Consider the following 72,089-nt stretch of genomic DNA (forward strand, 5'->3'; position numbering starts at 1 on the left):
CTTCTTCCCATCCATGAGAATAGTATGTTTTTCCATTAGTTAACATCTTCATCTTAAAGTTTCATAGTTCTCTTTATAGAGATCTTTCACATCCTTTGTTAGGTAAACACCCAAATATTTAATCTTCTTTGCCACTATGTGAAAAGAAGAGAGTCCTTGACTGTTTTTTTTGGCTTGGCTATTGGTATATTAAAGGCTATAGATTTATGGGTGTTGATTTCGTAGCCTGAGACATTGCTGTATTCCTTGATCACTTCTAAAAGTTTTGTAGTAGAATCCCTGTGTTTTCCAGATATACAATCATATCATCATAAAGAGTGAACGTTTGATCTCTTCTGATTCTATGTGGATACCCTTCATTGCCTTTTCTTCCCTAATTGCAACGGCTAAAACTTCCATTACAATGTTAAAGAACAGTGGAACAGCCTTGTCTGGCTCCTGATCTGAGTGCAAATGATTTCAATTAAAAACCAGTAATCAAATAAAATAGTATTAAAACAATCATGTGATAACATTAACATATGTTTTCTCAGTAAAATCTTGAAGTTCATTTTGTCCCCGTACCTTAATTTCCTACCCCACCAACAAATAGCAGTCTGTTGATGGAGTGTAAATTAGTTCAGTCTTTCAGACTATTTAGAGATGTGAATCATTTCTCTAGGTTTTTAGATTTTTTAAGATTTTTAAGATTTTTTCATTCAGCTAGACGTAGATTTTTAAGATTTTTTCATTTGGCTAGACCTAGAAATCCCATTAGCCAAAATATAGAGTCATACAAGGGTAGATGAGAATCTTCACAGAAGCAACATTTACTTTAAAATATTAAAAATGTATAAATGTCCAAAATTCAGGAAATGGCTAATGAATATTGCAAACATTAAAATGATGCTGTAATTTTTTTTTTTGTAGAGACAGAGTCTCACTGTACCGCCCTCAGAGTGCCATGGTGTCACATGGCTCACAGCAACCTCTAACTCTTGGGCTTACGTGATTCTCTTGCCTCAGCCTCCCGAGCAGCTGGGACTACAGGCGCCCACCACAACACTCGGCTATTTTTTTGTTGCAGTTTGGCTGTGGCTGGGTTTGAACTCGCCACCCTCGGCATATGGGGATGGCGCCCTACTCACTGAGCCACAGGCGCCGCCCTGATGCTGTAACTTTTCAATACTGAGGAAAATATTTTCTAAAATACTAAAAATGATAAAGCTACATTTTAAGAAGATAACATCTATTCATTAACAAAAATTAGAAGAAAATATCTACAAACAGTAATAGCTTTAACAAAGAAATAGGAAAAATATATTGGACCTTTTGTGAACCAAAGGATTGGCATTAACATTCCAAAGTGAATGAAGATGAGATTCAAAACTGTGGCAACAGGCACCATTTTGGAATTCTCTGCCAAGATTTCATTTCTAATTTTATCTTTTCATTTAATGTTGACTTATATCAAAGTCATTCAAAGACCAATATTCAAAAGACTTGAGATAATTTGGAGAAACCACAGCCTGTCTGCCAATTTATTTTAGGAATGTTGGCCTTCTTAATTTACTCATATACTTTGGCAATCAGAATTCAATCTGTGAGATTTTTATTGGCCTTTATAGCCTTTTTTATCACACGGGCCACACTCCTCAGTGTGTTTTACCACTAACCAAGCTTTTGCACAATGCACAGCCTGTTGACTTTGGGAGTTTTCATGGTGTTTCCCCAAATTAGTTCCTGCCTTATGTTAAATCCTGCAGGTGCATACGATACTCTTGTTTTACACCTTAGTTAAAGAGACAGAGTTATCTTTATAGAAATACAGGGGAATGTACAGTATGTTATACAGGCATTCAGAAAAGAAATAATCAGTGCAGGCTGGAAGAAAACTATTAAAACAGCAGTTACTGAGCACATATTAAGTATTAGTCACTAGGGTTTTATATACGTTATCTCTTATCATTTTCACAACACCCTCCCACAATAGTCTTTATGTCCCACACTTTATAAATAAGGTAATCACAGCTCAGAAAGTATATAATTTTTCCAAACTCAAATAACTGATAAAGAGGCTTATGTGATTCCCATGTTCTTTTCCCACAATTCAAAGGCTTTAAAGAAAAGTAAGAATGTGAAGAAAAAATGATTAATATGCCAATGGGTAAGATGATAGGTATTCTGTAAACAAATTATAATCTAGCCAACGTTTCTTCATTTTAACAAATTGATTACTTGGGTTCATCTAGTAGAATATTTTCCTCCTTGGAAAGTAGAAAGTCTAAGGCATCAAACTAACCACAATCTGAAGCAATTTTCTAGAGTATCCCATGCTACTCTTCAGAAATACATAGCCTTTAGGACAGTGCTTTGTCTATAAGACTTTGTGACTTATAAAATTATAAAGAAGAAAGCTGATCAAAGTCGAGATGTTTCAAACTAATTCTTGAGAATGAATCAAACTCTCAACTCATGTCAGGGCTAAATCATTTGCCATGTTTTATTTATTTATTTTTAACACATTATCACATGCAATGTACTATTTCATTAGACTTTCCCAGGCTGCTGGCCTTGGGAAAATGTATTTTAAGCCAAAGAAAAAGTTGAAGAAAAGACAGCAGCTTTTCTCCCCAGGGAGTTACTGAGCTACTGTAGGGATGAAGGCTCTCTTTGTGCAAGGGTTGCCTGTGACTTTGCTCTCCACCTCGGGGAAAACTTACTAGATTCCTTTCTGATTGTCCACAAATTGGGAGCCAACTCAAATTAGAGTGAAAATCTGTCAACCTCAGTCATTCCACTTAAGAAATATTGAAGGATATTTCCATTAAGATTCTTTCTAAATGTTTCCTATAGAGCAGGGGTACTCAAACTACGGCCCACCGAGGACATTTATCCAGCCTGCCAGGTGTTTTTGCCGCCCTGCCTGGCCTGCTTAGCAGCCGCTCATCCTGGGCCGCAGTGCACATATGTGGAATGTGCACCAACTCTCTGACTCCACTCCTTCTCTCTGTCTCTCCCTGTCCCTCCTTCTCTCTGTCTCTCGCAGTGGGGTGTTTTTGCTGTACTGCTTAGCAGCCCACTGGTCCCTGCCCACAGTGCGCATGTGTGGAATGTGCCCCACACTCTTTGACTCCCCTCTTACTCTCCGACTCCCCTCCTTCTCTCTGTCTCTCAAAGACTCCTCTCAGTCTCTGGTGTAATCAGAGGAGTCACTAGGTTGCCTGTGCAGAGCCTGTTGCTGCCTAAGGACTGAGGTAAGAACAAGTTAGGATTTTTTTTTTTTAAGTTAAGAGGTCTTTTTTTTTTTTTTGGCAGTTAGTAGGGCCTTTTTTTATGGTTAAAGGGGGCCTTTTTGTTCTGAAGTTTAGGAGGTCTTTTTTTGTCGCAGATAGGGGGTGCCGTTTTTTTTTGAAGTTAGAAGAGCCTTTTTTTTGAAGTTAGGAGAGCCTTTTTATTTGAGTTGGTTAGTTGTTTGGGGGTGGTTTCTAGGGGGGTTGCATCACAGAGATAATGCAAATAGTCAGTGCTCAGTGCTAATGCAAATTGTCAGTGCTCAGAGGTAATGCAAATGGTCAGAGCTCAGAGGTAATGCAAATAGTGCTCAGTGATAATGATAATTGTAAGTGCTCAGTGTTAATGCAAATTGTTAGCACTCATTAATGCAAATTGTCAGCAGTCAGTGTTATCGCAAATGGTCTGCAGTCAGTGTTAATGCAAATGCATGGGGGTCCCAAACTGCTAATCTGCCTAGGGCCCCATGCGAACTTAATCTGGCTCTGTAGACAGCTGAGGAGTAGGAAATTCAATTTAATTGACAGTACGTGCATTTATATTCTGATTGCTATTCAGTTCTGTATGATTTTGTATGTTGTGTGCTGTGTAAGCCCCGGTTCACACTGTTGTGATCTCTGCACAGTGCAAGTTCAGCCATATGCTCATCCACCAACAAGTGCTGTGTAGTAAATCACTGAAGTGGGACTCTTATGAAAACTGTGGTATCTTGTGTTAACTTCATTAGAGCTAATGCACTAAACCACAGACAATTTCAAGAATTTCTGTCTGAGCTAAATGTTGCCTGTGAAGATGTTCCGTACCACGCAGAAGTCCATTGGCTGAGTCAAGGGAGAGTTTTGAAACATTTCTATTACTTACTTCCACAGATTACATCTTTTCTGCTTTCAAAAACAAAGAAGTACCAGAGCTCAATGATGCAGAATGGAAATGGAAAATTGCCTTTCTGACAGATGTAACAGATCTACTTAACAGTTTCAATGTGCAACTTCAAGGAAAGGGGAAGCTCATCTGTGATATGCAATCACATGTGAAAGCATTTGAAGTAAAATTAGGCCTCCTTATCAAACAAGTAAAGGAGGAAAATTTCTGCCATCTCCTCACAACTCAAAATCTGTTAGCAGAAAATCCATTGGTTGCATTCCCAAATAAAACACGTGTGGATTCACTGGAAAAGTTGCAAAAGGAGTTCTAATTTAGATTTAAAGAGCTTCATCTCTATGAACAGGACATACAGCTTGTCTGTAACCCATTTTCTACTGACATTGAAAATGCGGATACAATTTACCAAATGGAACTGGCTGAACTGCAGAATTGTGACTCTCTGAAAGACACATTCAAGTCAAGCAGCCTTCCTAATTTCTATGCATCTCTCCCCTCTGAGACATATCCTAATCTCAGGAACCATGCACTCAAAATGGCAACCATCTTTGGCAGCACTTATGTCTGTGAACAGACTTTTTCCAGAATTAAACATCTAAAATCTCCAACCAGATCTAGACTAACTGATGCACACTTGCATCACTTGTTACGACTAGCAGTGACAAACATGGAAATGGACATTGACCATCTCATTAGCCAAAAGCAGGCCCATAGTTCCCATTGAAATACTGGTAAGTTTGTTGATTTAACCTACTTGTTCTTCATTTTAATACTATAATAATTACCATATATCTATTCTTGTCTAACTTTATTGAGGCATAATTGCCAAAGAAAAATTATATATCTTTAAGTTGTATATTGGGATATTTTTACATGTGTATTAATGTGAAATGATTAATTTCACATTAATACACATATAAAATTGGTTTAATTGGTTTAATTAAATTGGTTTAATTCAGCCATTTCTTTATTACTTATTAGGTTAGCACAATGTGTGAAGCACCACAGGGGCTAAACAGATGCATAAGCATAGCTCTGCTGTGAAAGAGCTCACCATAGTAGCATATACTCCATTGTTTGGTCCACATGTTTTTACTCAGGTCTGTGAAATTGAATAGATGTGTCAATATTATTTGTATTTGAATGTGACACTGTAAGTTAATTGCCTTGTGCTTTTTCTAGTACTGATGCTAGAGGTTGCCATGACCAAGCTAATTAGCATATCCATCACCACATAGTTATCTTTTTTTTTTTTTTTGTGGCTACAATACTTAAGATCTACTCTCTTACCAGATTTCAAGTATGCAATATGATATTATTAACTATGGTCACTTTAGGCTTCTAAAACTTACTCACTTTCTAACTGAAATTTTGTATCCTTTGACAACCATCTCCCCATTTTCCCAACTTCCTGACCCCTGATAACCATCCTTCTACTCTGTTGTATTTATTTTTTGAAGAACTAATGTCTGGTTAGCATCTGAATTCTACAAATTGTCTTCAGATTTATTTGTGGTTCATTAATTCTTAAAGTAAATGCAATTTGCTGTGAATCCATCAATGGCATTTTAAATTTTATTACATTGTATTCTTAGAATTTTTTTTGTTTGATTTTTCCCTAAATCTACCTAACCAATTTGGATACTTTCTTGTTATTTGTTTATATTATCAATACTCTTTGTTATTTTTTTGGGACGTTATGCATTCCTATCTTACATTCTGCATATAAAAATTCCAACATCTGACTTTTATTCTTTTGAGTCTATTCTGAAAATATGGTTGCTCTAATGGTTATCATCTTTCTTGTTGAAATGGCTACTTGACAAAAGCTTAGGCTTGCTAATTGCTCTGAGGTTCTAGTAATGGTAACTACTAAAAATGAATACCAATAGGAAGTTAGGCCGTTTAATTTTCTTTAGCAATAGCCTAATAAATTGCTTTTTAAATAAATTTATAATTCAGTGTCATCATAGATCTTCATGGATCTGTGGATTCTTATCAAATTGATATAAAAAGTAGAAAATATGCACTGAAGTATCCTGGTGGACTTGAGCCTCACCAAGAGAGAAGGCTGAAGAACGCACATCAACACCGCTGAGGCAAGTTGTGATCACAAGGACGCAAACAAAAGGTACAAAATCCACCACCAAGCGGACGGGAGTCCCCCTCCCCCATGAGACTGGCTCTGGAGCCCCACAATTTAACAAGCGGGCAGAAATTAAAGGCCCTCCCACTACACTCCACGGGAAAGACCTTCTAAAAACTGGACCTACCTCCCCTACTGGGGTGCCGTGGCGTTCTCCTGCCGGACATAGGGCTGAATAAAACTTTGGGAATCCTTTGCCGGCAACCCTGAATCCCCGGCGCTCCCCTCCCGCCCACTGAGATCTGGAGGCCTGTCCCCCAGGACTTCGGATCCTTGGGTGATTTCTCAAGGGGAGTGGACAGTCCCCGAGTTGCGACTGGTAGCATTGACTCTGAGGCCCGCGAGTGAGGAGAGGGCACCGGGCTGAGGGGGAGTCACGCCTTGCGGCACTTCCCTGCGGTGCAGTGCACCAACTCTCCCCGGGCATACGGGGCCCAAGACTGAATAAGACTCTGGCCTCCCCGCTGAGAGCTGAGAACCCCTACTCTCACTCGGGGTCTGAGGGCCAATCCCCCAGGAGTTCGGCTCCTTGGGTGATTTCTCGAGGGGAGTGCACAGTGCCTGAGCTGCGTCAGGTCAGCGCTGACTCTGGGATACGTGAGCGAGGAGAGAGCACTCCGCTGAGGGGAAATCAAGCCTTGGCGGCACTTCCCTGCGGTGCAGTGCAGGAGCCCTCCCCGGGCACAAGACTGAATAAGACTCTGGCCTCCCCGCTGAGAGCTGAGAGCCCCTACTCTCACTCGGGGTCTGAGGGCCTATCCCTCCGGAGTTCGGCTCCTTGGGTGATTTCTCGAGGGGAGTGCACAGTGCCTGAGCTGCATCAGGTCAGCGCTGACTCTGGGACACGTGAGCGAGGAGAGGGCACTCCGCTGAGGGGAAATCAAGCCTTGGCGGCACTTCCCTGCGGTGCAGTGCAGGAGCCCTCCCCGGACCGTAGTATTGCGTGAAACTGAATGAAACTCTAGCTTCCCCCCGCCCCACTCCCAATCCGGGTCTGGGGGCCCATCCCCCAAGAGTTCTGATTCTTAGGGGATCTCTTAAGGGGTGTGGACCCAGCACAAACTGCAGCCGCTCAGTGCTGACTCTGGTGCGCGGGACAGAGGAGAAAAGGGTCGCCTGAGTGCCCACACCAGAGCAGCAGTTCCCTGGAGGTAGATCAACAGCCGTTTTTTCTTTAACGGCAGAACGCTCACTTCTGGATATTCTGAGGCCACACCCCCTGTCTCCCTGGGCAACCAGAGGAGGCCACCGGTGTCACGGCTCACAAACCCAGAAGCCTCCAGGGCGGGGCCGACCCAGAGAGGTGTTCAGACGCAATTCTCCAGCAGCAAAGACGTTTGAACTCAAAACAGCCCGTCTCCTGTAGGCGATGACAGGAACAGAGACAGAACCTCACAAAGTTGTCTGTTCTGTTCTGTTCTGTTAGCAGCATCCATCAGGGACGGGGCTAAGCCTGAGTGAACACCTCCTTCCCATCACCTGCATCAAACACTCAAAGATGTCAGGCCCCATCTCCTCCTGCTAGATAGCGGCAGTCTGCGGGGGCCTGGCAGACTTCCTCGCGATTCAGGCAGGTGCAAACCCCTGGAGTGTCTGTTCACTGCAGGCAACTGGGTTAGCCATCTGCAGAGATACCAGTGACTGGGTCCGACGGAGGGGCAAAGTGGGGAAGGAGACGTCAACCTTCCCAGACTGCTCTGTTTGCGGGGTGGCTCCTCCTGACTCCACGCTGCACTGGGGTGAGCTGTCTCAGAGGAGTCACCAGGCCCCTGTGATCCAGTTCCCAGAGACCTCTTGAACCCTTCCACCTGAGACAAGTGCCGATTGAGACAGGTGATTCGGACCTTTTGAACTGGGCTAATAGACTGAGGACTTTTCAGGTGGTGCCCTGGGTGTGCGATTGTAGGAAGGTTTGATTCTCCTTTTCCAACTGGGGCCAGAGGTGGGCAGGCGGGGTGACTTAATTGCTGATTTTTTCACACAGCTGAGACTTCAAGCCAGAGTAGAAGTTGCAATAGGATCGAACAGAAACCAGCTGAAAACAAGACAGAACCACTTTGCTCCACCACACCAGACAGGGCCCCAGTTTCTCAGGCCACAACACTGTACGGGCCCTTGATAAAACCCCAGGGGAAAAACCAAAGGGAGTAAACCATGGGGCGGAATCAGCGGAAAAACTCTGGTAACATGAATAACCAGAATAGATCAACCCCCCCAAGAAAAGATACGGCAGATGTGATTGAAGATCCCATTCATAAACAACTGGCTGAGATGTCAGAAGTCGAATTCAGAATTTGGTTTGCAGACAAGATTAATAAAATGGAATTAGGAATTCGAGGAGAAATTCAAAAGTTGTCTCAAGAATTTAACGAATTTAAAGACAAAACCACCAAAGACTTAGACACACTGAAACAAGAACTTACAGCCCTCAAAGATATGAAAAATACAGTAGAATCCCTCAGTAACAGAATGGAGCAAGCAGAAGAAAGGATTTCTGACATTGAAGATAAAGTCTTCGAACGCTCCCAATCTCTCAAAGAGGAAGAGAAATGGAGAGCAAAAACGGATCACTCACTCAGAGAGCTCTCAGATAATTCGAAAAAACATAACATAAGGGTTATAGGAATTTCGGAGGCTGATGATGTGGCAGCCAAGGGCACAGAGGCCCTTCTACATGAAATTATGAAAGAAAATTTTCCAGACATGCCTAGAGAATCTGAAATTCAGATAGCAGACAGCTTCAGAACCCCAGCACGATTCAACCCCAAAAAGCCATCTCCCAGACATATCATAATTAGCTTCACTAAAGTTAACATGAAAGAGAAGATTCTCAAAGCAGCCCGGCGAAAGAAAACTATAACGTACAAAGGTAAGAATATTAGAATAACTGCAGATCTCTCTGCTGAAACTTTTCAAGCAAGAAGAGGCTGGTCATCAACTTTTAATCTCCTAAAGCAAAAAAACTTTCAACCCAGGATCTTGTATCCAGCTAAACTGAGTTTCATCTATGATGGAGAAATTAAATACTTCAATGACATTCATATGTTGAAAAAATTTGCCATAAGTAAACCAGCTCTTCAGGATGTTCTCAGACCTATCCTCCACAATGACCAACCCAATCCTATACCACAAAAGTAAACTCACTCAGAAACTTCGGATCAAACTCCAACTTCCACACTGGCGAAAGGATTAAAAATGTCCACTGGACCTTTGAAAAACTCGATACCCAAAATTCCACCAGACTTATCCTTACTCTCCATCAATGTGAATGGCTTAAACTGTCCTCTAAAGAGGCATAGGTTAGCTGACTGGATACAAAAACTTAAGCCAGATATTTGTTGCATACAAGAGTCACATCTCAACTTAAAAGACAAATACAGACTCAGGGTGAAAGGATGGTCATCCATATTTCAGGCAAATGGTAATCAGAAAAAAGCAGGTGTTGCAATTTTATTTGCAGATACAGTAGGCTTTAAACCATCAAAAGTAAGGAAGGACAAGAATGGTCACTTCATATTTGTTAAGGGTAATACTCAATATGACGAGATCTCAATTATTAATATCTATGCACCCAACCAGAATGCACCTCAATTTATAAGAGAAACTCTAACAGACATGAGTAACTTGATTTCCTCCAGCTCCATAATCGTTGGAGATTTCAACACTCCCTTGGCAGTGTTGGATCGATCCTCCAGAAAGAAGCTGAGCAAAGAAATCTTAGATTTAAACCTAACCATCCAGTATTTAGATTTAGCAGACATCTACAGAACATTTCATCCCAACAAAACTGAATACACATACTTCTCATCAGCCCACGGAACTTACTCCAAAATTGATCACATTTTAGGTCACAAGTCTAACCTCAGTAAATTTAAAGGAATAGAAATTATTCCATGCATCTTCTCGGACCATCATGGAATAAAACTTGAATTGAGTAACAACAGGAATCTGCATACCCATACAAAAACATGGAAGTTAAATAACCTTATGCTGAATGATAGCTGGGTCAGAGATGAGATTAAGAAAGAAATCACCAATTTTTTGGAACAAAATGACAATGAAGACACAAGCTATCAGAACCTCTGGGACACTGCAAAGGCAGTTCTAAGAGGGAAATTTATAGCACTGCAAGCCTTCCTCAAGAGAACGGAAAGAGAGGAAGTTAACAACTTAATGGGACATCTCACGCAACTGGAAAAGGAAGAACATTCCAACCCCAAACCCAGTAGAAGAAAAGAAATAACCAAAATTAGAGCAGAATTAAATGAAATTGAAAACAAAAGAATAATACAACAGATCAATAAATCAAAAAGCTGGTTTTTTGAAAAGGTCAATAAAATAGATAAACCTCTGGCCAACCTAATCAGGAAAAAAAGAGTAAAATCTCTAATATCATCAATCAGAAACAACAAAGACAAAATAACCACAGACTCATCAGAAATCCAAAAAATCCTTAATGAATATTACAAGAAACTTTATTCTCAGAAATATGAAAATCTGAAGGAAATAGACCGATACTTGGAAGCACGCCACCTTCCAAGACTTAACCAGAATCAAGTGGAAATGTTGAACAGACCCATAACAAGTTCAGAAATAGCATCAACTATACAAAACCTCCCTAAAAAGAAAAGCCCGGGACCAGATGGTTTCACGTCAGAATTCTACCAAACCGTTAAAGAGGAATTAGTACCTATATTACTCAACCTGTTCCAAAATGTAGAAAAAGAAGGAAGACTACCCAACACGTTCTATGAAGCAAATATCACCCTGATCCCCAAACCAGGAAAAGACCCAACAAGAAAAGAAAATTATAGACCAATATCACTAATGAATATAGATGCAAAAATATTCAACAAGATCCTAACAAACAGAATCCAGCAACACATCAAACAAATTATACATCATGACCAAGTTGGTTTTATCCCAGGCTCTCAAGGCTGGTTCAATATACGTAAATCTATAAATGTAATTCAGCACATAAACAAATTAAAAAACAAAGACCATATGATTCTCTCAATTGATGCAGAAAAAGCTTTTGATAATATCCAGCATCCCTTCATGATCAGAACACTCAAGAAAATTGGTCTAGAAGGGACTTTTCCTAAACTGATAGAGGCTATCTACAGCAAACCCACAGCCAATATCATATTGAATGGAGTTAAATTGGAATCATTTCCACTCAGATCAGGAACCAGACAAGGCTGCCCATTGTCTCCATTGCTTTTCAACATTGTAATGGAAGTTTTAGCCACCGCAATTAGGGAAGAAAAGGCGATCAAGGGTATACATATAGGGTCAGAAGAGATCAAACTCTCGCTCTTCGCAGATGATATGATTGTGTATCTGGAAAACACTAGGGACTCCACTACAAAACTCCTAGAAGTGATCAAGGAATACAGCAGCGTCTCAGGTTACAAAATCAACATTCATAAATCGGTAGCCTTTATATACACCAACAACAGTCAAATTGAAAAAGCAGTTAAGGACTCTATCCCATTCACAGTAGTGCCAAAGAAGATGAAATATTTGGGAATTTACCTAACAAAAGACGTGAAAGATCTCTATAAAGAGAACTATGAAACTCTAAGAAAAGAAATAGCTGAAAATGTTAACAAATGGAAAAACATACCATGCTCATGGCTAGGAAGAATCAACATTATCAAAATGTCCATACTACCCAAAGCAATATATACTTTCAACGCACTCCCTATTAAAGCTCCACTGTCATATTTTAAAGATCTTGAAAAAACATTACTTCGTTTTATATGGAATCAGAAAAAACCTCGAATAGCCAAGACATTACTCAGAAATAAAAACAAAACAGGAGGAATCACACTACCAGACCTCAGACTTTACTACAAATCGATAGTGATCAAAACAGCATGGTATTGGCACAAAAACAGAGAAGTAGATATCTGGAATAGAATAGAGAACCAAGAGATGAATCCAGCTACTTACCGCTATTTGATTTTTGACAAGCCAATTAAAAACATTCAGTGGGGAAAAGATTCCCTATTTAACAAATGGTGCTGGGTGAACTGGCTGGCAACCTGCAGAAGACTGAAATTAGACCCACACCTTTCACCATTAACTAAGATAGACTCTCATTGGATTAAAGATTTAAACTTAAGACATGAAACTATAAAAATACTAGAGGAGAATGCAGGGAAAACCCTTGAAGAAATTGGTCTGGGTGAGTATTTCATGAGGAGAACCCCCCGGGCAATTGAAGCAGCTTCAAAAATACACTACTGGGACTTGATCAAACTAAAAAGCTTCTGCACAGCTAAGAACACAGTAAGCAGAGCAAGCAGACAGCCCTCAGAATGGGAGAAGATATTTGCAGGGTATAACTCTGACAAAGGTTTAATAACCAGAATCCACAGAGAACTCAAACGCATCAGCAAGAAAAAAACAAGGGATCCCATCGCAGGCTGGGCAAGGGATTTGAAGAGAAACTTCTCTGAAGAAGACAGGCGCACGGCCTTCAGACATATGAAAAAATGCTCATCATCTTTAATCATCAGAGAAATGCAAATCAAAACTACTTTGAGATATCATCTAACTCCAATGAGACTAGCCTATATCACAAAATCTCAAGACCAGAGATGTTGGCGTGGATGCGGAGAAAAGGGAACACTTCTGCACTGCTGGTGGGAATGCAAATTAATACATTCCTTTTGGAAAGATATATGGAGAACACTCAGAGATCTAAAAATAGATCTGCCATTCAATCCTGTAATTCCTCTGCTGGGCATATACCCAGAAGACCAAAAATCACAACATAACAAAGATATTTGTACCAGAATGTTTATTGCAGCCCAATTCATAATTGCTAAGTCATGGAAAAAGCCGAAGTGCCCATCGATCCACGAATGGATTAATAAATTGTGGTATATGTATACCATGGAATACTATGCAGCCTTAAAGAAAGATGGAGACTTTACCTCTTTCATGTTTACATGGATGGAGCTGGAACATATTCTTCTTAGTAAAGTATCCCAAGAATGGAAGAAAAAATATCCAATGTACACAGCCCTACTATGAAACTAATTTGGGACTCTCACATGAAAGCTATAACCCAACTACAACTTAACAATAGGGGGAACTGGGAAAGGGGGGGGTGGGTAGAGGGAGGGGAATCGGTGGGATCACACCTGTGGTGCATATTACAGGGGTATTTGCGAAACTTGGTAAATGTAGAATATAAATGTTTTGGCACAGTAACTGAGATAACGCCGGAAAGGCTATGTTAACCACTGGGATAAAAATGTGTCAAATGGTTTATGAAGTGAGTGTATGATGCCCCATAATCATATCATTATATACACTTATGATTTAAGAAAAAAATTAAAAAAAATAAATAAATAAATAAATAAATAAATACAAGAGGGAAATAAAAAAAATAAAAAAAAAATAAAAAAAAAAGAAAATATGCACTGAAATATCTTCCTTTCACTTTAGAAGTTGACTCATTGGAATTACAGCGATTTAGCCTCTTGACGAACCCCTAAAACTTTTGCTATTAGAATAAAAACATTCAAGCTCATTGAGGGGAGAATTTATAGTATTGCATCTGGGAAGAAACGTACATGTATTTTATAAAATGTGCTAAAGCTTGCACAGTGGTAGAAATGACAATTTTTTTTTTTTTTTTTTTTTTTTAGCTGGGGCCGGGTTTGAAACCACCGCCTCCAGTATATGGGGCCGGCACCCTACTCCTTGAGCCACAGGCGCCACCCAGAAATGACAATTTTTGATTAACAATTTGTCAGCATGGGGCAAATTCCTTCAATTTTCAGCAATTTAATATCCCAGCTTTTGTAGAATGCCACCCACTGTTCATACCTCAGCTAGGAAGGCAGTAATGAAGAATCATAGAATTAACCTTAAATCAGAGATCATGCTGCCTGGAGTTTCTTATTTTGTGTGAAGATGGCTTTTTTATTATTTGGGAATTGGTCAAAACATGCTGTGCCTTCATTAAACGACTGCTATGAGTGCTTTCTTGCAGGACAATAAATGGCATTAATAAGTTGGCAGGCCTCCCACCAAGTAGACCTTTGATGTATGTTTTGTGAGCACATTAATATAAAATCAAAATTACAGAACACGGGAAGTGTTCTTTACTCATAATTGTCTTTTTCTAGAAAGGAAAATAAATCAAACTCCCAGGAAGCTTAAACCATTTATAAAATAATGACTTTTATTTTTACAAATTGGTTTAATTCAGTCATTTCTTTATTACTTATTAGGTTAGCACAATGTGTGAAGCACCACAGGGGCTAAACAGATGCATAAGCATAGCTCTGCTATGAAAGAGCTCACCATAGTAGCATATACTCCATTGTTTGGTCCACATGTTTTTACTCAGGTCTGTGAAATTGAATAGATGTGTCAATATTATTTGTATTTGAATGTGACACTGTAAGTTAATTGCCTTGTGCTTTTTCTAGTACTGATGCTAGAGTTTGCCAGTTCATCACTTCTGGCATTCATGGTCTCTCTCTGTACCAAACATACATTTCAGAAAAGCTTTGTACATTCCATACATTTTCAGAAAGGCTTCTCAAAGTTAGGTTGTATTATATATTGATTGCCCCCTTGAGAGAGAGCAAAACAAATTGATTGATATTAGATGGGATATTGTGATATGGGTAATTCTGTTATTGGCCATAACAATGAGTAGTTCCATGGAACAAATAAGGATGTGAAATGGAAGTTCACACTGATGTAGTTCCAAGAAGAGGGCCAGCCTATGGATTATTCTCAGTAGAGTGGGTTAGTAATTTGTGATGAAAACCTTGAACAGAAGGTCTGGGAAAGGTGGGGATCGTGACTGTGCTTCAGAGAGTATCTAAACTTTCTAAAATTTTAAATATCATTTTTTTATTTAAGAAGCTGTGTGTTTTCTTGAGGAGATAATCTCTACCCTTCACAGGATTCTCTAAGAGATCAGTGAACTCTCTCCCCACCCAAAGTTATGAACCACTGGCTCAGGTCAGGGGTAGGGGAACTTACTCTAAAAGGGGCTAGACAGTAAATTTTTTAGGCTTTGCAGTTTATACAGTCTTGGCAAATAAGTGGGTGTGGATGTGTCCCAATAAAACTTTATTTACAAAACAGGGTTGCCCTGGAGGCCATCTTTGACTTTTAACTTAGGCTATGACTTGGTAATATCAATGACAAATAACTTTGTCATGTCTTTCATGTTGAGGTATAATTTACATAGGATAAAAGGAACACATCCTGAATATACAACTTGATGAATTTTTATGTATACCTACACCCACATATCCACCACCCAGATCAAGATATAGTATATTTTCATCATCCTGGAACATCCCCTCATGTCCCTCTCCAGTCACCATCTGCCTTCTCCCTTCGAAAGTAACATTTTTCCCTCTTCTATCACCATTGCTTAATTTTGCCTTTCCTGGAACTTCATTGAAATGAGATTAGGGAGCAGTGTGGTGTGTGTGTTTGTGTGTGTGTGTGTGTGTGTGTGTGTGTATGGTTATTTGTCTGTATTCTTTCTTTTTTTTTTTTTTTAACTCAACAGTGTTTTGGAGATTCTTCTGTGATCTGTGTTTTTGAACAGACACAGATTTCTAATACAGACTTCCTGGCTCACTTATTGTTGTTTCTTAAGACCGTACATACTTAAATAAATTTGTTTTTGTTTTTGTATTTTTTTTGAGACAGAGTCTCAAGCTGTCTCCCTGGGTAGAGTGCCATAGTGTAACAGCTCACAGCAACATCAAACTCTTGGGCTTAAGCGATTCTCTTGCCTCAGCCTCCCAAGTAGCTAGGACTACAGATGCTGTCATTGTTGTTTTAGCTGGCCCAGGCTGGGTTCGAATCTGCCAGCCTCGGTGTATGTGGCTGGGACCCTACCCACTGAGCTACAGGCACCGCCCTGAGTTCTAGTGTTTGTAGTGCTAGACTGGGGACCATATGAAGATATCAGGAGCCTGGGTGCAGTGGCTCATGCCTGTAATCCTAGCACTCTGGGAGTCTGTGGCAGGTGGATTGCTTGAGTTTAGGAGTTCAAGACCAGCCTGAACCAAGAGTGAGTCTCTGTTTCTAAAAATGGCAGGCATTGTGGTTGGTGCCTATAGTTCCAGCTACTTGGGAGTCTGAGGCAAAAGGATCACTTGAGACTAAGAGTTTGAGGTTGCTGTGAGCTATGATGCAATGGCACTGTACTGAGGGTGGGTGAAAAAGTGAGACTATCTCAAAAAAAAAAAAAGATTCAGGAATATTTATATTTCCATCCTTCCACCACTTAAGAGTTAAACTACAAACATGTAAATTGCATGTCAAGAACCCTTAGCTACAGATAATATCAACAAATTGAAACAAACTCTGAGTACTCTTTCTCAGTGGAGAATTTAAAGGTTTAATTATAGTCTTATGTAAGAGTTAAACTACAAACATGTAAATTGCATATTTAAACTATAAACATGTAAATTGCATGTCAAGAACCCTTAGCTACAGATAATATCAATAAATTGAAACAAACTCTGAGTACTCTTTCTTAGTGGAGAATTTAAAGGTTTAATTATATTCTTAATAAGTAAAATTTGCTTTTGCACTACCACTGGCCCATAGAATTGTGGAGGGGAGTTCCTAATGACAGATCCACTTGAGATGGAATGGCTGGATATATACGATGGAAAACATATGAATGATAGTTTGTGCTTTTGGAAAAGAGTGGGATCCAAAGAGTAGTATTTGGCTTTTGAAAAGAAGACAGATGTTCGACCAATGTAATAGGAGTAGAGAAAATTGAAAAAATGTGTGGAAGGGTGTGGTGGTGGATGTTGAGGGCTTCAACATTTTTCATGAAGTAGGAGGTAATGCCATTGGCTATGAGGAAAGGGATGTTGGTGCTATTAGGATCTTTCTAGAGAAGAATGACATACATTAGGTAGTATAATATGTTGACCAGATAAATGTAGCAGGCTGCTGATCATTTGTTTAAAATCTAAGTACATTGTGTAATTTAATCCAGCACAAAGTCAGAGGATAGATAGTGTTTATGTTGATTGTGATTATGCCAAATATGTGACAGGTCTTTGGAGTGCTGCCCAGATTGTCACTAAAATGGTGGATCATGGAATTTAAGAAAGAAAATGAAAGTGAAGAAATGAGAAGGATGATGGTAGGAATGATAGTAAAGAAGACAGTTATTTAGAGGCCCTATTGAGCTGGAAAAATGGTCACTATGGGTATAGTTTAATAAAATACCTATAAATAAAATAAAATAATAAAATAATAAACAGGAAGGGAAGGAAGTCAGGATCTAAATGAAAGATGTCCCAGTGAATAATTTCAGGCTATGAAAGTCCAAAGCCATGCTTGTGGGGTAGGTGGCAAAGGAGAAGTTTGCAAGTGATGAGGAGGTCAGGAATCCAAGTGAAGCTGTCAGGTGGGTCCTCCACCTAACTACTTAAGTGACTCAGCTATTGGCAGGACTTAGGGTGAGGAGGAAGACTGTCATCATGTGCAAAAGCCTCCTGTGAGTGGTGGTGACAAGGGAAGCTGATGAGTCACTGGCAAGGTGGTAAATGGCAGTTAGGAGGAAGGGGAGAGGCTGTCAGGCATGACATAGGGGGAGATGATTATTGTTGGCAGGTGATGGGGGGAAGCACAGAAGCCAAAAAACTCCCATGTGCTGATTTTGAGCTACCTTGACAGTGAGAAAAGGAACAGGGAACTGTCTCCACTTGCGAGAGATGTGGGAAAGTATTTGCATTGGGGTCTCTCTTAAATAAGGTGGAGGGATTAAGCAAGAAATAGATAAGTTCATAGAAAGCAGTATATGAAACAGTATTTCCAGAGAGCTCATATCAAGGGTTTTGATGTTGGGAGAAGGATATGCTGGGTCCTGGGCCCAGAAGTAGCAATCAGGAAGGATGAGGGAGAAGGAGAGGATGGATGGCCAGAGACTTATATTGGGGTGTTCCTGATGAACACGCATGGAAGTTTGCAGTTAACCTCTTTGAAGAGGGTGGGCACAGGGCCCTGTGTTCAGGGGACTTCTCTAGACTTAGATGATCTTGGTCCCAACATTTAGTTTTCACAGCCACTTGGCTTTGGGTGGTATTGTAGGTGGCAGTCCTGCAGCCAAGGCATGGGAGACGGTAAAAACCTTTATTGTTGTTGAGTCTTATAACCAAAATTTCTGGTTATGTTTATTTTAAGCTTAAGTCTTCTGGGATTTATGATAATGCAATCACACATTCCATAATGTTTACAGGCTTTAGAAGAGTTTACAATGTACTTTTACGCATATGATCCCATATCATACTATACATTTTTCTTTTATAAACACAAAGCTTTTGTCTTATGGTTTATTTTCATTTCTGGGGAAATTCTGGCTAAGAAAAGAGTATTTTGGATTAATCATTTCTGTTAGTTTAATTGGTTTGTTAAGTGGAAACAAAAGGTACACTGAGGGAAATTTAGATTTGACTAATAAATTTGGGCAGTCAGAGGCAAGGTATATTCTCTGTCAATTCTTAATGATCTGATGCAGGGACAGTGACTCACACCTCTAATCCTAACACACTGGGAGGCCAAGGTGGGTGGATTGAGCTCAGAGGTTTGAGACCAGCCTGAGCAAGAGCAAGACCCCCATCTCTGTTAAAAACAGAAAAATTAGCTGGGCGTTGTGGTGCATGCCTGTAGTCCCAGCTACTCGAGAGGCTGAGGCAGGAGGATCACTTGTGCCCAGGAGTCTGAGGTTGCTGTGAGTGTTGACACCATGGCATTCTACCCAGGGCAAATGAGTGAGACTTTATCTCAAAAAAAAAGAAAAAAAAAAACTGAATTAAAAAAAAAATTCCTGATGACCAAAATGGGCGAAGTTGAAACAACCTTAGCAGGTGGGTCTTCATGCTGTTCTTCAGCCTTCATGGTGGTTGCTCTCTAGTTGTTGATTTTTCACTTTTAACGTAGTGCTGCTCAGTATAGGATTCTAAACTATCTCACTTGACTTTGTTACTCTTTTTAAAGTAGCAGGGAGGCAACAGATATTCTAAACATTTGGCTGGTAATGTAAATTTCAGTAGTCTTCAGAGGTAACAAAAGGAAGAGGAAAGAGCGCCAGTGTTGAAATTTTGTCTCTTACAGATGCTCAAGCTTGAGTAGGCTTTATAATAACAACTCCTGAACCCCATTTCCTTCCCTGTTACCAATGAAAATGAACAATACTTATTTACCTTGAACAATATAGATACTCAATAAATGTGCAGCTTTTATTTTTTCTTCTTGGCTGAACTGTTTGCTTATTCTTGGTACCAAAGTGAAGTTTCAAAGTGTAGAAAGGATGCAATGAGGTCTTTTGTTTAAGACAAACTCATCTTGGTTTTGGTATGTGTTTAATAATGTGCCCTGTTATATTTTACACTTTGGGGATATCCTTATATTAGTTTGAGCAGTTTAATGTTTTTAGACTGACATTTTAATTTCATTGTAGGCCACATTAAAATACATAAAGTTAGGGCGGCGCCTGTAGCTCAGAGGAGTAAGGCGCTGGTCCCATATGCCAGAGGTGGTGGGTTCAAGCCCAGCCCTGGCCAAAAACTGCAAAAAAAAAAAAAAAAAAAAAATAAAATAAAATAAAATACATAAAGTTAAATGAGGGGCTTGAAAATCGATGTTGAAAGTTGAAAGTCTACTATTTTTTATTTTAGATTAATATGAGGGTACAAATATTAGGTTACATTGTTTGCATTTGTTAGGTAAAGTCCAAGCCCTTCACTCGGGAGTGTGGTGTATACCCTTACCTTGTGTCCATAGTGAGAGCTTACCAATCTCTCTTCCTCCTTCCTTTTCCCTTCTATATCCTTCCCTCTTCCCCCAACTTGAATTTATTTGTGTTTTTCTCTCATGTGGGAATATAGTTGTTTATTAATTGGTTTCATATTAGTATTGCATACATTGGATACTTGCTTTTCCATTCTTATGATACTTTACTAAGAAGAATGTTTTTCAACTCCAGCCAGGTAAATACAAAAGATGTGGTCTCCATCTTTTCTTATGGCTGAATAATATTCCATGGTATACATATACCACAGTTTATTAATCCATTCATGTATTGATGGGCAGTTGGGTTGATTCCATATCTTGGCAATTGTGAATTGAACTGTGATGAACATTCTAGTGCAAATGTCCTTATGGTAAAATGATTTTTTTTCCTTCTGAGTAGAAGCAAGTAATGGTATTGTGGGGTCAAATGGAAGGTCCACTTTAGCTCTTTGAGGATTCTCCTACTTCTTTCCAAGTATAGCTACGCATTAAAAAGATTTTACATGATGATCGGGCGGGCCTTATTCCAGGGATGCATGGTTGGTTCAATATATATAAATCCATAAATGTAATCTACCACAAATTCAATCATTTGGGAAATTAAAAATGGTTTGGTTAGATAAAGCAAAAAATTTTGGGATTTGTCACTGGTATTTTCTTATGGGAAGAGAAAGAAAAAAATGAAATAACTATTTATAGTTTGAATGAATTGATATCATCAAGTGTATTTGTGTGGTATCACACAAATAGCAGACATGTTGCTTATCAACTTTCTGTGGTTGCATGCAGCAGTTTGAATAAAGGCTCTCTTATATTGATCCATATCTTTTTATTTCATGGACCAACTCAAAGTTTCTTGCCATATCTTTCCTTTTCTTTACAGACACTATGAAAAGATGACTTTTAGATAAACTCTTCTTTTTAAATTTTCTCTGTTGATTGGCTTATAGTTAATGATTCATGGATCTTTTTTCTTTAAGGATTCTTATTTCTTCAAACAAGAAAAATGAATTTGGAAAAAAGAGTTTTCTCAAGCAAAAAGTTGTTAATTTTATGCAAATTTAAGGAAATGCTTGTATAAAGCCAATAGCTAGCACATGCCTAAAGAAAAATCCATTGATTTCAGAATTAATATATATTCCTTTCTCTTCTCCCTGTAAGTCTTAGACCAAGATTCTGAGCACTGTGTTTGAAGGTCTCTTTCATCAGCGTGCCATAGATAGAAATGTCATCTTGACCTTGTTTCTGAGAGATGTTTTAACCTCACTAATTAAGTAACTGCCACTGTTATTCAGTGAAACCCTCTTGAGAGAGAAGGGCCTTTGATTGGGGAAATTTCCTAATTGGATAGGACTTCTCATCATAAATTTTCTAATTGGATAGGACTTCTCACCAGAAAATAGTCATACCATGTTGATTACAGTTTTACCATTAGGAATTCCATTTTTTTTTTATTAAATCATAACTGTATACATTGATATGATCATGGGGCATCATACACTTGCTTCATAGACCATTTGACACATTTTTGAATTTGATTAATCTAAGTAAGTATTAGCCTGGAGATATTTGGAACCAGTGAAAAGATCAAATCACCCTAGGAACTCATGAGTCTAAGAAAGAGGATGGGCTATTCAATCATGTTCATAAAAATAAATATTGTAAAACAGAATAACCATACAGTGTGTATTTTTATATAACAGCAATTCTCTAGTGATTGCTAGTATCTAATGATTTCTTCTGTTTTTCAGCCTTCATTTTAAAATTTGTATTATTCAAATACTCATGAATATACACAAGGAGAATTGTATAATGAATTCCCTGTACCCATCAGCCAGCTTTAGTAATTATCAATATTATTTATTGTTGTATCATCAATCCCCTTGACTTTTTTGTTTGTTTTCTTCACTCATTTAAAAAGAATCCTGGATATATTATTTCACCAATACTTCAGTATTCACCTTTGTTGATCTATTTTTTATTCTGCTAAAATATCCATAGATACTAACATATACCTCTTTGTAGCCTTAAAACACATTTTTTTTTTAGGTTATCACAAAAAATTGGTATATATTATCATCACTATTGATCAGGTTAGGGGAAAAAAACCTGAGATTCCAACTGGTTAAATGACATTCTCAGCGACTACTGAATAGTGACAACAGGTTTCAAACTGGGGCCTCCCACAAAGATATATGACCCTGTCAAGTAAAATCCTGCTGCCTTGGGTATGTGACTTTGACTGCTCTTAGCATAGGCTCCCTTTTTTTGATTTTGTGATACTTTGGGACCAACTACAGGCAGTTGAGGGTAGCCTGAGGGAAGTGGCCAGTGGAGATGTATATTAAGCATGTCTTTTTATTCTGATGTTTTGATGTCTGAGGTCTTGCTAACTTCTGATTTCTTCACAGCCATCTCATGAGCTTGCAACTTATGCCAAAAAGACAACATATTACTTAACTATCTTCACTGAGGTCTTACTATGACCTGAAATTTTCTAGGAGGAAGTACCCAAAACACATATTTAAGTAGTAACTTGAGTCAGATAAATAATGTTTGAAAAATACACCAATACTCCTAGTGGAAGATCACCAATCACTGGAGAGACTGTCCCTCCCAGTGCTAGCCAGGGCTTGGGAGATTGCAACTGTGCTTTTCATGTGCAAACCAATCAGTCCAGAGCCTCTGCCCCCACACCTCCCTTATCTACCAGATTCACAGTTCCCGGCCCCTATCCATCTGTCCTATCCATAGAAAACTGGGGAGAGTCTATGTGCCCTAGAGCCTGCTGAAATTACTCTTAACTCTTCAATCCTATACCTGCTTACCTTGCCTTACTTGCTTCTTCTTCCTGGAAGAAGAAAATATTTTCTTTCACTCCCTCTGACTGACCAGTGCTTCCCTTATGGCCCTGTATACTATAGCAAGCCCCCTCCTATGGGAGCTATGAGGATAAGAAATCATCTTTTCAGTGACTGCCATATCTTTATCTGTTGACTTTACCATACCATCTCATATTTACCATACCTGGATAATAATAAAACCTCTATTCTAATACAAGGTGGGAGAATGAGTAAAACCTTTGGAACCTAATATTCTAGGGCACACTGTTGTGCTATGAGAAAACTCTTAGGTGCGCTATAAAATATTATTTTATTATTATTATTATTGTTATTATTATTATTATTATTTGCAGTTTTTGGCTAGGGCTGAGTTTGAACCCGCCACCTCTGGCACATGGGGCTGGCGTCCTACTCCTTTGAGCCACAGGCGTTGACCCGCTATGAACATTTTTAAAGATCATTAATTAACTTATTTTTGAAAGAAGTTCAAAGCATAGTAAGTATATTCTTTTTTTTTAACTCTTTTTTGTTTTGATCAACATAATTGAAGTGTGCCATGTAAGTTAAACTCTATTTCAAGTGTGCCGTGAGATAAAAAAGGTTGACAAGCTCTGAGCTAGAGCTTGCTGCTGCAAGATCTAGCAAGCTTAGTTGGAAACAAGTGAGGATTCAAGGTTAATTAGTCAGGTTGGAGACTAAACACTGTGAAAAGACAGCAATGAGGGACAGACAGGGAGGTCAACAGCACGTGGAAGACATCTTCATTGGCAGGGGCAGACTTAGTGAGTGGATGGTGATCATTCACTTATCTTGATGGCCTCCTGAATTCTGGAGGGAGTTGTGTTTCTTAGTTATGAACGTAACCCTAACATTTGCACTGCCCTAGGACTGTAGGAAGGCAACATCTCTTTCACTGTGACATCGATACCTCCCCATATTTCTTCTCTCAGGCCACCATCCCTTCTGGGCCTGCACATTCCACCCAGTCTTGCAATAGTCAGCAGAAAAGGGCCATCCATATCTGAGGCTTTCAGTACTTGATTTTACCTTAAGTATTTCCTCAAGTTCTCAAGCTATCTCTTGCATTTCCAGCCCAGAGAAAATATTAGATCTCTTAGAGCCTTCAGAGCTCTTTAAATCCAATATTCTGTTACCAATGAGGAAACTGAACTTCAGAAAGAGAAAGGAGCTGTTCTGAATGAAGAACAGACTTCAGAAAGGCAAATGACTGTAACACAGGCCTCTTGACACTAATGTGCACATATCTGTTGCTGATCATTTTCACTGAAATCTGATTTCTATTCAGTGTAGATCATATCTCCTGATAACAAGTTCTAGGGGACTATAGGTGTTAACTTGGCAATAAGCATTTATTACATTAATTTTGCTATTTAAATAACTGAGAAATTAATTATTTCCTGATAAAAAAGTTCTCACAACGGAGTGTTTCTATTTTGCCAATGGACATTATGTCATATTTCATTATAATTCTGATACACTGTAGTAGGTAGAGTTTTCTTTCTAACTTCAAATGCAAACAACCCACGAGATAAACACACCCCACACCTGAATCCTCATTGTCAGTATCCACCTGTCTTTTTTTTTTTTTTGGTAGAGACAGAGTCTCACTGTACCACCCTCGGGTAGAGTGCCGTGGTGTCACACGGCTCACAGCAACCTCTAACTCTTGGGCTTACGCGATTCTCTTGCCTCAGCCTCCCGAGCAGCTGGGACTACAGGTGCCCGCCACAATGCCCAGCTATTTTTTTGTTGCAGTTTGGCCAGGGCTGGGTTTGAACCCACCACCCTCGGCATATGGGGCTGGCGCCCTACTCACTGAGCCACAGGCACCGCCCTCCACCTGTCTTTTTAAAAAAACTTTAAACTTGGATTAATCTATCTAGTTGGATGGGACAATAAATTAAAAGGTCATGTGTTAAAACACTTCACAATAACTCATGGATTCTAATATGAATTGACTTTGAGATAATATCCTAAAGTATACTGTGAGTTTTAATGAGATATTTTGTCATTTGTACTAGTTCTGGGAAATACACAATTAAAGTTCCAATCTTCAGAATCAAACATATTCATCCAAAATGTAGTCATGGACTCAAGCCCATGTGCCTTTGCTAACCACTAAAGTGACCAAGACACCATTAAGGAAGATGCTTTACGTCAGTGGTTCTCAAACTTGAGAGGCATGGGAATAACCCAGAGAGCTTGTGGAAACACAGACTGCTGAGTCCCCACATTCAGAGCTTCTGATACAGTAGGCTGGGGTGGGCCCCAAACATTTACATAATATTTCTAGCAAATTGTTGCTGATTTAGGAGCCAAATTTGGAGAGCTGCTGCTATAGGTATTCATTTTTTGGAAAGTTACACAAAAAGAGGATGGTGGAAGTTTCCTGATTTCTTCATAGCCAACTATGAAGTTGATGTACTTGCATCTTTAATACCTATAATATCTTCCTGCATCCCGAGGAGCCCGCTGAGTCCCACACTTTCCCCCTCCCCAAAGGCCCCTACCGATCCCCCCTCTCTGGGCCACCCAGGGGTCCCTGGCCCGTCCGTGCTGCACACTCCAGGTGAACCGACACCTGGCAAGGCCGTGATGTGCAGGGCTCAGCCTGGGCCTCAGCGGAGCTGCAGCTGACACAGGGTTGGGAAGCTTGAATTAGTCACACGGACCCTGGCCAGGGACCAGCCCACCACTTGTCCTCCCCAAGTCAGCTAATGCTGCTCCAGCTATTTTGTCTGTGAATTGTATGTATTTAGAATCATTTTTAGAGAAACTCTGCATTTAATCCTGAACTTTGTCCCCTCAAATTATATCTATTCCAGTAGTCCTTAAAAATATTTTTTTGAAATATAAAGTAAAATGCATTTGCAGAATAGCACAAAAACATCTTAATAAGTTATGATGAGATAATCACTCTAGTGACCATCCCCCGGGTCACACCCTCTCATATTTCCCTCATTTAGTCTTAGTTGTACAAGTGACTACAAATTTAGGACCCATGATATGTCATACATCATTGTCTTTCTAGGTACCTTCTTATCTGAAGTTTATTTCTCTGCAAGAGATTCACACCTCTCCCATGTCCAAAATCTTGGAAATAGGAATAAAACCCTAACTTGATTCCATTTAAGAGCTCCACGTCCAGATGCACCTGGTCACCCTCTAAGGCCAACAGGAACTCCGAGGCTGTGTGTGAAGGGCTGCTGGGCGGGCTGCTGGGCTTGCTGCCCTCATTGGCTCTCACAGTCCCACTGGCCTCATTGCCTGGAATCAACCAGACCCCAGGAATGTTCCCTTGGGCAACAGCAACAGATGACCCGGCTCCTTTCAGAGGCACTGCTCCAGCCAGACAGCGCTGCCCTGCTCCCCCACCCTCTAGTCAGGCCCCAGCCTCTTCCCTGTGCTCAGGCCTCCCAGGCCCCCTGCCTTCCCAACCCTTTGCAGTCCTCTATGGCTCCAGGCAAACTTTGGAAGGTCCCTTTATGTGTGTGCCCCAAATCCACCTGCTGTGGAATCCCCGTTGCCTCACTTGCAGTGAATTTGGACAAGTTGCTTTACCTCTCCTTTTATATCCATCCTCTCTAAGAGGCTAGAAAAATTAATGGGGTTGTTGTGAGGATTAAATATTTCCCGAGTCCCTAAGAACATCCCAGGCACATGACAGTAACTGGACACGTGGATTTGGCTGTCTTTCTCTTCTACAGAACTCAACACAACCCCAGCACCATGCAGGGTGCTTGCCTGTTCGCATGGAGTAGATAATTCATCCATGGACTGATTGGACAGGGTGGCCTTATATCCAGAGTCATTTTTCCAATATCCCCGTGTTGGAGAACAGTAGCATTGGTGACTGACAAGGAGAAAGGAAATGAATAGGAACTAGGAGACAGAAATGAGAAGTCAATAGTGAGAGGAGAAGAAAAGATGGGGCATCCATGTCTTGCACAGGGAGACGAGGGGACGGTGGCTGCCTCTAGGAGGAACAAGACAAGGCAGCCACTCCTGCCTCATCTTAGTTGCAGCATTTGAGGGTGGGAAGGGGCCTGTGCAGATCCCAGATCCATCTGCTCATTGCAGAGGGGAGGCTTTGGAGGCCCTGGGAGAGAAGTGTGCAGATGAGGGCAGAATGGGGCCCAAGGCGAGGTGTTCTCCTGCCAGAAAATGGGGCCCCAAGTTCTCACCCCATCCCTCCATATCTCCCTTCTCCTTTCCCAAGGCCACCCTGTCACACCATTGCAATTGTACATGCAGAAGGTTACTTTGCAGATTCTGAGGACACTGACAGAGAAACAGCATTCTGCCTGTAACTTATCACCTCTTTTGTGTCTTTTCCTACTTCCTGATTCTTAATCATAAGCCCCTCTGTGTAGGCTCTCCCCAGTCTCTCTTTCCCTCCTTTCGTGATGGGCATCCTGAAGGTCAGGTCTTATCCAGGCAGTGGATCCTTGGGCCTTCACTCTCTCTAAGTCTCTCTCCAGGCTCCTCCCCTCTTTCTTGGCATCACCCTGGTTTCTACTCCGCAGGCTGCAGCTGTGACCCTTGGCCAGCAGCCCTGGATGTTCCAGGCAGGGAGCTGGGCTGGGGAGGGGATCTGGGCCCTCCCTGCTGGAGGGGCCTCTGGCAAGTCTGTGTCTGCTCTGGGCCCTCCCCTGACAGGGCTGTCCCCGCACGGGGGCCCTCTGGGCAGGTGCAATTATTCCTTTTCCTCCAGATGCCAAGATATTCTTTAGTCCTATATCCAGGAGGAGAAATGGAGGACAGAAAATGGAGCAGAAGAGAGCGAGAAACCTGAGTGTGGAGCAGGCACCAGGAGGAGGGGAAGGAAGACAAGTGCACATGTCAGCAATGAGTCTGATTCTGTTGTTGGCCCAGCAGGAAAACCAGCATGTCTGAGGATAGCACCGGAGGGGCTGGTCTGGTGTGACTTTGCATATCTATGAAAGGGAGCTAAGACCCAGGCAGGCAAATGAAGGCTACCCTGAGGACATCCTACAAGAGAATGGACACTCACAGCTTAGAAGTCCCTAAGTCTGCTTGGCTAAGCCCCCAGCAGGCTGCTTTAATCAAGGGAGTGGCATATATATTAAGGGTTTAAGTTTCTTACCAGCTGGCTGGAATTGACAATAGATTGTATACATTTTTTGTGTGTGAAAAATAAGTATCTTACAAGCAATGCTGAGATGCCAACATTAGAAAATGCAGTTTGCAGGCGGCCTTAGGTAGGCTGGATCACTCTTCGTCCTCCCCCTCTGGCACTGTCTCATTTTCCTCACCACCTTCAGCAGCCGAATCCACAGGTGTTGCTGTTGATATGGGCTCGCTGGAATAGGAAGACAATGGCAAGGCTTTTACTCTTAAAAGGAGCAATTAACTGGGTTATAGCTTTCATGTCAAAGGGGACAGGGAGGGGAGGGAGGTGGGAGGGCGGAGGAAGGAGGGGGATTAATGGGATTATGTCTGCGGTGCATCTTACAAGGGTATATGTGAATCCTAGTAAATGTGGAATGTAAAGGTCTTAGCAAAATAACTAAGAAAATGCTACAAAAGCTATGTTAACTAATGTGATGAAAATGTGTCAAACGATCTATGAACCAAGTGTATGGAGCCCAGGATCATACTAATGTACACAGCTATGGTTTAATAAAAATAAATAAAAAAAAAAGGAGCAATTAAACTTCTCATTATCCCCTCATTTTAGATAAGATATTTTGTTGAGATGGAGTCTGGCCTGGCTAGATGTTGTGAGCAGCTCATAGTAACCTCAAACTATGGGGTCCAAATGATTCTTCTGCCTCAGCCTCCCAAGTAGCTTGGACTACAGGCACCTGCCACAACACTCGGTTAATTTTTCTATTTTTAGTAGAGCTCAGGATGGCTTTGAACTCTGAGCTCAAGCAATCGTCCTGCCTCAACTTCCCAGAGGGCTAGGATTACAGGCGTGAGCCACCGTGCCTGGCCACTGTAGATGAGATTTTAAATTGTTCCCAGTCATTTACCCTGCATCCTTCTTGTAAATCTCTTCCTCATCAGAAGACTCCTTGTCGTGAAGCTTCTGGGCCATGTTTTTCTTGCGTGTGGCATTGAGAGGTCTGTACATATCCCTCAGCCAAAGTGGACGCCTTAACCAGAAAAAGCCCTCCTAGAAAAGAGAAAGGTAGGTATTAATTCTGCATTTCTCCTGTTTTCTCTGGCCACAGCACTGAATCTTCCTCAAATTTACCTGGCTTTCACTCTGCGATGAGCATCTTCTATGCAGAAATTCAAAAAAGCCCCTTGGGAAAAAACACACACACAAGACAATTAGTGATACCTGCCATTTCCCAGGTCTCCCACGATGTACACCTCTCATTTTATTGGGACTAAATCTGTGGTTCGGCACATAATCACAGTGGGCAACATCATTATGGACCTGGAATCCTGAAAATCATTTCATGGAGAGACTTCCAGAAGCTCTCCACGTCTGTTTAAGAGGGCCCCGTAATGTCACTGGGGGGACCTTTGCGCATGGCTTGGTGGGAGGTACAGGGAGGATTTTCAGCCCCACTTACCCCATTGGCCAAGTTCCCTTGTACAGTGAACAAACTGTACAAACACACAGGCCAGAAGTACTTCACTCTCCAGAAGCATTTGACGTCAGTCCCTTTCAAACCTAGTACCACAGATAGCGTTTGCTGGTGGGTGAAGGATAAAGTGCTTCTATTCTCCTAGAAGCTTTATCCTATCAGGCGAGTCCCGTCAAGCAAATGCCTGGGTCCAGCTACAAAACTTATTTTCATACTGCAGGCTGTCACTGACTAGTTGTAAAATCAGTTTAAAGGACAAAATATCCTTTTAGAATATGAGCAGAATAGAAAAAAAATCAGAGTGCACTGTTTCCACATCTACTCATGTCTACACAGCATGTGCGTATTGAATTGTGATATAAAATGTGACTCACAGCCCAAGTAGAGAATAATCAATGGAGAAGTCCCCAGCTGGAAAGGGACCACCCTCTTTCTGACACTAGCACTGGGACCATGGAGCAACGTAATTTCCTTTTCTCTGTCTCCTTTTTCTTATTATAAAAGGAAGAGGCAAAGTATTATTTAAGGTCTCTTCTAGTTAAAATTCTCTGACATTTGGATAAATAGAGAATGGAGACCCCAAAGCAAGTAGAATGAGAAGGTAGGTTTTCCTGCCACTCTGGAGGAAGGAGTCATATATTCTTGAAGGAGCCTTGAAGGAGACTAGCTCCCTTGCCCCTTCCCCAGAGCCTCCAAAAAGGCCTCTGCCTGGCCTGATGCCCACCACCGGAAGGAACAGGCACAACTCCAACCCCCGCCCCTGCCTTCCCTTGAAGGACTGGTGGCAGCAGATTCGTCCTTGCCACTCCTGTCCAACTCAGCTTTGTGTGGGGAGCTAATTTTGCTGGATCCAGGCAAAGCACTAAGGCAGGTAAGTATTCTTCCTGCCTCTGGCAGTTTCATCAGTATAAAATGAAAGGATTATCTCCTAAAGCAAAAAAACTTTCAACCCAGGATCTTGTATCCAGCTAAACTGAGTTTCATCTATGATGGAGAAATTAAATACTTCAATGACATTCATATGTTGAAAAAATTTGCCATAAGTAAACCAGCTCTTCAGGATGTTCTCAGACCTATCCTCCACAATGACCAACCCAATCCTATACCACAAAAGTAAACTCACGCAGAAACTTCGGATCAAACTCCAACTTCCACACTGGCGAAAGGATTAAAAATGTCCACTGGACCTTTGAAAAACTCGATACCCAAAATTCCACCAGACTTATCAATACTCTCCATCAATGTGAATGGCTTAAACTGTCCTCTAAAGAGGCATAGGTTAGCTGACTGGATACAAAAACTCAAGCCAGATATTTGTTGCATACAAGAGTCACATCTCAACTTAAAAGACAAATACAGACTCAGGGTGAAAGGATGGTCATCCATATTTCAGGCAAATGGTAATCAGAAAAAAGCAGGTGTTGCAATTTTATTTGCAGATACAGTAGGCTTTAAACCATCAAAAGTAAGGAAGGACAAGAATGGTCACTTCATATTTGTTAAGGGTAATACTCAATATGACGAGATCTCAATTATTAATATCTATGCACCCAACCAGAATGCACCTCAATTTATAAGAGAAACTCTAACAGACATGAGTAACTTGATTTCCTCCAGCTTCATAATCGTTGGAGATTTCAACACTTCCTTGGCAGTGTTGGATCGATCCTCCAGAAAGAAGCTGAGCAAAGAAATCTTAGATTTAAACCTCACCATCCAATATTTAGATTTAGCAGACATCTACAGAACATTTCATCCCAACAAAACTGAATACACATACTTCTCATCAGCCCACGGAACTTACTCCAAAATTGATCACATTTTAGGTCACAAGTCTAACCTCAGTAAATTTAAAGGAATAGAAATTATTCCATGCATCTTCTCGGACCATCATGGAATAAAACTTGAATTGAGTAACAACAGGAATCTGCATACCCATACAAAAACATGGAAGTTAAATAACCTTATGCTGAATGATAGCTGGGTCAGAGATGAGATTAAGAAAGAAATCACCAATTTTTTGGAACAAAATGACAATGAAGACACAAACTATCAGAACCTCTGGGACACCGCAAAGGCAGTTCTAAGAGGGAAATTTATAGCACTGCAAGCCTTCCTCAAGAGAACGGAAAGAGAGGAAGTTAACAACTTAATGGGACATCTCACGCAACTGGAAAAGGAAGAACATTCCAACCCCAAACCCAGTAGAAGAAAAGAAATAACCAAAATTAGAGCAGAATTAAATGAAATTGAAAACAAAAGAATAATACAACAGATCAATAAATCAAAAAGCTGGTTTTTTGAAAAGGTCAATAAAATAGATAAACCTCTGGCCAACCTAATCAGGAAAAAAAGAGTAAAATCTCTAATATCATCAATCAGAAACAACAAAGACGAAATAACCACAGACTCATCAGAAATCCAAAAAATCCTTAATGAATATTACAAGAAACTTTATTCTCGGAAATATGAAACCCTGAAGGAAATAGACCGATACTTGGAAGAACGCCACCTTCCAAGACTTAACCAGAATCAAGTGGAAATGTTGAACAGACCCATATCAAGTTCAGAAATAGCATCAACTATACAAAACCTCCCTAAAAAGAAAAGCCCGGGACCAGATGGTTTCACGCCAGAATTCTACCAAACCTTTAAAGAGGAATTAGTACCTATACTACTCAACCTGTTCCAAAATGTAGAAAAAGAAGGAAGACTACCCAACACGTTCTATGAAGCAAATATCACCCTGATCCCCAAACCAGGAAAAGACCCAACAAGAAAAGAAAATTATAGACCAATATCACTAATGAATATAGATGCAAAAATATTCAACAAGATCCTAACAAACAGAATCCAGCAACACATCAAACAAATTATACATCATGACCAAGTTGGTTTTATCCCAGGCTCTCAAGGCTGGTTCAATATACGTAAATCTATAAATGTAATTCAGCACATAAACAAATTAAAAAACAAAGACCATATGATTCTCTCAATTGATGCAGAAAAAGCTTTTGATAATATCCAGCATCCCTTCATGATCAGAACACTCAAGAAAATTATTCTAGAAGGGACTTTTCTTAAACTGATAGAGGCTATCTACAGCAAACCCACAGCCAATATCATATTGAATGGAGTTAAATTGGAATCATTTCCACTCAGATCAGGAACCAGACAAGGCTGACCATTGTCTCCATTGCTTTTCAACATTGTAATGGAAGTTTTAGCCACCGCAATTAGGGAAGAAAAGGCGATCAAGGGTATCCATATAGGGTCAGAAGAGATCAAACTCTCACTCTTCGCAGATGATATGATTGTGTATCTGGAAAACACTAGGGACTCTACTACAAAACTCCTAGAAGTGATCAAGGAATATAGCAGCGTCTCAGGTTACAAAATCAACATTCATAAATCGGTAGCCTTTATATACACCAACAACAGTCAAATTGAAAAAACAGTTAAGGACTCTATCCCATTCACAGTAGTGCCAAAGAAGATGAAATATTTGGGAATTTACCTAACAAAAGACGTGAAAGATCTCTATAAAGAGAACTATGAAACTCTAAGAAAAGAAATAGCTGAAAATGTTAACAAATGGAAAAACATACCATGCTCATGGCTAGGAAGAATCAACATTATCAAAATGTCCATACTACCCAAAGCAATATATAATTTCAACGCACTCCCTATTAAAGCTCCACTGTCATATTTTAAAGATCTTGAAAAAACATTACTTCGTTTTATATGGAATCAGAAAAAACCTCGAATAGCCAAGACATTACTCAGAAATAAAAACAAAACAGGAGGAATCACACTACCAGACCTCAGACTTTACTACAAATCGATAGTGATCAAAACAGCATGGTATTGGCACAAAAACAGAGAAGTAGATATCTGGAATAGAATAGAGAACCAAGAGATGAATCCAGCTACTTACCGCTATTTGATTTTTGACAAGCCAATTAAAAACATTCAGTGGGGAAAAGATTCCCTATTTAACAAATGGTGCTGGGTGAACTGGCTGGCAACCTGCAGAAGACTGAAATTGGACCCACACCTTTCACCATTAACTAAGATAGACTCTCATTGGATTAAAGATTTAAACTTAAGACATGAAACTATAAAAATACTAGAGGAGAATGCAGGGAAAACCCTTGAAGAAATTGGTCTGGGTGAGTATTTCATGAGGAGAACCCCCCGGGCAATTGAAGCAGCTTCAAAAATACACTACTGGGACTTGATCAAACTAAAAAGCTTCTGCACAGTTAAGAACACAGTAAGCAGAGCAAGCAGACAGCCCTCAGAATGGGAGAAGATATTTGCAGGGTATAACTCTGACAAAGTTTTAATAACCAGAATCCACAGAGAACTCAAACGCATCAGCAAGAAAAAAACAAGGGATCCCATCGCAGGCTGGGCAAGGGATTTGACGAGAAACTTCTCTGAAGAAGACAGGCGCACGGCCTTCAGACATATGAAAAAATGCTCATCATCTTTAATCATCAGAGAAATGCAAATCAAAACTACTTTGAGATATCATCTAACTCCAATGAGACTAGCCTATATCACAAAATCTCAAGACCAGAGGCGTTGGCGTGGATGCGTAGAAAAGGGAACACTTCTGCACTGCTGGTGGGAATGCAAATTAATACATTCCTTTTGGAAAGATATATGGAGAACACTCAGAGATCTAAAAATAGATCTGCCATTCAATCCTGTAATTCCTCTGCTGGGCATATACCCAGAAGACCAAAAATCACAACATAACAAAGATATTTGTACCAGAATGTTTATTGCAGCCCAATTCATAATTGCTAAGTCATGGAAAAAGCCCAAGTGCCCATCGATCCACGAATGGATTAATAAACTGTGGTATATGTATACCATGGAATACTATGCAGCCTTAAAGAAAGATGGAGACTTTACCTCTTTCATGTTTACATGGATGGAGCTGGAACATATCCTTCTTAGTAAAGTATCCCAAGAATGGAAGAAAAAATACCCAATGTACACAGCCCTACTATGAAACTAATTTGGGACTCTCACATGAAAGCTATAACCCAGCTACAACTTAACAATAGGGGGAAGTGGGAAAGGGAGGGGTGGGTAGAGGGAGGGGAATCGGTGGGATCACACCTGTGGTGCATCTTACAGGGGTATTTGCGAAACTTGGTAAATGTAGAATGTAAATGTTTTGGCATAGTAACTGAGATAACGCCGGAAAGGTTATGTTAACCACTGTGATAAAAATGTGTCAAATGGTTTATGAAGTGAGTGTATGATGCCCCATAATCATATCATTGTATACAGTTATGATTTAATAAAAAATAAAAATAAAAAAAATAAAATGAAAGGATTGAAATAGATGAGTTCTAAGTTCTCTAGTTCTAAAATTCTAATTTAAATCGCCAGACCAGTATTTACCTCCTTGGGACTGAGCCTGATTCTACATCTGTCCTTGCTGCTCGTCTATGAGAATAAATCTGTTTTGGAAGAAAACAATCATGATTATCCATCATAATGACCAGTATCTCCAAATCTTTATTCATTCCTTTTAAGTCTTACCTACCCAGTGAGATAACTTTTATTTATCTATCTTTTCTTTTCTTTTTTTTTTTTTTTGAGACAAAACAAAAGGTGTCACCCTGGGTAGAGTACTGTGGCATCACAGCTCACAGCATCCTCAAACTCTTTGGCTTAAGTTTTGTTGCAACCTCAAACTCTTGCCTCAGCCTCCCAAGTAGCTGGGACTACAGGTGCCCACCACAATGCCTGGCTATCTTTTGGTTATAGTTGTCATTGTTGCTTGGCGAGCCTGGGCTGGATTTGAACCCCCTCCCACCCACCCCCACCCCCCAGCTCTCCTGTATGTGGCTGGTGTCCTAGCCGCTTGAGCTACAGGTGCTGAGCCAGGTATCTATAATTTTTTATTAGAGATAGGGTTTCAATCTGTCACCTGGGGTAGAGTATAGCGGTATGATCATAGCTCACGGTAGCCTCAAATTCTTGGGCTCAAGTAAGCCTCCTGCCTCAGCATCTTTAGTAGCTGGAACTACAGGTATGCACCACCATGTCTGGCTAAAAGATATATTTTCTGAAGACATAAATTATTTTTCTGAGACAGTCTCACTCCGTTGCCCTGGATAGAGTACAGTGGCATCACTATAGCTCACTGCAACATCAAATTCCTGGGCTCAGCTGATCCTCTTGTCTTAGCCTCTAGAGCAGTGTTTTTCAACCTTTTCACAGCACACAGCACACAGCACCCAGCCCGGCCAAACTTCAACAACAAAAAAATAGCCAGGCATTGTGGCGGGCATCTGTAGTCCCAGCTACTCGGGAGGCTGAGGCAAGGGAATCGCCTAAGCCCAGTAGTTGGAGGTTGCTGTGAGCTGTGTGACGCCATGGCACTCTACCGTGGGTGATAAAAGTGAAACTGTCTCTACAAAAAAACAAACAAACAAGAATATTTGTGTCATCAATGTAAATCCATGTTCAAATGATAAAAAATATTTTACCAATTAAAATCATTTTTGTTTTAGACAGAGTCTTACTTTATTGCCCCCAATAGAGTGCTGTGGTGTCATAGCTCACAGCAACCTCAGACTCTTGGGCTCAAGTGATTCTCTTGCCTCAGCTTCCTGAGTAGCTGAGACTATAGGTGCCCTCCACAACACCCGGCTACTTTTAGAGATGGGGTCTCACTCTAATTCAGGCCAGTCTTGAACTCTAAAGCTCAGGTGATCCACCTGCCTCAGCCTCGCAGAATGCTAGGAGTACAGGCACGAGCCATGGTGCCCAGCCCTTAATTAAAATCATTTTAATTTGGTTCTTTCTACTTTATTTATTATGGCAACTAGAAAATGTATAATTATATAGGTGGGTCACATTATATTTCTACAGGACATGACTGATCTAGGCTCAGGGCTTCTTCAGCTCCACCGCTGGTCCAACCTGGCTGGAGGCACAAACCTACAGCAGCAGCTGCCAGGTTGAATGAAGTCATCGGGGAAAATTCAATTCATCATAGCCTACAGTAGCCCAAGCTGTGAATTGATTGAGAAAAGAAAGAACATGTCACATCTCTAGCCTGGGTTGGGGAATCTACCCTGCCTGTAGGTCCTGGAGCAGAGGACCCAGTGGCCCTAAGTGCACCTGCTGTGCTTGGCACTGAGTTGGCCTCAGACGGCTCCTGCTGCATTAATAATGTATTCACTTCCTGAGACCTTGCCCTCCTACATTGAATTTTTGTAAAAATATAAGAAGTAAAAACAAAATAAGATTGGACTCACCTCCCAAAGGTGGCTCAATTCTAAAGTGAGATTGATCTACATGGGGTTTTTATGTAGAAGGAGTCTTTGCCCACCCTGTTCACACCTGGCTTCATCTCTTTAATCTGGTTATAGTTTGGTTAAATTTCTGCAGAAACAAGATTCTTACTAATGATACAGAGGTTACTATAAACCTTGAGTCAAATGTTTTAACTCAACATTGAACCAAACTTTCAAAATGAATTGCGTTTTCAGAAATTTCTGGTTGCATACCCTTGAAATACTGTGAGTTTGAGTGGCAGGGTCCATGATGTGTAGGTTTTTCTCCCCTCTGCTACCTATGAGACAGCAAGACCAAGCCCTCCTATTCCTCCTCCTCAGCCTACTCAACTTAAAGATGATAAAGATAAGGACTTTGTATGATGATCCACTTCCACTTAAGAAATAGTAAATATATTTTCTCTCTCAACAACAGGAATAATGGCCTGAAAATGGGTAAAAATGTTTTGTCTCTCTAAAACCTCCCCCACTGTTTTTGGGAATTAAAAGCTGCATCCCTACATCAGACAAGTGGTCAGGAGGGTCAGGAGAGTGTCCTTGTTCTTGTAATCTCAGAGATGGCTCAGGGGAGGTTATGAGATTATCTTAGCTGACAAAGGAATTAATCAAACCATTCCCTGTCAAACCTCCTGTTTCTGCCCAGCAGCGAGACATTGGTATTTTGAAGTCAGGAGTCTGACAATTTCCTCATTTGCCAGCAAATTAATAAACTTCTCTTTTCTCCTCAAACTATGCTCTTTCTTCTGATGTGGTCTTAGGGACAAGGGCCAGACTTTCTGTAACATTCCTTTTGATTTTTAAATATCATCTTTCTTCTCCAGATTACTTTATTGTAAGAATACTGTATATAATGCATATAACATACAAAACATGTGTTAATGGACTGATCATATCATCACTCAGGCTTGACCACACATGGGGTAGGTGCTCCTATTCCCACATTATTCAAGGATCAGCTATATTTATAAATCTCGTGAACATTGCTTCTGGTCAATATTTATAAATTTTCTCTTGGCTTTTAGAACAAATCCATTGTGTATATTTAACTTCATTAGTATTACTCTCTCTATATAAGTATATATAAATTAAATATCTAAGCCGACTGCTGTAAAATTTTATGTAGAATAAATTATTTTCTTTATTGGAAGGGGAGAAAAAAAATGAGCTAACAATTTAACTCTAAGATATTGCCAATATTAACCACAAGGACATGGGTCACTACAAAAGTTTTGAGACAGACATGTTATGGTCCATTATTTCACTGCCAAGAAACACAGTCAACAGTGTCTTTTCTGATTCACCCGGGCAAGTTTCAATTTTCTGGGCTTATTGGTATCACTGGGAGGGCTTCATTTGTTTCAGTCTGAGCAGATTACATGTTTCTTCATTTTTGTGTGTCTCAAAACTTCTGTAATGCCACATATACCAGGTCATTTTATTCAGTATTCCTTAAAATATCATTTAAGAAAATCCTCTTAAAATGAGACCCTCTCCTATAGGTGTCCATAAAGTTCATGTGCAATTCAAAATAGACAACAATTTTAAACTATTTTTCCGTGAGTGTAAAGCGTCCTAGCCCTTTCCATGTGGCAGAGTAAGTCTCCATCCTCCCCTCTCCCATCAGACAACAATTCCACATGAACTTTATGGACACCCTGTATTTAAATTTAATTTTATCTATTTCACCTAATAATATGCATTCTACTTGAGAAATTTTCATCTCAGATACAATTTACACTGCATTGCAACTATTACAGAATTCCTAAAATTGTCAAGAGGATATTCCAGAGAACATAATTTAACAACTGACTTTAGCAGACATGTCAGGATAAAGACCTCCAAAAAAAAAATCTCTCTTCCAATAGAGCAGATGAAGCTTCAAGAAAATGGCATCTGCTTTATAAGTACTACTTACTAATTGTTCAATTTATAGATGAATAAGCTAGACACAGCAGTGGTGAACTCCAGAGGTGGGACATGGAAAGTGACAGGACGGGGGAGCATGAAGACTTACTTTGCCACATGGACAGCCTAGGACACTTTACAGCTCATGGAAAAGAATCCAGCTTGTATGATGTAGGGTGAGCAGAATAAGGGCTGTGACTTCCATTTTATGGTTCAGAGCACTGAAATTTACAAGAGACTGACTGTCCCAGAGTCACAACACTGATAATAGGTCTGAGACAGAGGATATGCTTGGTACCCTGGAGATCCCTGAACACCTGAGACCACTAGGACACTCCCTGGACACAAAACCTAGGACTCTGCTCACTCCCTTCCCCAAATCCTCCTCCCCCCAAGGATGATGCTGGGAAATAGGTGATGCTCTGCAGAAGGTGGCTGGCCCCAGAGAGTGGCCCAAATACTGACTCAACTCCTGGATTGACATTGCAATCCCTGACCCCAAATGCAGTGTCTTTACCTCAACTGCAGCCCTGCCGAAGGACCAGGACCAATTTTGCACCCATCTCCCCAACACTTGACTCTGTCAACTGCCTTGTGGTGAGATTTCCCTGTGGTCAGGTGACCTCCTCAACTCCTTGACTCCCAACTGACTCAGAACCCAGGACATTCCAAACCAACTGCCCACATGACAGTTGCACAGAACCTAAGCAGTATGTTCAACTGACCAAACTGGGAAGATAAGCAGTTAAGATTACTTTGGCCCATTGGGCCAGTGCTTAAGTCATTCAATGCACAAAGGCTCTGAGCTCCCAGAGTCTGTCTCTCTTACTTAAGTTCTACCAACTGTCTGAGCAGCCTGGACTCAGGCCTCAGTGAGAGGGGCAGTGGCTACACCAGCTCTGAGAGTCACCTTCCTGTTCACATCCTCAGTGCCTGCTATATAAACTATAATCCTGACTCTGGAATCTATTGAAGGGTTTCATTTCCACAGCACCTTTCAGGGACCAGTTGGCAGGGGATGATGTTTGTGATTTTACCCTGTTGTGTGGCCAGATGGGGATTTCAATGCTGCTGATCCACTTCTGGGAAAGGACAGTGGATTCCCTTGAATACAAACACTTTTCTGTATTCAAATCCTTCGTGATTTTTTTTTAATCATAACTTTGAGGCAAGATCCTGCCCAATACATTCAAAATAGAGATGCCTGTTGACATCTTGTTGGCAGAAGACCATGGGAAGGTGTTAATAATCTTTCCCCAGGTCACTCTTCTGTTCATCACTTGCCACAGGAGTCGAAAGAGGAACCCTGCGGCATGGTGTGCACTTTAATGTATTTAAGGGACTGATTGTGTGGGGAAATTACTCTCAAGAGGACATAATACAGAAAGACACAGAGCACAGTGGCCGAGAGCAAGGGCCGGGTGCCTTCTGGACTGGGCTCAGGTCCTGTCACTAAACTAGCTCCTGCCGGGGGAAGGCAGCAGACTCCTTTCTGATTTAATCTTCCCCAAATTTGTGACTCTGGGTCCCCACAGGGCCAGGATGGGATCTATATGTCGTCACCTTCCCGTGTCCCGTTGTGGGAATGTACAACACAGACACAGGCACAGGGATCACTGGGGAGGCAGAGAGGGAGGAGAAGCTCCTTGGGGTGGGTGGGTGTGCAGGATGAAGAGGTGATAGGGAGTCTAGTCCATGGGGTACTGAGGTCTGTTTTCTGCTCTCTGATGAGGGTGCTGTGTGTCGACAGAGTGTCTATAAACATCCTATTGGAGAAAATTAGCCCAGGCAGTGACTTGGGAAGCCTTCAGGTGACAGGTCCTCTGGATGGTGAAACAGATGCAAAGGAAAGGGGAGCTCTGTAGGATCCCAGGATGAAAAGGCAGAGTCCCCTCCACCTGGCCCTGTGAGGAGCAGGAGGTCTGATGACACAGCGGTGCAAGAGTACATCCAGACCCTCAACACGATTCAGCCTGCACAATTAGGAGACTTGCAGGGGAAATAAGAACTGCTTCCCGGAGCTCTTTGCTTCTGTTGCTAATTATCGTTATTCCCTCTAACGCCACTGCCACACCTCCCCTATGTCTTTCAATTAAAAGAATGCTAATAAAAAGTAAATTTTATGGGAAGGACACAGAAAACATTGCTATTTTAAAGCAATTACCTTTATTGATAAATTTGAGTTCTAAAACAAACACAAGTAACGTGAAATTCTATCAACTTAACATATCTCAAGAAAGCATTGATGAAATCATTTTGTGTGTGTGTATGTGTATATTTTCTTTGATTTTTATGTATATGTGAAAAATATATAGAAGCTCATCTTGAAACATGGTGCTCCAGAGATGCTGGGGACCCCCTAAGGGCTTGGGCATATCCCAGATGGTCTTGGACACTGGGGTGTCCCCAACTTGGTGCCAGAACCTCCACAGGCAGGCACAGTTGGGCTGGGTGGGCTGCTTGCTTATATGACAAGGGCCCTGGGTGCCTCAAAACAGGGGGAAGTCAGGGTCAGCCCCAATGTCTCCTCACAATTAACGGGGGGTGGGGGTTTCTAATGCCTTTAGAGTGTTGGGAAGGCAGGGCTGGATCCTGCAGAGGCAGACGTTGACTAACTCCAGTGGTTCTGTCCACAGGAAGGCGATGAGACCCCCCCCCAGGAAGTCTTAGACAAGGTGTCCCTACCGGCACCCATAGCCACTCCCTTGATTAAAGCAGCCTGCTGGGGGCTTAGCCAAGCAGACTTAGGGACTTCTAAGCTGTGAGTGTCCATTCTCTTGTAGGATGTCCTCAGGGTAGCCTTCATTTGCCTGCCTGGGTCTTAGCTCCCTTTCATAGATATGCAAAGTCACACCAGACCAGCCCCTCCGGTGCTATCCTCAGACATGCTGGTTTTCCTGCTGGGCCAACAACAGAATCAGACTCATTGCTGACATGTGCACTTGTCTTCCTTCCCCTCCTCCTGGTGCCTGCTCCACACTCAGGTTTCTCGCTCTCTTCTGCTCCATTTTCTGTCCTCCATTTCTCCTCCTGGATATAGGACTAAAGAATATCTTGGCATCTGGAGGAAAAGGAATAATTGCACCTGCCCAGAGGGCCCCCGTGCGGGGACAGCCCTGTCAGGGGAGGGCCCAGAGCAGACACAGACTTGCCAGAGGCCCCTCCAGCAGGGAGGGCCCAGATCCCCTCCCCAGCCCAGCTCCCTGCCTGGAACATCCAGGGCTGCTGGCCAAGGGTCACAGCTGCAGCCTGCGGAGTAGAAACCAGGGTGATGCCAAGAAAGAGGGGAGGAGCCTGGAGAGAGACTTAGAGAGAGTGAAGGCCCAAGGATCCACTGCCTGGATAAGACCTGACCTTCAGGATGCCCATCACGAAAGGAGGGAAAGAGAGACTGGGGAGAGCCTACACAGAGGGGCTTATGATTAAGAATCAGGAAGTAGGAAAAGACACAAAAGAGGTGATAAGTTACAGGCAGAATGCTGTTTCTCTGTCAGTGTCCTCAGAATCTGCAAAGTAACCTTCTGCATGTACAATTGCAATGGTGTGACAGGGTGGCCTTGGGAAAGGAGAAGGGAGAGATGGAGGGATGGGGTGAGAACTTGGGGCCCCATTTTCTGGCAGGAGAACACCTCGCCTTGGGCCCCATTCTGCCCTCATCTGCACACTTCTCTCCCAGGGCCTCCAAAGCCTCCCCTCTGCAATGAGCAGATGGATCTGGGATCTGCACGGGCCCCTTCCCACCCTCAAATGCTGCAACTGAGATGAGGCAGGAGTGGCTGCCTTGTCTTGTTCCTCCTAGAGGCAGCCACCGTCCCCTCGTCTCCCTGTGCAAGACATGGATGCCCCATCTTTTCTTCTCCTCTCACTATTGACTTCTCATTTCTGTCTCCTAGTTCCTATTCATTTCCTTTCTCCTTGTCAGTCACCAATGCTACTGTTCTCCAACACGGGGATATTGGAAAAATGACTCTGGATATAAGGCCACCCTGTCCAATCAGTCCATGGATGAATTATCTACTCCATGCGAACAGGCAAGCACCCTGCATGGTGCTGGGGTTGTGTTGAGTTCTGTAGAAGAGAAAGACAGCCAAATCCACGTGTCCAGTTACTGTCATGTGCCTGGGATGTTCTTAGGGACTCGGGAAATATTTAATCCTCACAACAACCCCATTAATTTTTCTAGCCTCTTAGAGAGGATGGATATAAAAGGAGAGGTAAAGCAACTTGTCCAAATTCACTGCAAGTGAGGCAACGGGGATTCCACAGCAGGTGGATTTGGGGCACACACATAAAGGGACCTTCCAAAGTTTGCCTGGAGCCATAGAGGACTGCAAAGGGTTGGGAAGGCAGGGGGCCTGGGAGGCCTGAGCACAGGGAAGAGGCTGGGGCCTGACTAGAGGGTGGGGGAGCAGGGCAGCGCTGTCTGGCTGGAGCAGTGCCTCTGAAAGGAGCCGGGTCATCTGTTGCTGTTGCCCAAGGGAACATTCCTGGGGTCTGGTTGATTCCAGGCAATGAGGCCAGTGGGACTGTGAGAGCCAATGAGGGCAGCAAGCCCAACAGCCCGCCCAGCAGCCCTTCACACACAGCCTCGGAGTTCCTGTTGGCCTTAGAGGGTGACCAGGTGCATCTGGACGTGGAGCTCTTAAATGGAATCAAGTTAGGGTTTTATTCCTATTTCCAAGATTTTGGACATGGGAGAGGTGTGAATCTCTTGCAGAGAAATAAACTTCAGATAAGAAGGTACCTAGAAAGACAATGATATATGACATATCATGGGTCCTAAATTTGTAGTCACTTGTACAACTAAGACTAAATGAGGGAAATATGAGAGGGTGTGACCCGGGGGATGGTCACTAGAGTGATTATCTCATCATAACTTATTAAGATGTTTTTGTGCTGTTCTGCAAATGCATTTTACTTTATATTTAAAAAAAATATTTTTAAGGACTACTGGAATAGATATCATTTGAGGGGACAAAGTTCAGGATTAAATGCAGAGTTTCTCTAAAAATGATTCTAAATACATACAATTCACAGACAAAATAGCTGGAGCAGCATTAGCTGACTTGGGGAGGACAAGTGGTGGGCTGGTCCCTGGCCAGGGGCCGTGTGTCTAATTCAAGCTTCCCAACCCTGTGTCAGCTGCAGCTCCGCTGAGGCCCAGGCTGAGCCCTGCACATCACGGCCTTGCCAGGTGTCGGTTCACCTGGAGTGTGCAGCACAGATGGGCCAGTGACCCCTGGGTGGCCCAGAGAGGGGGGATCGGTAGGGGCCTTTGGGGAGGGGGAAAGTGTGGGACTCAGCGGGCTCCTCGGGATGCAGGAAGATATTATAGGTATTAAAGATGCAAGTACATCAACTGCCTGATGAGACCAGATCCTTTAGGATGAAGAGTCATGAAAAGAGGTAAAGAGGGAATGGAGAAGAGCCTCCAAGAGGAGTTGATGTATAGGAAATAGAATAGGAAGAGATGAAAATGGGAAACAAATTGTGTACCGATTGATGTCCTACTCCTCATGTAAAAAGCCTGCCTCCGCATGTACCAGAGCAGTGACGGTTACTAGGTGGCCTTGGGAAAAGAAAGTAAACTTGGGCCCTACTACTCCTGGCATCTTATACCCCAATGACACAACCCAAGTCTTCCTCATCTCTGTAGTTCTGTCTCAGAACCTCATTACTTCACCTCTGCAGTGAGTAATGGGTTGTGGATCTCCAGGGCCCCTTATCCAGCTTCATTCTTTAACTATAGCCAGGAAGGGACACTTGTGTCACCCTGGTCCTTCCAGAGGTAGCCACTGTCTTCATGGCCCCCTGTGCCTGGCATTGCCCGCCCTTTTCTATGTCTCTCCACCATTGTTTTTTCTGTAGGGTGGGAACATTGGCTGCAAGTGCCAGGATATACTGCCACTCACCCTAATCAATCAATTGATCAATTCACTTATCAGTCAAAACCCAGGGAGCACCTGTCATGGGCCGACATTTGTTTTGGGACCTACAACTTAAGGAGGTGCTATGTCAAGGAGGCTTTCCTGTCCTGAACTTTGGGGTGAGGCAGAGTGAGGAAATATTTGACCATCACAACAAACCCATAACTTCTCTAATAAATGAGGACGAACCCACTTTTACAAAAAGTGAGGTATCTAAATTCCCTTAGTTTGCAAGTAAGGTAAGCAGTTGTTGCCATACAAATAAAGGGAAGCTGTCAGTTTGCACTGAGTCAGAGGACTTGGAGGCCAGGGGACCTGGCAGGCCTGAGTACAGGGAACGGCCTAGGGCCTGCTCAGAGGGAGGGGACCAGAGCAGTGCTGGTCTGAGAATAGCAGTGACCTCTGTCCCTGCTGCTCAGGGGATCTATCCTGGGCCTGATTCATTTCAGGAGATGAGGCAAGTGGGACTGTGAGAGCCACTGTGAGCAGCTTTGCCAACAGCCCCTTCACACGTGTCCTCCGGGATTCCTGCTGGCCATGTAGGGTGAGGAGGAGCAGCCGGACAACAGGCTTCTCAAAAGGAATCACATTAGGATTTGGACATTTAAAAATCAAGCTTTCTCTGTTGGTGCAGTTTTGTGGGGAAAAGAAGATAGACATCCTCAGGGCAATCTAATCCTATAAAAATATAATGTATTTCTACAGAATGGACTCTCCAAAAAGAAACGCAAGCCATAATTTGGTTCATTGTATGTTCATAGTGACTAAAAGTTTTGACTTTTTTTTTTTCTTTTTTGCAAAAACCTTCAAAAGCAAACCTGAACCTATTTCAATTGGTAGGTACAACAAGAACATTCTGGAGGTTGTCCTGCCCCACACTAAGTTCCCCTTTCCCCACCCTACAATGTACAGCCCACCCTTCACCCTCCTAGAGATACCATGACTAGACTAGGCTCCATGCTGGGAGACAAAAGCATGGTATTTCCTGTTTGGGGCCACATTAACTGAAGATAAATATCAGACCTCAGTGGAGAAAGTTGGGATGATTTTCCCGCTGCCAACTCTGCCTTAAGCGTCTCCTTTTCATTTTTCCTAAAAGAACTGGGAACAGCAAGAGGCTATACTGGGGTCTAAATGCAAAGAATAGAGCTGTCCCATTCTCCAGGCTGTAGATAGGATGTAGCAAACTAAGCCTGAAGCCTCTCCTAAAAAGGCTTATGAAAAAGGGAGGTGTCCAGAGTGACACACCATGGCTGCTCAAATAGCATGATCATGGAAATAGCAAGGTGTATAAAGAAGTGAGATTTATCTCTAAATGAAGCTGTGGCTGACACGTTCATTACCAAGGATTCTGAAACACAATCTGATGTTTTTAGGACCCCAGGAACATTTTCCTAGGTGTAAATTAGGTTTTGTTTTCCCCACAGGTTAGTTGAGATACACGCAGGGTGCAGTGAAGCACAGACACGAAAAACTTCCAATTCTGTAAAACCTCCTATGATACTAGAGTGATGACTGGAATTTTAAACTGAGAATGTAGACACTGATAACTGGGGGAACATATGTCTAAGGAAACGCATAAACATACCAAAATACACACACACACACACACAAGCACGCATGCTAAATCATGCCCCGTGGATTCACACACAGACATACTCCATCCACCCTATCCACACAACCCCACATCCCCTATAGAGAACACAGTTGACTCCAGGGACTACTGAATACAACTACAGTCCTTTATCTGCAAAGTCAGTTTCTATCATCCAACCCCCAATCCTCCTTCAGAGCAAGAAACTGTAATCCCCATTCCTTTCCACAGGAAAGCCATCAAGATAGCGCCAGCTTTCTTATCATCTAGATTATTCATCAGCAAGGGAGTGATTCCAGAATACATTCCATTTTCCCTGATTCATGAGACCACTCATAATTATAGAAAAAAAAATTACCATGGGCATTGGGCCATGCTCTGTTCTGCTTACACGAGGCTTTTTTTTTTTTTTTTTTTTCACTTGGTGACATTAGAATATTGATGGGGAATAGGGAAATAGTGGGCAAGGGAAGGAAACCCAAAGCAAGAACAAAGCAAAGCTACTCAAGCCAAAAGGCCGCAGTTTCTCCCAGAGGCTGTACCTCTTGGGTCCCACTTTGGTTAGAAATGACAAAAACTTTTTTCTAAAACAGAAGAAAAAAAAAATCTGCTGAGGGGAAAAAAACAAAACAAAACAAAAAAACCTGCAGCACTGTAACTGATGCTATTATTTTTCTTTTCAAATGATGTCTGGAATCAGGTCTCAGCTGGTAATATACTCTCAGTAGAAATTTCCCCCACCAAGGAAGATGTATAAGACAGCTGTAATATCCATGTTGAGATTTTTGCATTTAATTTCACTTGTGAAAATAAAGTCAAAACAGCAAAATTCCAGTTCCAACAGACAGGTGGTTTCACTTTGCTATGTGATGGCATGTCCCCTTCTGCTCTGGTATCAGCAAGCTTGCCTACGGGTCCCCAGTTGGAGCTAGGTGGCACAGAGTGACTGTCAGTACCTTGCAGGTGTTGGTCATGAGCTATTCGGAGGCATTGCTTGATGTAGACATGGGATAAGGGGAAAGGCACACGGGAGGAACAAGCAAGACATGAGAAACAGAGCCTTTGGCTGTCTAGCTGCAGACCACCTACCTGATGGGAAAACCACAAAGAAAGTAAACACTACCATGCATCCTGTGATTCAATGGCAGAGTCTCGGAACTCCTCCTGCCCACCAGGAGGCCAAAGTGAATTGCCACTACTTTACTGATACCTTCCAAGATCATTTCTTTCTCAGCTACAATATATTCACAGATCATCCTTTCTCAGAAGACTTTTTACTTTAACCGAGAAACATGTATTGGGAGACTGAATTCAATTCCAGGCAAAAAAAAATTTTTTTTTTTAAACAACTAAATCATAGTTGTGCACATTAATGTAATCGTGGGGCACCATACACTGGTTTCATAGACCATTCGACACATTTTCATCACACTGGTTAACATAGCCTTCCAGGCACCCTCTCCGTTACTGTGCTAAGACATTTACATTCCACATCTACTAAGTTTCACATATGCCCTTGCAGGGTGCACCGCAGGTGTAATCCCACCAATCCCCCTCCCTCTGCCCACCTACTCCCTCCCTCCCCTCCCTTTCCCCCTTCCCCCTATTCTTAGGTTGTAACTGGGTTATAGCTTTCATAGTAGGGCTGAGTACATTGGATACTTTTTCTTCCATTCTTGAGAGACTTTACTAAGAAGAATATGTCCCAACTCCATCCATGTAAACAACCAGGCAAAATTTTTAATGATATTTACCTGGCAAACCTCTGTTGTAAAGATAATTAAACAAAAAAATATTTGAAAATGCTGACTTCTTCTACCTACCATTTGCAGATCAATATCACAGCGGTCCCGTGGTATTTCTCCTCCCAGTCTTCCCTTCCATGGATCAGCTTCCGCTCACACTCCCACAAGCCTCTGACAGAAGGACAGTGTGGTGTGGGGTTCAGCATGTGATGAGTGCTGACTCTCTCTAACCCAGCTCTCTGGGACATTTCCCTCTAGGGTGATATCAGGACTCCCCGCTAACAAGTGAGTTGGCCTTTGAGTTCTTATTTGGCACTGTCCCTTGTAGGCATGTGTACTAATGGACTGGTGCCCTCTAGGGCTTGTGGTTATCACACATACCTCCCTCCCCTTCTGTGCTTTAGGTCAAGTCTTAAGGAATTGACCTCAGCACTGACAGATGTTGACCTTCACCATCCTGTGTGGAGCCTCCCACCTCTCAGAATCTGTGAGCTGACTAGAATCCTGAGACCTTTCTATGTGTGTTTCACATTAACGACTGTGGTGAAGTTTGCTGTAAAATGTACCTGTAGCTATCCTGTGACTTCTGAGGCCACCTTATAATGATGGACGGTGTTTGGGATCTCTGTTGGCTGTAGTAATTCTAGGTGCGCACATGGAATTCCATGGCATGTGGACAGGGTACCCTGTGGATGATTGTGATGAATTCAGTCAGTGTCCCAGAGCATCAACATTGGAATCTAGGCCTGAATTTGCGTTTGTTTGCCACTTCTTAGGGTGACAGCTTGGGCCAGTCATCTCTACACCGTCTCTATCTCAAGAGTGCAGGTATTATTCAAACCTTCTCTTGTATCTGTGCTGGGGGAGAGGGGAATGCGTGAAGTTGTTTTATGTAAAGCACACAGTGGTACTGGGATTTAGTTTTTAGAAAAGTGACACTTGGACTGTGCTGTGCAAATAAGTACAAATCTCCTGAGGAAATATATACACTCACAGATACACCCATAATCAGTACACATAGACTTACTCCTGGATAACTTCCAACCCTCATGCAAACAAACCCAGGCCATCCAAATGGCACAGTTGCTTCCAGAGACTTTACCTGACATTCAGTTATTCAATAGACCATCTGTTTCTTGCACCACACCCCCAGTCCTTGTCTCCAGCAGGAAGCTGGAACCAGGGTGGCTGTCCAGACAGAAGCAACCAAGAGTGTCTCACTTTCTCCTCACTTAGATTTTTCCTCAGCGAGGGAGCAATCCCAGAAAACACATAGTTTTCCTTTGTTCTTGGGTCCACCTGAAATTAGAGAAAGAAGACTTAGGGGATCAGGGGTCTTTTTTCCCTCGGTGATGTTAGAAAATAGTGGCGGAGGCAATGGCCCCAAAATATAAAGCATAGAGGATGCTTATGTAAAGACAGGATATTTTCATGAAAGATTTCTGAAGTCTATTTTCATTGGCAAATACAAAATTCCTTTTTAAGAAGGACTACTTACAAAAAAAAAAAAAAAGACTACTTACTACTGGAAGAAAGAAGATATTACCTTCACAATAGATGGGACCTCCTCATCTGACCTGTGTGGTGACAGTTACTGACCGGCCAATAAAGGCTCCTCCACCAGGCCCTCAAGGGGCTTGCCCTGCTCTTCCATCCTCATACCACCTTTGTGGCAGCTGCTGTGGCTGGGTGGTGACACTCTGCCTTCATTTGGAAGGCGTTTCTGGGCCAGATAATCCTTGGATAATAGTGTCTACCCAAGGACTGGTTGTAAAGCAGCTTCTAGAAGCAGATAAATAATAGAAATTGGCCTCTTTTGTCCCAGCCCCTGGGACAACAGGCATCTGGGGAACTCACTGCATCTGGCCTGACCCTCAGTCCATCCATGCTGACCTATGTCTTTCCAGTTTGGGTCAGAGGACTGGAGCCTGACTCCTATTCTCTGCCTCTCAACACCTTCCACTACAGAAAGGGCCTGGTGTGTCATAGTAGATGGAGAAGATGACAAGACAAGAAAGAAGCCCCTGAGACATCTCAGAGATGTCCGTGAGGTGCTCATTCTGGCCATGGCAACTAATCATCCTCACTTGGAAGGAGCAAAAAACGCACAGGAGGGCTGGCCTGCGGCTGGACTCAGGTGATAAGGCCACACAGCTTCGCTTGAACTTACAACCCTGAAGTCGTCTTCCTCCCAAGTCCATGTCACCCTCACGTGGCCTGGGTGCTCCTGTGACTTCCTTCTGTCCATCTTTGTCTTTTCCTTTTAAGGTCCAGCTCATGGTCCTGAGCCTGCTTCCTCCCATGGAATCCACTAGGCGGTGTTTCTGGATTCCTAGAGCCCTTTGTCTTCATCTCACTAATTTTAATATTTAGTCACTGACATCTGGCTCCCCCTCAAGTACCACTGGGAAACTGCTGTCTAGTGATTAAGGACTTCTAGGACAGTCTATTGATGAGAAGCACGTTTATGGTGGTGAGAGACGGATGACACTTTTCAACAGAGCTGTCCTTTTTGTTTTGTTGAGGGAAAAAATTCACAACTCCAGGGTAATCAAATTCTATGGAAATACAAAGTATTTCACACAGCTATTCAAGGTTCAAAGGGGTCCTCAAGCCATAATTTTCCTCACTTTATATGTATGTTTTCTTGAACAAATACTTTAGTTTGCAAAGGTGTTCTGAGGAACCAAAAACCTACATTAACTGGCAGGTTCAACGGGGACTTGATTGGGGGCTTTTCTGTCACCCATGGGTGAATTTATCTTTACTTGCAGTACACAATGAACCATGCCCACCTTTTAGGAAGGGAGCCACGTGTTCACCCTGACACTCAGACCCAGAAGAAGCCCTCTCATTTCTTTGCAAAGTGATGGCCCCAGTACACAGCAACCAGAGTTGGTAAAGGCATGGGAGACATATTTTCCATGTGGAAATGTAATTTCCTATTTTCAGCAACACTGTCTGAAATGGAATATTGGGCATCAATTGGGACAGTTGGTCTGAAATTGCCCCAACTCTGCCAGGAGGTTCCTTCTTCCTTATCTACTGACTAGAACTGAGTGTGGCATATGGCTCCACTGGGGGCTCACTTCAGAAGGAAGGATCCCTGCCCAGCACTCCTTGCTTTTGAGATAGGTGAAGATTAAATCTGAGGTTTCATGTAATGAAAAAAGCTCTGGGTACATGTAATGAAAAGGGACACCAGATTCCTGCCAATGAGGAATCGATGAGGTTAATCTGTGGTGCCTGCTTCCCCACTCACTGGGTGTGCAACTCTGTGTAATTCATACACATTCTCAAGCCCTCTTTTTTCATAATTCAAATAAAGATTATCTGGATTCATTTAAGGATTAAGGATTCTTTTATTTGATCAATCAAAATTCTGAGACGGGAACATAAAAGCCCCTCATAATTGAGATTTATTATTAAATTATTTGACTCGTAAAAGGAATCCCAAGACACAATTTGTCCATTTAGAACCTCAGGACCATTTTTCTATATGGCAAAACTATTTCTTTCTTGTTTATAAAAAAAATTCTTGGCATACAACAAACTGCACATATTTAAAGTATACAATTTGATCTATTTTGATATACTTACTGTGGCATAAGTAAGGATATATTTGGTCTCTGTCTCCAGCTGTTATCATGGAGATTCAAAAATCCTTTAATTTCCTGTATAACAGCATTTCTTTTTATATTAACAAGGAAATTCAATGTGATCCCCTAGATACTTTCTGGGTGACAATAAAAGACCAACCACATGAACAGAGGATGGTAACTTTGGGCCACACTGACCTCCAAGAAGAGGGAGGGGCAAGAGACTGGCTTCAGTCATGTGGACAATGTTTGAACTAGTCATGCCTACATGATGAAACTCCAATAAAAACTCTGAACCCAAAGCTCAGTGGAACTCCCAGGTTTGTGAATAACTGATGGCTGTGAAGGAATTATCTATCCTATGACTCGACAAGGTTAGGGCATGAAAGCTCTGAGTTCAGGACCCTACCAGATCTCACCTATGTGTGAGATTGTGGTAAAATTGTAATTTTATGAATTATAATTTTCCTCAGTTCTATGAATTATATCTAGCAAACTACAGAAACTGAGGGGTATGGGAACCCCCAAATACAGGGTCACTCTTTTTGACATTTGGGCTGCCTAAGGGACCCCAAATTGCATCTGGTGTCTGATTTAAGATCAGTGTGGATAACATTGCCCTTATCTTGTGGTATCTAATGCTAACTCTGGGTGGCTGGTAGCAAAAATGTCATAATGTGCTGTAATAGCATCCAGCTGGGAGGGGGGATAAATGACTTCGTGTCACAGACGTGGGATTTTCTGGAACAACTTTGACTCATTGAAACACATGGTTTAGGAATAGAAAGGATGAAAGGCTGTGGAATGAGCATTCTTTGATTCCTGGGTGGCCACAAGGTCATGCATGGTATAGAACAGCAGCTATGTTGCAACCAATTCCAAAGCTAAAAGTTACCAGTTATCTAGTTACAATAAACTAACTGGTCTTTTACCAAGCAGACAACAGCATACGATGGGGGAAAGAAGGCCTATTCAATAAATGCTGCTAGGAAAACTGGATAGCCACATGCAAAAGAATGAAATAGGAAGCCCATCTCTCACTACTCACAAAAATTAATTCAGGATGGCTAAAAGAGTCAGATCATTTAAGGAAAGAAACTGTAAGAATTCTAGAGGACAAGGTAGAGAAAACTCTTTTCAATATCAGCCTAGGCAAAGAATTTATGAAAAATATACCAATAGCAATCTTGGCAACAATTAAAATTAATAAATGGAATTTGATTAAACTAAAATGCTTCTGCACAGCTAAGGAAACAATCAACAGAGCAAATAGACAACCTACAGAATGGAAGAAGCTACATGAGCCAATAAAGTGTTCATAAACAAAAATTTACAAAGAACTCAAGCAAGTCAGCAAGAAAAAACAAACAACCCTATCAAAAAGAGGGCAAAGACATGAATAGAAGCTTCTCAAAAGAAGAAAGACAAATGGCAAAAAACAAAAAAGAAAAAAATGCTCAACATCACTAATCATCAAGGAAATGAAATTAGAATCACAATGAGATTTCAGCTTATCCTGATGAGAATGGCTTTTATTAAAAAGTCCAAAACCAGTAGATGCTGACGTGGATGCAGAGAGAAAGGAACACATACACATTGTAGGTGGGACTGCAAATTAGCACATCCTCTAATGGAAAACTGTATGGCGATTCCTCAAACAACTAGAAATAGACCTACCATTCAATCCAGCAATCATGCTATTGGGTATTTACTCAAAGGAAAAGAGGACTTTTCGCCAAAAGACATCTCACTCAAATGTTTATTGCAGCACAATTCACAATTGCAAAGATGTAGAATCAACTCAAGTGTCCATCAGTCTGAGTATATTAATAAAATGTGGTATATGTATACCATAGAATACTACTCAGCAATAAAAAAATATTAATTCATACCTTTTACAATAATCTGAGTGCAACTGGAGACCATTCTCCAAGTGAAGCATCTCAAGAATGAAAAAAGAAATACCACATGTATTCACTATTAAATTGGAACTAACCAATGGGCACACACATAAAGGAGAGTAAAATTCAGTGGAAATCAACGAGGGAAGTGGGAAGGAGGGCAGGTCAAAAACCTGCCTAATGGGTATTATGAACCCTCTGAGTGATGGGCATACCTTTAACTGTGACTCAAATATTAAAAAAGGGATTTATGTAACCTAAAACATTTATACATCCTTAAAATGTTTTAATTTAAAAAAAAAAAGTTACCAATGGAATTTAGAGATGATAGATTTAACTTCCAGAAAATTTGTTCACTAGATGCATAGGGAGATATAAAATAATACGTAAAAGTAAAACACAGAATCCTTCCATTACTGCTACCTGTAATAACTAAAATATAATTTTAAAAGAGAGTGTGAGGTCAGATCTTGATGGCCAGGCAAAGCTCATATTTTGGTCCACCTGAGCTATGGCCACTAGCTTCAAAGATGCTTCAATTTTTCCCAAAGGAAAAATTATGTTGGGACAATAGATAGTACCTCTAAGATCCTTGGTCACAAAGAAAGGAGTCTTTGTGGGGTTAGGGGGAGAAAAGCCAAGAGACTATTGAGGGAGTACAGGGCAAAATAATTGTCTCACGTTGTGAATCAGAATTGCCATCTTCCTAAAGAGTTCTTATGGAAACGGATGGTAAGATTAATTTAGGGCCAGTCGCTCTGGGCTTGAATGTCTTTTTTTTTTTTTTATTGAATCATAGCTGTATACATTAATGCTATTATGGGGTACAACATGCTGGTTTTATATACTATTTGAAATATTTTCATCAAACTGATTAACATAGCCTTCACCACATTTTCTTACTTATTGTGTTAAGATATTTATACTCTACACTTAGTAAATTTAACATGTACCCTTGTGAAATGCACCGTAGTTGTGTTCCCACTGATTCCCCTCCCTCCACCCATCCTTCCCCCGCACAGTATCTCAAGAATGGAAGAAAAAGTATCCAATGTACACAGCCCTAATATGAAACCAATTTATAGCTTTCATATGAAAGCTATAATCCAACTATAGTCCAAGAAGAAGGGGAAAGAGGAGAGGGTAGGCTTGAATGTCTTAAAGTAGAAAAATGTTTGGTCTTATTCAAGACCCACATCTCACTGTGGAACAATCCCAGTGATAATGCAAATACAAAGCAGGCTATTCCCGGGGGGACAGAATGCCTGAGCCCACAAGATATAGAATAGAAGCTTGAATGCTGTTGGTATAAGCAAATTCTCTGCATTACAGCCCTACATGGAATGTAGCCTGGAACACAGGCACAGATCCTATGGGCCCCTTCCAGTGACAATTTCTGGGACCACGGAGTAGAAAATGTCCTTTGGAAGGGCAATTACTAACTTTCTATCGACATCAATTGAAACTGTCCATATGACTAAAGGACATAATCTTGAAGCCTGAAGTAGGTTCCCATGACATCTTAGACAATGTCAGATAAACTCTTTAATATGGAGAGCAAGGCTCACAATTTTATTGAGTTTCACAATAAAATGAGAACAGGAACACACTAAAGGAGAAAAGAGTTTCTCAGCAAGTTCATAAGCAGCAAGATTCTTCTCCCTGGAGCTGACTGAACCCACCTTAGAAGCTGCTTGATTTTATTACCACTTGGACAGGGCCTTATAAACAAAAAAGAGCTGCTTGGCTTTTGCACATCAGTTCCAAGGTGAATGTGAAGTTTCCTGTTTGGAAGACTGCCACTCTCTGACCAAAGAAAGCAGAAGTAACCCATTCGGTGGGCTCAATTTCATGACGTTTGCCCCTATGGTTGAGTTTTTACTGAGTCATGAGTTGTGGCCAATGTTCCAGCTGTGTGGTCAGGCAAAAGGGCACTGGAAATTTGGCTTATTAGCAGGTTGCCCAAGTAGGACATGGCCCTGGGGAATTCACTAATGTAAGGATTGCATTAAAGTGGGGGACGTGCCAATGGCCATTAGAAAGTTCATAAGGTGACTGGAATCAATGAGTGGCGATTCAGGCATGCTTGCTTGAGGTGGCCACCAGGGTCTGTGAAATGGACAGGCATTGGGGGACTTCAGTAAGGCAGAATTCAGCAAAGCTAAATCTGGACATACCCCTCTTGCACTCTCTGAGGTATAAAATGCCATTCATAATCACTGTGCATAGCAATGTGCCCCATTTCTTCCACCCCAATCCTAAGGCCTCCCTCAGAATTAGGCACACAGTAGGGGTAAAGATTGCTGAAAGAGCTGTCTCCCTTCCTGTGGCTGTCGGCCACAGGCCTGGAGAGCCAGCACAGGCTCCTGGAATGCCCTGCCCACGCAGACTGACTCCTCCCCTGTGCTTGTCCATCTCACCTGATGAGGTGCAGGCAGAGAAGCAACCCTTTCATGGCCTTCTGCACCGAGCCTGGTGGGGGCCAGCAGCAACTGTTCCTCCAGGGGAGCCCCCCATGGATGGTGGAAAGGCGGAGGAAGGCTGGGAGAATGGAAGCCCCTCCAAAGTTAGCCCAGTGCCACGAGGGAACCAAGCTGCTCAGACAGGACAGCCTTACAACACTGCTTTTAGCTGTGTGACTGTGGACATGGCTCCCCCTCTCTGAGCCTTACTCCCTATACGATGGGGCTGTTGATAACGCTGGTGGCCCCATGGGGTGGTTGGGAAGTAGGCAAAGCACAGAGCACACAGCAAGTGTTCCATAAATGTACTGGTCATTGCTGCCCCTTGGAGCTGTTGCAGAATGGCACCCGTCTTCCCCAGATGGAGAAACTGAGGCCCAGAAAGGGACAGTGACTTATCCAAGATAGCAGCGCTTGTATCTTGCTGGTTTTGGCTGTGGCCTTAGCCATTCTGTCGGCTAAGCCCCCGAACAGCTGGCCGGGCTGGGCTTCTGTGTAAACCAGGCAGGGGTCTCACCTGGGCTGACAGGGTGGGATGGGCAGAGTTAGATGCACTTTAAAAGAATACCCCCCATTGCTGAGGGCCTCCTGGGTGCTGAGCACTTGTTTTTTCAGTAAGTTCTGAAAACACTGTGGAAGTACCATTGTCACTTCCATTTTACACACCAGGAGACTGAAGCTCAGAGGGGTGAAGCCGCTTGCTCAAAGCATAACATGATGGGAGGGAGGGGCTCCACCCAGCCTCCGGTCTGTCTGCCAAATGAAGGAAAAGGCAGTGGGCTGTTCAGAGGGCTCAGTGGGTTCTCCTCATCACTTGGAGATCAAACAAATTCACATGGTCAGCTGGTGCCCTATTTGAGGAGTGGGTATGGGGTATCAACCCAGAAACGAAGAAGAAATGGTCTATTCTACTGACAGTGACAACTGTCCTGGCCACTCACAGTGAATCATCTCAGAAACGTGACACTGAAATTTCTGCCTCACAAATCCAACCTCTTGACCGAGCCATCATCAGAACATTTAAAATGCACTACTGAGCCCAGCTTCTGCAGTGGGTCATTACTAAAACAAAAACCTGTGGTCTGCCTGTGAAAGTAACTTCACTTTCTGCTATCAGTTAATGCTCTAAATGCTGTCCTTTGCTTGGAATAAAGTTCAGCCAGATATAATAGAGAAGTCTTTCAAGAAAGTTGGATTTGTCACAACCCAAGAGCGCCATGTTTTGGCCAAATGAGTGAGTCCATCTGCTCTGGCAGAGTCTAAAGGAGGAGGTTCTGAAGATTTTGCTGCAATGGATGAAGAGGTGGCAACCTGTAATGATCCTGACCCAGAAGCAATTTTCCAAGCAATACTGACAAAAGTACAGACCAGCATAAGAGCGTATGAAGCAGCTTTTGAAGTGGAAGAAGCAAGTGAGGATGACACAGAAATTGCAGAGACTCCAATGCAATTGAAGCCATTTGCGGTGGAAAAATGCCCAGGTATGCTGAGTGGGGATAGCCAGCACTGAGAGTGGTTTCTCCACTTATGTTTGTAATATGAAGAAGAAAAAGACTAAGACTGACTATTTTTTCAGAAGGAATGATTAAACCATAAGAAAACAGTAAATGCATTGATTTCACATGATACCATATTGATTATGTATCATTTCATATGATATTCTCTAATAAAAGGTGTATAAGAAAGTACAGTGTGTATGTATCAGTACAATAGGCCTAACTCCTTATGTTGACCACCTCTGTATGTTGAATAGCTTGTTACAGTCCCTTGGGTGGTCAACTTACAGAGGTTCTACAGGATTTATAATCCATGTAATCTAAAACCTTCGTACCCCTGTAATATACATATATAGTTTTTTGAGACAGAGTCTCACTCTGGTGCTCTAGCTAGAGTGCCATGACTTTAGCCTAGCTCACAGCAACCTCAAACTCCTGGGTTTAGGCCCTCCGCCTGCCTCAGATTCCAGAGAAGCTGTGACAACCACACACAGGTAACTTTTTTAATTTTAGTAGAGACAGGGTCTCACTTTTACTCAGGCTAGTCTCAAACTCCTGAGCTAAAGAATCCTCCTACATTGGCCTCCCAGAATGCTAGGATCATAGGTGTGAGCCACCATGCCTGCCCCCCTTAATATTTTAACGTAAAACGAAATATTTGCTGTATATGAGTCTGATGTCTCTGTTCTGTTCCACTGGTTGTTACGTGTATTTTTATGTCAGCACATACAAATTTTATTACTGTAGCTGTGTAATGTATTTTGAAATCAGGAAATGTGATGCCCACAGTATTGTTCTTTCTCAGAATTGTTTTGGTTATGTGAGTTCTTTTGTGGTTCTAGCACTGTTAAGGTTATTTTCTATAGTTTTTGTAAAAAAAAAAAAAGTTATTGAGCTAGCATGGAATTTATAGACTGCCTTGCATAGTATGTTTCCACAGTATTTTACAATATTACATCTTCCGACCCACAAACAAGTTTTTCCATCTATCTGTGTCTTCCTTAATTTCTTTTAGTAATATTTTAAACTTTTTGTACAGTCTTTGACTTCATTAGCTGAATTTCATCAGGACTCCTACTATTTAATCATTTTTATGTTATTGTAAATGAGATTTTTAAAATTTTTGTTTCACATAGTTCATTGTTAGTGTACAAAAAATGAAACTGATCTTTGCATGTTGATTTTGTATTCTGTAACTTCATTCAGTTTATCAGTTTTAATAGTTTTTCCCCGTCAAATCTCTAGAGTTGTCTATATATGCAAACAGAAGTTATATCCAGGACTTTGAGTACCATGTTGAATAGGAGAAAAGGAAGTGGGCATTTTTGTCTTGTTCCTTATCTTAGAGGAAAAATTTTCAGTTTTTTACCATGAAGTCTGATGTTAACTGAGGGCATGTTATATAAATCCTTTGTTGTTTTGAGATGCATACTTTTCTATATCTAGTCTGTTGAAAGTTTATATCATGAAAGTATGTTGAATTTTGTCAAATGATTTTTCTGCATTTACTAAGATGATTATATTAATTTGTCCTTCATTCTGTTAATGCGGTATATCAGAATTACCGATTTGCCTGTGTTGAACCATCCTTGCATCCCAGAGATAAATTCCATTTGATCATGGTGTATCATCCTTTGGATGTGCTATAAATACAGTTTGCTCACATTTTGTAGAGTATTTTTGCATCTATGATTCAGTGATGTTGGTCTGTAGTTTTCTTCTCTTATTGTACCTTTGGGTTTGCAATCAAGGTCATGGCACCCCCATAAAATTCATTTGGACGTGTTCTCTCCTTCTTTCCTCTTTGATGTTCTTTTTTTTTGAAAGAGTCTGTGAAAAACTGGCATTAACTATTTTTTTTAATGTTAGGCTGAATTCACAAGTAAGGCCCTCTGGTCCCAGGCTTTTATCATTTGGTAGACTTTTATTAGTGATTACATCTTCTTATTCATACTGGTCTATTCAGGGTTTGTGTTTCTTCTTGATTCAATTGTAGTAACTTGTATGATCACAGGAATTTAGCCATGTTCTCTAGGTTATTGCTTTGGGAATAATGAAGAAAAAAATAGTTGATTGCTGCCTAGGCCTGGCCCGGGCTAATCAAGATAGATAAGAAGTCTCTTCCTGAAGCCCAGAATCTACACCAGCTTTGCAGCCAACTACTCAACCACCCCTTGATGCCCCATAGAAAGTAATTCCTTATAATTAGGACACTCCATCCCAGTGACCCTTAGATATGAGAAGTCATCTCCTGGATATGCATGGTTAGTTACAGCTGCTATATAAGATCTGGGACAGAGGACTGCTGCCTTTCCCTCTCTGGCTGCCCTGCCTAGCTTGGGATCCTGTAAGTAGTAAAAAGTCTCAGTTTCACATTATGGTTGTGTCACTGAAGCTGTGCCCACAATCTGATGGTGAGGCTGCCTTACAGGGACCCATGCAGGTAGGTCCCCTGCTGCTGCTGGTGACAGTAGCTACCACTTAATAAATAAATTAAAAGAGATTTGTCCAAAGTAATCAATGTAGTTGGCAGAATCATAGCCTCAGCTTGGACATGACTCCAATGTCTGCTCATGGGGGCTGGGGGGTGGGGGGTGGGGGCGACACACTTCCTGGCCTTTCTGTATCAGATGCCCCATGTGGTCTGGAAGGACTGCCTGCCAGCATTTGATAATACTGATTTGTGTCAGTGTGCACTGCTCTCGTTGGGTGTCGCCTTGGGAATGCTCCTGAAAATGTGGTGGCTATAGATAGTGCTCAAAGCCTTAGAAGTTCACTACAGCTGCAGGGAGCAGGTCCCAGTATAAGGAGGGGGTGATTCCCAGTACAACAGCAGATGCTTTTCCTGGAATTGGTCCTTAAGCAGCAGTCCACTACTTGAGGGTGTAATGCTCCTTGATCCAGGGGTACCGTTCTAGAGACATGTGGTCTCAGTAGTACACAGCCCTTCTCTTTCCCTTTGTTGGATATACATTGCAAAGTCCTCATGTCCAGCCAGTCAGCAGGGCAGGACGGTGGATCTCTACCTGCATTTTATCAGTGATAGAGACTCAGGCCAGCAGGCTCCACAAGAGCAGTGATTTCTCCCAGCGATACTCAAAGAAAGCAGTGTGACACTGGGCTCAGTAAGTAGAGCCAGGGTCAAATTGCCCACCCTAACCAAGGATATAGGTAACTTTACCTTATTACCAGCCACTGCTAACCTGAACATCCACTTCACAGAGCCTTGTTAGGGCTGCTGCTCAGGCCCTAACAAGGCTGGGTGAGTATATGTGCTGATATCTGGAGATTGTTTATTCACTTCCAAGGCCTACTGTCATAGATAAGTTGGGAAACTGGAATCCATGGTCCTGGTCAAGAACCCAGGGTACTCTGTGAACCCAGTGAAGTGTTGACTAACTATAAATTTAGAGTAAAAATGCTTTGAAGATCACTTTAAGATAAGAAGATATTGTGTTGCTTCGTAACCTATGAAGAGGAATCTGTTTAACTGATACTATAATGAGTAAGTAAACATTGCTGATGTTTACTTGCACTGAGAGAAAAAGTAACAAAGGGAAAGAGGAGGGCTGAATGGTTCTTTGAGGAAATATCCCTGCTGTTCTCCAGAATTGCTGGCTTTTCTGTAAATAAAAGTGAAACTGTTGATCTCCCATCTGCTTCTCCATGGATTGGCTTGAGTGATAGGCAGACAGACTCTTTGGTCAGGCAATAACCTGATCATGGTGCCTCACTAGAGTATCTCACAGGCAGATGCCTTCTCTGTTGACCCCTCCTTTGCTGCTGCTTTTCATCCCATGACCAGAGATACCAAGGGTCTCACCCATGGGGAAGGGTTGCAAAAAGACTGTTGAGAAAGTGTCATAATCCCAGCCATGTCATGCCAGTTCCATCCAAGTGTCCGGGGGTGGTGGGGGAGGTGGACATTTTTGGTGCTTGTAAGACACCTGGGCCCTCCCTCCTAAACACTGCGGCCTACCGGCACACCAAGGCTCTTATTTTGCAATCTCCCCCTGGTCTGAGCACCACCCCAAAGCACCTCCTTGCTTTGGTGGACACTGACCCGGACCTCTCAAAGGTTGTCTGGGACAGCCTCGAGCAGAGAGTGGTGACTTATGAGATGAGATAAGGTTCAGAGGCATCTTCCTTCTTCCCAATTATTCCAGTCAACACCAGACATGCCAAAATTTATCCAGCACAAATGTGAGATAGAGACACATAACTATACCAGGGCAGAAATGCAACATTTCCAGAAAACTTTGTGCAGAGAGAGGGAGAAAGGGGGGGGGCAGATTTGTTATTAAAGATTTTGATAAGGGATTCGAGCTGCCGTTCACAGCAACGACCAACTAAAAACCCTAAAATACATGATTTCCTAACAAACCCTAAGGTACTTAGGACAAGGTTTGTCCATGAACCACAGAAGAGCTCTCCCTGCTATACCTGAAGCCAGTGGAATAGAGAAACGCCTGCACACTGAGTCCAAATTAAGCAGGGGTCCTCTATTGGCCAGCGATCAAGAGTGAGCTCACCCTCAAAGTCTTTCAACCGCCAGAAGCAGGGGCACAAACGCTTTATCAGATGCTTACGGTAGGGGCGGGGGAGTCCTTAACGCAAGCCAAGTTTCATAAAAGCCAACACCTGCAAGGTTAGATCTATAGGGTAAGGGGAGTGCTTACAAGGGACAGCTGTGCTTTCATAGGATTTTGCAGTTTTTGCTAAACTCTGCAACTTTCAGCTGAGCTTAAAGGGGGGACTGTTAAAAGCCCTTACCAAAAGCAAAATGGAGTTAGGACATTACAGTCCCCACTGGTCTTATGTCCGAGTCAAACCCAGCATAAGGAGGATTAGAGAGCTGGCCAAACTAGTTATCAAAGTTGTTAGCCAGGGGTTCCAATCAAATAAACATGAGAAACTAAGAATGTCGAAGTATATGAAGGGAAAAGGAAAGAAGGGGGAAAACGATGTTTCACAATTATTATCCAGGCTAAGAGAAACAAAATTACTTGATCATAAATTCAAGATAATCTGGTTTTCTTTATGAGTTCCCATTTTATTAATGAAAGGAAGGTAACACCTTATTGTACCCGGGTGAATTAAAATGCCTATTTGAAGAAGCAATCCTCCATAGGGGTCTTTAATAGAATCTGTGAATGGCTCTAGAGCCAGATAATTTAGCTGTAAAAAGGCACTATTGATATTAACCTCTCCATGTGCACAGACCTACCTTGAGGGGCACAGGGACAGGAAAATGTTAACAGAATGAACCAGGCACGTCATTTCTTTTTTACAAAGTCTGCACTATTTCAGGGGCAAAAAATGAATAAACCTCTTTTACAAAATCGCTTGTTACCCTTTTATGCCTCTTGCTCCTAACAACACTGATCAGCAATTCAGCACTTTCGGGGCTGCTCATGTTATTCTCTAACTTCATATTCTGGAGATATGACTTGCAAGAAGTCTAATAACAAAGCATTTAATAGAAATAAACGGAATAAAAAATAAACTTCCAAATGCAGAACAGTCCCAAGAGGAGCCATGACAACACAGTTCCAAATTAGATGCAGGTGCTCAGTAGGGCCCCCAGAGAATATGACTTAATAAAGGGGGTGAAAAAAAAAAGACAATTTTAGGGAAGAGGCAAATGTACTTTAATTGAACAACTGGTCAGTTGGTGGGAAACATAGATATAGATATAACAAATGGCTCTTCTCTTTGCTCCAGACTTGCAGTTTACTTTTTATAAAAATGTCAACACATTTCACTCTCTCCCTTTATAGCTCTCATCACCAATCCCATCTCTACCTCATCACCGTCTTCCGGATTACTGCAAACCTCCTCACTCCCTGCCTCCAAGCCCTTTCAATGCATCCTGTGGAGCCCAGCTGGATTTCTCTGCCTGTCATCCCACTTTATCTGTGTCACTCCCCTACTCCAACACCTGCACCTGCTCACCAGTACATCCTAAACTCCTACTTGGACTTCCCGTCAGCTGCCACATATGATCTTTCAAGATAAGGACTCAACCAGATGTCTAACCCATTAATCTCCCCACATGGATTCCTCTCATGTGTATGACTTGCTATTCCCCAAATGTCCCCATGCTGTTCCTACTCCACCAGTTACATTTTGTTAACCTCTAGATTATCTTCTTTATCCTTATCTCCATATATTAATATTAAAATTCTGTTAATTCTTCAAACCCTAATTCGAATGCCACTGCTTCCATGATAGTCTCCCTCAATTATTCCACAAAAAAGTAGGCTCTCTAAACTCCTATAATTTTAATACTTACCAAATTTCACCTGTATTGTGTAGTATGACAATTATTTGTAAATGTACCTATCTCTCCCCTGGCCCTAGTAAGACCAATTCTTAAAAGAAGCAGGATAGCTTTGTAGGAAAAGCATAGGCTTTTCAGCTCAATAAAGAAAAGTGTGATACTGAGATGTTTTACCAAGTGACTATACAAACTTAAACAAGTAATCGGCTTTCATAAATTGTTTATGCAATTATAAAATGGATGACAATAATGCCTGCCTTAATTCAAGCTATAAGGATGAATAACACTATATATGAAGTCTTCACACCATGCCAGACACGTCCTGAGTACTCAATAAATGGTAACTAATATTACTATTCAAAGTAAATACTACTTATTATTAATCTTTGTGTCTGACAAAGAAAATAACTATTATCATGCTTTTTAGGTAGGTATTGAACAAATGTGTGCTAGATGAAAGAATGCACGGTACGTCAATGACCCAAAGATTATTTCTGATCCCACTGAACACTCTGAAGTGTTGGTAGATGGTTAGAAGCCTGACTAAAAGATAATACGTGGGCACCACAATCCTTTCATTTGAAAAAACACCATTAGCACTACCATTTTTAATTCTAGAGAACTAGAAGAGAAAAGAGAAACTAGAATATCCAGTCCAACAAAGTAACGCTGAGATCCAAGATAATCCAGAAGAACTCTCCGCAAACATGTAAGATTAAGTTTTCTAATGTAGCTTGGTATTTGTATTTTATTTAGGTATGATTTATGAGTTTAGAATTCACAGCCATCTAGTTAAGTCGTTACAGATGACTCCCTGTTCTCCAAGAGAAATATGCCTCCCTCATAAATAGAAGCAGGGCATCTACTTAATAGGAGGGTTTTTTGCTTTGGGCATTTACTTAGCTGTATATATTTTACAACTTCTCAATGTTCAGTGGCAGATAACTGTAGTAGGTTGCACTTTCCACAAATGATGACAGCCATATTTGAAATCCTACATGCCGCTTCAGAATCTTCTTACTACTGTTTCTCCTTCCCTTGAACTTGGTTAGGCTGATGATTGCTTAGGCCAATAAAGTGGGTAGAAGTGTGTTATGTGACTGCCAAGTCAAAAGGACATGACTTCTGCCCAGCTCTCTTTCCCCAGGTTATGAGGAAGCCCAGACCACAAGGAGAGGTCAGATGTTGTTTTGGTCAATAGTCCCGGGTAAGTCTCAGAATATAGTCAGTATCAGCTGCCAGGATGTAAGTGAGCAAACTTCAAATGACTCCAGTCTCCAGGTTTCTAGTCTTCCAGGAGAGGCCCCAGACACAGTGAGTCTGAGGTACGTTGTCCCACACCCTGCTGTGACTCATAGAATCAATGAGCTTAATACACAACCGTTTTCTGCCCATGAAGCTGGGGATGGTTTTTTAATGCAGCCATAGTAACTGGGACAGTAATAGGTCCCTTGTTTATGAGTTGGGGGAAATGAAAGGAAACAACAATGGAGTTGATAAGTTATTTTAAACCTTTGGTCCAATTGATAGTATATGTACATAAAAAATGTGGCAATTCCATCCTTGGATAGTCAAAACCTTAGCCGTAAAGACTGGAGAAATGAGTGAGGCTTACTGTACAAACTATTTAACAGAAAGCCATAAAGAGACGAATGAACAATAGTAACCCACTCAGTAAACTAGCAACATGCAGAATTGAGTTACTACTGATAGTAATTTAGCAAGTATCCAAAAAAGTCAATTTTGTGTCTTTCTGACAGTTTCAAACTTTTTTTTTCTAAAAACTGGAGCAACTATTAGGACTCTTCCCACTTTTTTCTTATTTCATTGCCTAACATGAAGCATCATTTTATTATACTTAGATAAAAATTTGAGAACGTTAGTGCCGCACACCCAGGATGAAAACTGCACACAGCTGGAAAGAACATTTAAGGCTTTATCTTTTTCCAGTTCCTGTGGACTACTAGAAGGTCCGCACAATATCCTTCCCATTACACACAGGAGACAAGTGAAGATAGAGACATTCTGTATCGTACCAGGTCACACAGCTACTTGGAGCAGAGGACTAAAACCCAAAGACACCTTCTGCCTTTGCAAGTTCTTTCTGCAAGTGACACTACCCCTCGGTGGGAGACTGCGTGATAACTCTGTGCAAGCAAGAGTGTGAACTTTCTAATCTTTCTAATAAGAAATCAAATAAAATTGGTCAATGTGAACTTTTCCTCTCCTCCAGGTATATGGAATGTTGCTTCGCTTCCAAAAATTTGTAGCAGGAAGCCACTCCAGCTCTACAAAAAGGCTGGGAGAAGTCAACTCACCTGTCAGCTTCCAGCTCCTCCACAGCACCACTGGAGCAGGTGCCATCCCAAGATGGTTTGTGGAGCAGCATTAAAGTGAGTGGAGTATTTTTTTTTTAATATTCTTTTGTTGTATGTCATCTGTCTCAATCTTGCTTGTCTGCCTTGTTACTGTGATTAATTAAACCAGAATCTTCTATTTAGGCTCTGATACGTCCAAAATTTTATCTGGTTTCTTGCATTCAAAACAAGATGAAGAGAAGAGAGAAAGGAAAGGAATGAAGTCATTTGTGCTCTCTTGTTTTCCCAGGGCTTTATGAAAGTCATTAAGCCCTTACTGACATTTTCATTTACTTTTAGACAATATTTCTCCCTGCCTGGGAAGGGGAATACTTGCTGGCTTACTCCAGGTTGAATATATACACAAAAACCTGTAAATCACAAAAGATCTAAATACTTGCTAAGCTTTTCAATGCTCTAGATTTGAATAGAAAGAAAGCCTTAATGGAAAGAAGGAAAAGAAACCACCATTTCAAGTAAATTAAAATCAACCTCCAGGCGAAAGGACTATACCTGCAAAATAACTTTCCTTCTAGTATGAAATTTAGAATAGAGCAACAGAAGGAACCCATTTCTAAAAGCAGCAGTTTCCAATCCGTTCATTTACCACTCACTAAAATTCAAAAGTCAGTTCATTGTAGAATCTAGTCATTACGTGCATAATATCAGGCTTTAACAAATTGAGATTTCTTTTATGAATTTGTTCCTCTATGCTGGATAAAAATAGCACTGGGTGAAACTTAAGAGAAGACAGAATTGCCCAGAACAGAAGCTTAGATTCTGATGATGCCAATGTATTTCAGAAAACTTCATTTTCACACAAAACCTATTTAACAATTCCTTAATAATTGAGCAATCACTGAAGCCCCAATACTCTTTGGATGTGCACCAAGTGAGTGAAAGTTGATTAAGCTGAAATGTGTTGCAGATCTCCTGGTATGACGAGAGGAGGGCCTGATGCCCTTGTTAATTAGACAACCCACTGAGGAAAGGAAGAACTTAGTGCCAAAGACGTATGCTAAGTTCACGACTTTACTGTTAACCCCCTGCATACTCCATAGGCCCAAATAATACTCAGGGAGGCAGATCTAGTGCTGTCTGTCCCTGAATTCCCCTCACCTGCTTTCCAGCCTAAAGGACCATCCAAAACTTCTTTCGGGGCAGTGGATGAGACATTGGGTGGGGGAGGAGCTAAACAGGTATCAGACAGCTGTCATCTCTGCAGAGCTTGCCCTGGCAGCAGCCTTTTGTAGATTTTCATAGGAATGTTTTCAAAATTCCCCAATGCGTGCATCAAGTTGTAAACTGAAACAGCAGGAGACATTCTTCCAGCTTCTTTAGACAAGGTCAAAACAGCCTGAAAATACTCAGATGGTGGTTTGGAAAGTGGTGTGAAAACCTTTTCTTACCAGTCCGATAACCTGTCAGCCATAATAACAACACAGGCATTGTTTGCCAGCTGATTAAGTCACTTCCTGCAAGGCATTGGCCAGATTTTCTCTTCCCCTTAACCAAAGAAATGAGTTAAGTGGTTTTAATATATTTAGCTGGCAAATATATTTAATATTTTTTTGTTAAAAAATTCCATCCCCTAGATTTAGCCATTTGGCTTATATTCTCAGAGGAATGGCTTTAGGGGAGAAAGCAGCCTCCAAGGATGTATTTTAAGAAAAAAAATGTTCTGAATGTATTTTCCCTGAAATCTTGGGCATCAAAGAATCTTCCTATGGGAGAAAGGGTCAGTGTGGAGGCACTCCCCTGCTCACAGGTTCTCGCCACGATGACAGGGAGGTGCCACAATCACAAAGCTCTCCAAGGACCTGTCTTACTGCCGAGTGGAGAGGGCAGCAGGCAGTGTGCAGCCTTCTGCTCCCCTCTGGATGAGAACACAGAGAAAACCTCTTTGGGGTGACAAGACAGTTTTATCATGAAAATATCCTTCTTCATAAAGCTATTGTAGTGAATTGGCATCAACAAACTCATTTAAAAATAACATAGAAAGTACTCAACACTGCTTGCCCTCGTGATGAGAGCAGTATTATCACTCTCAGGATAGAGATGAGGAACCAAGGCAGTATAAGGTCCTTACTGGGTAAGAGACACACAATTAAGCCGCTGGTATAGAAACCTATTATCCCTTGACTCCATCCTCTTTGATAAATAATTTGTGATATTTTCTATTTCCTGACTTGTCTCTTTCTTTATTTTTAATGACACCTCCAGCAATCAAAAAAATGGTCCATTGTCATGTTAGCAGGTCATCATCAGTTGGTAGGAAAAAGGGCTAAAGTACAGAGGAAGGCAGCGGCTAGTGGGCTCTGTCTGAATTTATCCGTGTCCTTGATTGGCACTTACAATAGGGAATTGTATAAGGCTACTCACACCAGTTCTTCATTGATTTAATTTGACTAACAAAGGTTGGGGGTCCCAAGGGCCTTACAGACCAATAAAACAAGAAAATATCATCTTCTATATCCTTTTCCAGCTATTATTCATAAGCAATTCAGGTATTAGAAAATAAAAGCAGTAACCCCTCTCCTGAAAAATACGAATGAACATTTGCATGTGAAAACCGAGAGAAATACAAAAACAAAAAACCACGAAGATTTCTTCCCTGTTGCCGCACCCTCGGCACCAAGCCGCAGCGAGGTGGCGCTGTCCGCGTTGTAAAACGAATGGTTAGGAGGTCTGTGCTCCCCGGAGCGAAGCCCCCAGCACCCCCGGTGTGCGCAGCGACAGAAATGTTGCCCAGCATACTGTTTTTTGACGCAGAAACCTAAAGGGTATGGCTTGTTAATGTGTATGTGATATTGAATGCCTGTTTGTCCTGTCACAGTAATCAGTAAATTTAAAAGTATGAACATAAAGATTTACTGATCCAGATTAAACACGAAAAGAATGGCTGTGCCAGACTCAGTGGCTCCAAGAGAGCCTGCACAACAGCACGTCCCTACCATAAATGTCAGTGACTTGAGACAATGCAGGCACAGCAAACAAGATATTCCAACATGACATGCACTATTACCACCTGCAGTAAAACTTTACTTAGAAAAACATCTTACTTCACTAATTTTCATAGGTAATACAAATCAATAGAGTAGTTTAATGTTTGACAAACAATTAATTATGAATCAAAATATAGTTACTAATAAGAGTAAAAATATATAGAAAATATATATATAGAAGTAGTCAAGCATTATACGTAAAAAAATATGTTCAGCTGTTTTTAAAAGAGATTATAAGAAACTGAGAACAATTACAGAGCTAAGAAAAGTCACAAACCTTGACATTCCGAGATAAGAGGAAGTAACCAGGTGTTACTGATAAACCACCTCCCTAGAGCAAAACCTTGAAAAGATAAACCACCTCCCTCCGGAGGGCAAAACCTTGAAAACATGTAATGCATGATAAACCGCATATGCAGACACAAAGATAATTTACAAGCATAAGCAGAATAAAGATTACATTGTTTAAACCTTGGAAAAAAAATGTATAAATACCAACATATATTCTCAGTAAAATTTACAGCTGCTTCCTTCCTCACTTGTTGTGTGGCAGTCTGTCATTTATCCTGCGTCGACCTCTCAACCAACCTGTGCCGTTCTCCCTGAGCACCCTCGGACTGAGGCCCATCGACCGGCGGTCCGCGGCACCCTGTTTTGAGCACGCTCCCTAAACACCACAAGCACCAGTAAACATCTGTGGTCCACGTAGGTGACAAAAGTCAAGTCGTTCAGCTTCTGCTCTATGTTCATCATCACCTAATAAGGGCTGCAATTCACAGGGCCCTTGTCAAATACTATCTTCTCCTTGGACTTATTCCTGACAATTCTGGTTAGAATATCTTTCCCTTGTGAGTAGGTATGGCCAATACCACATACATGACACTCACTTCACTGCATCTTATATGGTATTTATATAGGTACATGCATCTGTTTTAATCACCTAATGTGACCTAGGGTAAAAACAAAAACAAACATGGCTCTTGGAAAAAAAGCACTCCAAACCTTAGGGATGGTCTGCCTGTGCATGTCTTTAAGTAAGCTGCCTAGCCTCTCCATGTTGTGACTTCCCCACTTGAATTATGAGGGTATTTCTAATCTCTTCTAGTGTGTGCGAAGATTCAACAAGGTATAAATATATCGTGTGCTGAGCAGGGACACTGACACATAGAAGACTGTCAGGGAGTGTTGGTTTCTCTCCCTGTTTCATAACAAGATTATAAACTCCCAGACTGGGATCACATCTTACATGCCAGCACAGTCTTGAAAGAGGCATTCACTTCAAATATTTGTGGGATTCGTATTTTGAATAATAATAAGAGAAGGATAAAAAGGTAGTAGGCCAAAATAACAAGTGCAATGCAAACTAATATTTGGATATATGATAGTCTTGTCTATTTCGAAAACTATGGGTCAAGGATTCCTGGCAGCTGCTGGAGAAGAGAGAAGTGAGGGTTCCACACTGGGTGGTGTCTTAGTTCACTGAGTGTTGCCATAAAGGAATACCTGAGGCTGGATAATTTATAAAGAAAAGAGACTTCTTTGGCTCAACATTCTTTAGGTTACAAGAAGCATGCTCCCAACATTTGCTTCTGGTGAGATTATCATGGTGAATAGCAAAGAGGAGCCAGCATGTGCAGAGATCACAAGGCCAGAGAAGAAGCAAGAGAGAGAACGGGGGTGGTGCCAGGCTCTCTTAATCAATCAGCTCTCTCAGGATCTGACAGAGCAAGGACTCACTCCTTACCACAACCATGGCATCAAACCCTTCATGAGGGATTAACTCTATGATCTAAACACCTCCCACTAAGACCCACCTCCAACATTGGGGATCAAATTCCACGGAGAAGTTTGGAGAAGTCAAAGCAACCAAGCTACAGCAGATGGAGATTATAGTGCAAACATTTGAAAATGAGGCAGATTGGAGTACAAGGTTGAGCGAGGGAAATGGTGGAAGAACCATGCTTGGAGAAAGAATGAGTGAGGTAGCAAGGAAAGCTAGTGCCTGAATGTGACAAAAAGTTAAAATACCCCATCTCTAGTGTGATTATTTCACAGAAGAGACTTGAATTTGTTATGAAAAATTTAAAATAGTAAGAAGTGTCTAAAAATCTGTGGAAAAAATTTAGTAACTTATCACTTTCCTGACCAAACAATATCCTATAAACTAAAAACGTAAAGAGCTTCATACAACCCCAAAATTTGGCCAGGGGAGGTTTCAAGTCACTGAAAACTAAAATATATTAATCATACTACATTTTCCCCAGCAGATTAATGGTACTGGATTAAGAATTGTTTCCAGCTTAATGCACAAACAAATATAAAACTTGAAAGACACACCCTTTTATAATCCCTTTAAAATTTTGAAAAGGGAATAAGAACTGAAGAGCTTGGAAAGATGTAAGTCATAAAATATGTCACAAACCAAATGAAGATTATTACCTCAAATCTGGACCCCATATGAGTAATGCACTTTTGAAACATTTCAGTGTGTTACTGGACTCTTTACCCTCTTTACATCATATTTTGTCCCCACCACCTCCCTTTAAAAAAAAAAATTACACTGATAAACACCCATTCAACTCACTCCTAAACATCCCACATGTTAATTTCCCAACAACACAAATTTAATTCATCTCAACATTATTCTCCTGTGGTGTACCCCTCCATATAAACAAGATGGGGATCCATTGCCATGGCAACAGAGTGTGACTTTGATCAGCTCCAATGATCATTGGCAGTCATATGCCTTTGATAGATACCAAATTGTGAGTAAGGTTTGATTATCCTGATTCTACAAGAGGTACTCCTATTTACCAGATAGGGTTGAGGGGAAATAAAAGAAACAAAACAAAACAATAAAATCCCCTGTAACATAGATGCACATTTTGAGACAACAAAGTAATGTGCGTGATGAATGGGAAACCTTGAAGATGAC

The 72,089-nt window shown here is 41.6% G+C and overlaps 1 protein-coding gene across 1 annotated transcript; it reads right to left on the reverse strand.

Annotated features, from left to right (window-relative positions):
• Positions 1-28,215: 28,215 nt before the first annotated feature.
• Positions 28,216-35,359, reverse strand: LOC128579530 (leucine-rich repeat-containing protein 37A2-like). The gene is made up of 4 exons (XM_053581575.1): positions 34,974-35,359; positions 29,207-29,258; positions 28,983-29,125; positions 28,216-28,306 (listed from the first exon to the last, which is right to left on the reverse strand). The coding sequence occupies exons 1-4, from the start codon at positions 35,096-35,098 to the stop codon at positions 28,216-28,218; spliced, it is 411 nt and encodes a 136-aa protein (XP_053437550.1). The 5' UTR covers positions 35,099-35,359.
• Positions 35,360-72,089: the final 36,730 nt, after the last annotated feature.

This window comes from Nycticebus coucang, unplaced genomic scaffold (assembly GCF_027406575.1).
Source record: "Nycticebus coucang isolate mNycCou1 unplaced genomic scaffold, mNycCou1.pri scaffold_64, whole genome shotgun sequence".
In the NCBI taxonomy this organism is placed as follows: Eukaryota; Metazoa; Chordata; class Mammalia; order Primates; family Lorisidae; genus Nycticebus; species Nycticebus coucang.

Bases quoted from the DNA above. Each gene is read 5' to 3' on its own strand.
- LOC128579530 (XM_053581575.1), bottom strand. From the start codon at position 35,098: ATGAATAAAGATTTGGAGATACTGGTCATTATGATGGATAATCATGAT. The intron at 29,126-29,206 runs GTAAATTTGAGG...TCTCTTTTCTAG, and splicing joins CATCGCAGAGTGAAAGCCAG to GAGGGCTTTTTCTGGTTAAG. The intron at 28,307-28,982 runs GTAAATGACTGG...TTCCTATTCCAG, and splicing joins ATTTACAAGAAGGATGCAGG to CGAGCCCATATCAACAGCAA.